This window comes from Psittacula echo (genome assembly GCF_963264785.1).
Source record: "Psittacula echo genome assembly, chromosome: 4".
NCBI classification, from domain to species: Eukaryota; Metazoa; Chordata; class Aves; order Psittaciformes; family Psittacidae; genus Psittacula; species Psittacula echo.
This window is the reverse complement of record NC_137738.1, coordinates 86122649-86194737: the sequence shown is the minus strand read 5'-3', so window position 1 is coordinate 86194737 and position 72089 is coordinate 86122649.

Genomic DNA, 72089 nt, shown 5'->3' with positions numbered 1-72089 from the left:
ATCTTCCTGTCCTTGCTTCCACCTTTTATAAGCCTCCTTCTTCTTTTGAATTTTCCTGAGCAGCTCCTTATCCATCCAAGAAGGTCTCCTGGCCCTCCTGCTGCACTTCTTTCTAGTTGGGATGCAACACTCCTGAGCTTGTAGCAGGTGATCCTTGAATAACAACCAACAGTCTTGGGCCCCCCTGCCCTCTAGGGCTATATCCCATGGAACCTTACTAAGCAGGCTCCTGAAGACGCCAAAGTCTGCTCTCTTGAAGTCCAGGGCAGTGAGCTTGCTGCACGCTCTTCTCACTGTCCTTGGGATCTCGAATTCGATCATCTTGTGATCGCTGCATCCAAGGCTGCCCTGGAGCGTCACATTTCCAACCGGCCCTTCCCTGTTGTTGAGCACAAGGTCAAGCATGGCACCTCTCCTTGTCGGCTCCTCTATTACTTGCAGAAGAAAGTTGTCTTCCATGCAATCAAGGAACCTCCTGGATTGCTTGTGCCAGGCCATATCTTCATTCCAACAGATGTCAGGGTGGTTGAAGTCCCTCATGAGAACAAGGACCTGTGAGCATAAGGCTGTTCCTATCTGTCTGTAGAGTGCTTCATCCACAGATTCCTCTTGATCAGGAGGTCTGTAACAAATCCCCACAGTAATGTCTCCCATAGCTGTTTTCCCTTTAATGCTGACCCACAAACTCTCTGTCGACTGCTCACCCAGACAGAGCTCCATACTGTCCAGCCTTCCCTAACATAAATAGCAAGTCCTCCTCCCCGCCTGCCAGGCCTGTCTTTTCTATAGAGCCTGTAACCTTCCATTCCAACAGTCCAGTCATAGGAGCCATCCCACCATGTTTCTGTGATGCCTATTATATCATACCCCCACAGACGTGCGCACATCTCTGATTCCTCTTGTTTGTTCCCCACGCTGCGGGCGTTTGTGTAGAGGCATCTGAGCCAAGCTCCAAATGAAGCTGGCTCCTTGGCTGGAGTGGCTGGAATATCTCTACATTCCTCCGAGCACTTATTATAGGTACTGGCAACTGACTGGGTGTGTTGGGATAGAATGATGTCCCCCTCCCCCAACACATCTAGTTTAAAGCAACGTTGACCAGCCTGGCAAGCCTCCTACCAAAACCATTCTTCCCCTTCTTTATCAGAGCAGCTCCACCAGCCCCCAGTAGACCTGGCCTATAAACTTGGGTCCCATGTTCAAGACATCCAACTCCTTGACTATGACACCACCCTTTTAACCATTTATTAACCTGGCCAATACTCCTAGCTTTTTTAAGTCCTTCTGTCTATCCTGGAGAATTGACGAGAAGACTATCTGAGCTCCAGAGCCCTTAACCACCTCTCCCAGGGCTCTGTAGTCCTTTATGTTCTCCAGGCTACTGCTGTCAACATCACTAGCACCCACATTGATCACTAGTAGTGGGTAATAGTCTGTGGGACTCACTAAAGCAGGCAGCTTCTCTGCAACATCCCTGATCCGTACCCCAGGTAGGCAACACACCTTCACTGAGACTGGGTCAGGCCAACAAATGAGTGCTTCTGTCCCTTTCAAAGCAGAGTCCCCTACCACTGTGACCCGCCTCTTTTGCCTGGCAGCACCAGTAGAGATCTTCTTTAGCAGTACATCAGCCGGTTTTTTCTGATGTGAGTGTGTTTCCACTTTAGCCCCCTGAAGGACAGCAAAGCGGTTCTGGGTGAGGACAACAGATTTAGCAGGAAGCCCCTTGCTTTTAATTGTCCTCTTTCTCCTTTTTTTGTTGGTTTTCTTTGTTACTGTTTCCCAGCTTCCTGGGTTGATGGCCTCCTTCTCTCCTCCATGAGCTACAAGGGATGCTTGAGGCCCGTGCACAGTTTGGGCCTGGAGCAAGCAAGCATTCCTGCTTCCTCTCAGCTTCCCTGACATCTTGCAGTCTAGTAACAGCATCCCGCAGCTCAGCCACCTGCTGCAGGAGGACCTCCACTAGGGAGCATTGAGTGCAGCCCTGCCCATTGTGAACCGTTCCCCTCATGGGACCAGTGCAGGCAGTCTCTACACCCCGAGCTCTGCACTGCAGCCTCCTCTCTCATCGGTTCTGCCTGGGTGTCTACACTGGTCACCGCTGGGGCAGCCAGAGCAGAGCTCCCAGACCAGGCCCTGGTCATAAGGCGAGTATTCACCATCCTGCTCGCCTGCCCGTGCGAACTGCCACACAAACTGCCTCAACCCACCCTGTTCGCAGCACTCCTGGTGGCTCGCGCTCCCAGGGGCAGGTTTTTAACCAGTCAGGGCTGGTGCCGTTCCTCCTGGCTCCACCCCCTGTGAGTCAGCTGCTCTTGTCAGCTGAGCTGCCGGCTCCTGGGCAAATCCTGTAGAGGACCTGAGGCTCTGGCCGCTTTGAGTTGAGGCTCCCGGACACTGGTCTCTCCCCCTTCTCCGGTGTTGAAGGTGTCCTCTCTCGAGCTACTCACCTCAGCAGTTGACCTCATAGAATTATTAAGGTTGGAAAAGACCTAATGCTCTCAAGTACGTAAAGTCTTTAATGATATTTTATGTATAGCATAGACCAGAGTAAAAAGCAAACATCATATTAACAGGCTTTTGAGGTTTCCAACCACTTTTGATCCTTCAAAGCCTTTACTGAATTCAGCTATCTTTTCTCTATTCTTGGGTATTATTTATCTTTCTTTCTGCTGAACCCAGGACAGTATGATTGTTATGATCTTTGTTCATAGCAACATTCATCAGAACAGCCATTATTTTCTTCAAAAACGCATGCATACATTAGATTTTTCTAAAGAAAAATTTTAGGTTGGTTCTGTCTTTCACACTGCACAACTTACTGAACTTCTTAATCAGTGGCTAAATTCTTCAAATTTAGCAAAGTTATCAAAATATACCAAAGATTGCATTTACTGTAATGAGGAACTCGCACTCAAATCTACTCCTTTATAAAATATAAATGTTCTTTGATAATAATGAGGATGGCTAAAAATGTCATCCTTAAATATGAAAACAGTACTGACTTTTAACAGTGCACATGGTTCTATTAGGGAGCATATACAGTTACTGTTTCCAAGACTAAGATTGTATTTATAATGTGTAAAAGCAAAATAAAATAAAATAAAAATATGAAGAAGGCAACACCTACTACATATCTGAAAATTTCAGTAGTGGAATTTAAAGTTTTTATTATTTTGATTGATTGGGGAGGGGTAGTTGTTGTTGAGTTGGTTTTTTTTTTTCCTTATTTGTGACTTCCCATTTCTCAATAAATGAAGAGATGCATATTATTCTTGCCAAGTTATTTGTATAATTTGAAACCTAAAAAAAAAATTGCTTTCATATCTAAAAATAAGTAATAAAGTATTGTTATTACCTGACAATCAGAAAGAAGCAGAATCTGCTTTGAATTTTATAGAGGTAAATTCCACTTGACAATGTGAGTTCAATCAGGCACAGAAAAATGAGCAGTTGGATTGTTGTGATTTTTAATGGAAGTTACTAGGAAACTAGTTGATTTGGGGGCAGAAAATGAAAAATAGTTTATAGTAATATCAATCTTGTAGTTATATTTTAGTTTTGCCTTCTACAAAGAAGAACAACATTATTTAAAATATTTTTATTTCTAAAATTAGTGACTTTCAACAGCAATCTATTTTTATCCAAAAAAACCCTGGCAACTGAAATATGGTTGTAATTCATGTAATTATGCTATTGCTCTGAAACCATTGAAGTCCAAATAAACAGAACGGGTTAGCTATAATATTATGCCTTCACTGCCACATTATTACTGAAATGTTTGAGAGGCCTCAGAATCATAATAGAGATGGGAGAATGAAAACGGCAGTTGCAGTAAGCAGGAAGGGAGAGAAAAAGTCAGAAGTCAAGCCCTTTGCAGACAACTGAAATCCAAGGCCAACTAGAATAGCTGCTGAAATTGCAAATGTCAGTCCCAGATATACTGTGAACTGATGCACTAAAAAGGATAAATTGCATACTCACCTTGGTGTCATGTTTAACAGAAAAAAAGAAGGCGAGGGGTGTTCCTCATTCAGGTATTTTATTTTTCTTACATTTTTAATTCCTCACATGGACTTCTGAGCTAGTTATTGGCTTCCAGAGCTGAGAGCAAATAAAAACGGACATGTACTCTGAAGGTTGTAATATGACTACAGAGAAAATGTTTCTGTGAATAATGAATTCCCTCTTCTCTAAGTCTCACAGGAAAATCTGCTCTATAAACCTTTGTTCTTCAGCCTGCCAGTAGCTAAGACAGTACATATCTGTCAAAGACAAAGTATCTGAAAGCAATTGCACATAACTCTAAATCTTTGTTGTCTCTACTGCACATTTAAATTTGGACTTAAAAAAAAAAAAAAAATTGTTCCCTCTAACTTTTCCCCCAACCTGTATATTTCACTGTAAAGCAGAAAGGACATCTTAGAAACTGTCAGTTCTAACTCTGTAAAACATATACAAATATGCTATCAGATAATATACAAACTTAGAAATAAACACAGCTCCTCTTCCTGAAGATACCAAGTTAGGGAAAATACACAGCTGTTATGAGCACAACAATGTAACAACTCTTACTTGAGGCTTTATTTTTCTGGTTAAGAAATCAATTTGTTTAGTAAGGAGAGAGATATAGATGATATCGGATATTCCCTCATCCCACAATAATTACTTTTTTTCTGAATTATATTAATAGTATAAATAGGTAATTGTTAACATTGTTCAAGTATGAGAGTGTAGTCACACCTGTAAGGAAAAATAGGTTTGGAAAATTATAAGTCCTGCTTTGGACTCAAAGGTACAGATAATGGAACAAAAGCAGCTCTTGGGCTAGATAAAACAATTACCAACTTGTGGATTGGCTAAGGAACAGCGGACATTTTGTGACCAACCCAGACGTCTTAGCCTTAGGAGATGGCAGTTATGAAGAATACAGCTGAACAATCAACATGTGAGCAATCCCAGCTGTTTGGTCTTAGCCAAACTCTGAGTTAAGTTGCAAGGTCTGAACTCAAGTTACTCAGGCTGCAAGGCCTAACCTTAGGTTACTGAAGGACAGCTATGTGCAGTAGAACAAGGAACTTGGCGCTTACTCAAGGTTAACAGGATGTGGGAGCGGGATGTTGAAACTGCAAGATATATGTGAAAAGTAGCGAATGGACAGTTTTTAGCTAGCCTATTATCTGCTAAAAAAATATGTGTGGACAGCACTTTTGAGCCAATCAGAATCTATATTGATTACAGCAGCTAGTTCTGTAAACTATAAAAGCTATTGATGTGTGTGAATAAATTTGGCAATCACTTGATCACATTGATCGTCTCTGCGTTGTCCATGACTCCCACGTCAACATCGACTAGAAAAAGAAGAAGTCATTGCCTTCAAATGTATTTTGTGAGATCCTTACTAAAAATATGAAATTCAGTTTCTGGTGTCTATGCTTTAGAAAAACTATTCACAAATTAGAAAGGGTTCACAAAAGGTGTGCAAAAATTATTTGAAGTCTAGGAATTCTACCTTACAGGAGAAGATAAAAGGAGTTCAAATCACTCATCTTAAATAGATATTATTAATTGGTAGTTTGATCACAGTCTGTAATTACCTGCTTAGGAAAACTGATATTAGACAAAACCTTAACCTATCACACAAAAGAATAGCAATATAAATGAGATGAAAGATAGTTAAAAACCCCACCTTAGTTTAAAAATAAGGTGTATATTTTGAATAATGAAGATACTTAACCATTTGCTAGTAATGGTTAAACAGTATACATTCTTCATTATTCTAGGTTTTCATATTTAAACCCACCATCCTTCTAATATTTGAGCTCAAGAAGTTATGAATGAAAGAATTATTGCTCAGAAAACTTTTGCCTGTCATGCAGTGAGTCGCCCTCAGTGATTGTGTGCTCTTTTCTAATGTAAAAGGACGTAAAGGACTGTTTTCTAGCAAACTATATATTTTTTTCCCTCCTGTGTATTTTCCTTCTGTCTCAAACATAAAACCTACTTTGTTTTGACAAAAAACTGATAATGGGGATCTGGTGAGGGAATTAGAAAAATCACAAATTCCTAGTAAATGTGATTAATTCAATATAAAGCACATAAAGAAGCTAGAGTGAGACTGTCTAATTTCTTTCTTAATCTACAAGTTTCTCTTTTCCAAACATAAATGAGAATATCAAATTACCACTACAGCATCATCGCAACAAACTCCAGATGGCTTATAATAACTTTAGCATCAGTATGGCTGCTATCTCCTATACAACTAGCTACCTCAAAAAAGCTGAAGTTTTATATTTATTAGTAATTCTTTTCATGGGTAATTCAGACATTATAAAATCCTTCTTCTGCATCTTTCTCTATTAAATTTTGGTAAATGACTGATCGTTCTAGCTTTTTCCTATAACACAAATTCCATGTTACTGCCATTTCTGTGGCATTTAGGATGTATTTCTGCTATCACACAAATATCAAGTTAACCTTTCCATATGATATTTTAAGTATGTCTTGGATTTCTCTTACAAAGTTTTAGACTTCATTAGGAACAAGGGTTATACTTATGATTAGCTTTATATTACTTAATTGTGTTGAAATACATTGCTCAGAGATTCAACTCATATTTTTATTGCTTAGTAGGAGTACTTATCCAAAAATACATCATTAAATATTGCCGGGGCTGGTAGTTATTATAGCTCTTTTGTTTAGGAGTATACATTAAACAAGCTACTAACCTTCAAGATAATGCTGAAGTAAGACTTCAGATAAGAAGTGTGATTGGTTTTACGTGTATACAATCACTGAAGAATTGGATTTTTTTTTTTTTTTAATTAAGCTGTACATCTGTAGTAAATAAAATAGTGTTGGATTAGACATTCAAGCACTGGGCCACTAGTATCCCTGCTGTTTAGAGTCACAAAATTAACAAGATATAAAACAAAAAAAAAAAAAAAAAAAAGAACTGTTTGTAAAAGAAAAAAAAAAAAAAAGAAATATTGTTAACTTTTTCTTGTTTCCTGTAGATTTGGGAAATTTGTATTTGGGGAATGTTAATGCATATATGTGCCTAAATAAATGGATTGCATATCTAATTGTTGCCACTATTTTTTTCCTTTAAAAGAAAGCAATCTCAGTCTGAAATGGAAGATAGTTATTTGGGATATAGCAGGAGTTCGGATGAGCAGGTAGTTCTAAATTTTGTCTATATCAATAAAGACTTAAAAGATTAATTTGACTGAGTAGAACATGGTTCCTTTGACAGGTAAGATATACAGTGCTAAAGCCACAGAGCAACACTGCCATACCATATAACCATAACAAAGATAAATGTGTTTGTTTTCTTCCAGAAAATGATTTTTGAAATTATCTTTAAAGTACTTAAATGAAAAGATAAATTTTTTACTTCACTCAACTGAGTGCATTTTAATGCAAAAAATCATCTCAAATGTTTAGGTATTAAAACCAAATAGGTCTGACTGATTTCTGATACGTTAGCTCAAATGTAAAGATAAGGAGGATCAAGTTCAAAACAGGTAATTGTAATACAACTCAGGATGTATGCTAGGTTTGAAAATACTTGCAATTACTGATCAGTAGTTTTTCTTTTCTAATATAACATTAAAAAGTCCCTATTATTAATACCTCTAAGGATCCTTTTTACTATTTCTGTCTTCTTTTGTAAGTTTCAGTAAGTAGCCTTTTCACTGAAACTGAAAATTATGTAGATGGATTCCTAACACAAAATAAAAATGCATCTATAAATAATGGAATGAGGTGGACCATTGATTTACAGGAAATTAAATGACAGTACTAGATGTATGTTGACTCTTACATTTGTAATTGGGTCTATCAATAATAGATGTTAATATTAGATTAAAGATGGGTTACATAAATAATGCAAATGTGATTTAGGAGAAAGTGTAATAAAATTTGGAACTGGAATTTCTACGTATGTAGAAGTCATGAATCTGCAGAACTGGGGATAAGACTGTCAGGGAATTTGTGAAGTTGCAGAGCAGACACAGCTAAAAGTCTAATTTTAGACTGTGTATTCTGTGTCCTTCTGTTAATGGCACTTTAACTCTGTGATTATTCTACTCTAATTTTTATTTTACTGAATTTTTATTTCACTGAATTTTTATTTCCTATTAGATTATCAGTAAACACTCATAAACAAGGAGTGATCAAAGTCTTCTTGATTCTGTGCTAGACTCCAGTTCTTTATACTTTGACAGCAAAGACAAGATGTTGTTGAAATAAAAGGGGTTGGTTTGTTTGTTTGTAGCTTTCTGGTTTTGGTTGTTTGGGGTTTGTTTGGGTTTTGTTTTGTTTTGTTGGGCTTTTTAATTATTTTCTTTTTCTGGGGGGAAGAAGGAAGTATCTTAGCCTTGTGTTCATGCTTCTACTACTACTTTGACTATTTGCTCCTCAAGTTCTTTTGCCCATTCCTGGACAGACCCAACTTTTTCATGTATATTCCTACAAGTTTGCTACAAGAAAAAGCTGTTGGACTTTTTGATGATGAAATATAGGAATAAATGTAATGCAGGAGGACTAAAGCCCATTTTCCCAAGGTTGTGTCTCATCTTCCCATTTTTCCTGTGTCGTAAATATTCAGCAGAACATCTGATGGAATTGTTGAAATTTCTAAATATAAAAACTTACATAGATCTGAAGTGGACTTTTTTGTACACAGGCTTATGAATACTATATTAAAGTGGAGAGTGTTCTCAGTAATCCCATAGACAGCAAACATAAAGGAATTACAGGTCACTTATGTATTCACTCTGTAAAATTTTTGCCTTTATCCATGAAACGGAGTTTTGGAGATAACCTGTGAACTCTAATGCACATTGACTCAAACATTTGAACAGACCTTTCAGTTATTTCTTCTGCCTTACTTCACTCTGTGGAAGATGAAATGAGCATTTCAAGGTAATACAATGTATTCTTCATTAGCAGTAAATGACCTTGAGCAGCCTGGCAGTAGACTTACCTAGGCCAGATTTCAGAAAAAAAGGTATGTAGAAGGGCATACAGAGTTGCAGACTGGGGCAAGATACCAGAATAAGGAAGATGGAATTTATTTAATAAATTGAGTCCATTTCGTATTATTGTATTTTCATAATATACCATATATATAATTTTCACATTGTATTTTTCATAATTTCAGAATTAAATCTGCTCTCCTGAAGTCCATTATCATTTCTGTCTTGTCATAGCAAGTAGCATCTATGCCACAGCAGAAATGCCAGTTTTATACTAATTTATACTAATTGCAAAAGCTGAGTTATTCATTCTGAAGCAAATCACTTCATAATCTAGACAGGACACTTTACCAAGCATGTCCTTGGTAAAAATATAAATTTTACTTGCAGTACTTGAACAAACAAGGGAGGTCGCAAAATATATGTTCACTTAATCTAGTAAACTATTTATGTACAGTTTATAGTAATCAGTATTCATTACACATCCTTCTCATTATATTCTGTTTCAGGTTGGCGGACATTACTGCGACACTGGGTGACATATTTTAATAAGTGTGAGCACATAAAGCTGAGTATCATTCACACCTGGAAGACCTAGTTATTCAAAAGCCTTATCTTAATTCTTAATATAAAATCCAAAAGAAATGTGATAAAAGTCTTATTTTTCTGTTTGTATTGCTCTTGTATTAAGGAATGATGTTTATGGGCATCTCCAGCTTTATTTAATCTTTTACTGGTATGTTAAACTCCAATATGACCTTGACATATTCCAATCAGAGACATAAATATTTCAAACTTTGTAAATATATCCTACTTAAAGTATTAGCCTCACTGCAACTTTCATTATGAGAACACTATTGCTGCTTTTGTTATACTTGTGTATAGTGTAAATAAATCAGGAAAAAATGCCAGGAAGCCTGTGTAGATGAACAAGAAGCTCCTGGACACTCTAAAAAAGAGGGAAGCCTACAGAGGGTGGAAACAAGGATGGGTAGCCTGGGAGGAGTACAGAGAAATTGTCTGAGCAATATGGGTTAGAAAAGCCAGACACCTGGCAGAACTAAATCTGGCCAAGGACTTCAAGGGCAACAAGAAAAGCTTCTATAGATACATTGGTGATAAAAGGAAGACTAGGGAAAACATGGGCACTCTCTGGAAGGAAATGGGACACCTTAGTACCGAGCATACGCAGAAGGCCGAGGTACTCAATGACTTTTGGGCCTCAGTCTTTACTGGCAAGGGCTCCAGCCACAACATCCAAGGCACAGGAGGCAAAGGCAGGGACGGAGAGAATCTATAATTCTATGATGATTCTTTGAAGGCTGACGATAAGGCTTCAAAATAGTCCTCAATGAACCTCTAGGATTAAGGCTACCCACTGTGGTGTTGTGGCTGCTACTTTCACAGCTGGATATAATCCATTCCCTAGACGGTACATATAGGCACTAACTAGCTGATACGTGAACTTCAAGCCTTAGCTGATGTTGTACTTTGGTCTCTGTCCTGTACAATTTTCTTTTCAATTTTTGTGCTAACTTTGCAGGACTACTAACTAATCCCAGGGAACCCGACATCTGCCTGGGATTTCCAGAAGGCTAGTAGTCCAGTTAGGGTTGAAACTGTCAGTCTTTCACACCACACTGCTGATTGTCCAGAAATCCAAGATAAGTGGCCCCAAGCTAGGTAAACTGAAATCTAGTTGTGAATATTTACTCTGTATGAGTCAAATGCTTCCAGAACATACCAATCACCTAAGTGTTTGATATGCTCACTTGCAGAAAATCAGGCATCCAGACATCTGAGTTTCTGCCTAGCTTCAGACAGCAAGTAGCACAAATAAAAATAGTCTGAAATACCCAGACATGACGGACTCCAAGCATGGAGTTGCAATCAGTGTGATATGGCCAGAACCATTATGACATACTGTGCTTTACACGGATCAATTGTTTAATAAAGTCTGCAAAAGCAGCCTTAAGTTAGAGAGTTCCCAGATAGGAATATGGGGAGGGAATCCTGGTCCTTAAAAACAGACCAGGCAGCTGCATGTCCACAAATCTGGCTTGCTTTTTAAATTTCAAAATATTGATTGTTCTGGGATTGCACCTAGTAGGGCCCTGCAAATTTCTATCCAGGACTGAGGTAATGGTCTGGGAGTGCTACTAGCCATTTCTTCATTTGCATATCCTTCTAATCATCTCTAAAGCATTTAACATTACTTAGGGTTATATTTTTATGAAAATAATAGTTTATATTTAGTAATCTCTATAGCCATAAGGAATGTGATTACTGTCAAATTTAAGTACCATCCCATACTCAAGTTTTCCAGTGCACAGTGTTTCTTCCATTCTAATTCAGGAACGCGTTGCTATGTATCATGAAACTAATTCCATCTGTTTTCATTCTTACTACTGTTTTTCGTATTGTACTTTCTGATGAAGATTAAGTATTAAATGTAAGTTTGGACATCCTCCAGATATTGTGTGTATTTCACTCCCTGTCTCTCTCTTCCACAGTTTATTTCTTTTGAGTCATCACTACTACTCTTTGGCTAGGCTTTTACTGTTTTATGGATCAAGAGTGTAAAAGCAAGTTAAGCTACTGTGTAAGGCAAAGCATACATGACTAATCTGGTGGCCTTCTACAGTGGAGTGACTGTACTGGTAAATAAAGGAAAAGTAACTGATGTTATCTATCTGGACTTCAGTAAGGCCTCTGATATGATACCCCACAACAATTTTGCCACAAAATTGGAGATATATGGGTTTGATAGGTGAACTGTTAGACTGATAAGGAATTGTCTGGATGGCAGCATCCGAAGAGTTATAGTCAAGAGCTCAATGTCCAAGTGCAAATCAGTAAAGAGTGGTGTCCTTCAGAGTCCATACTGGGACCAATACTAATCCCATGACACATACAGCAGGATTGAGTGCACCCGCAGCAAGTTTGCAGGTGACCCAAAGCTGAGTGGTGAGGTTGATATGCTAGAGAGAAGGAATGCCATTCAAAGGGGCCTTGACAGGCTTGAGGAGTGGGCACATGCAAACATCATGAAGTTCAACAAGTCTAAATGCAGCATCCTATGCATGGATTGGGGCAATCCCCAATATCAATACAGTCAGGGTGATGAACTGTTCAAGGACAACCCTGTAGAGAAGGAAGTAGTTATCCCAGTGGATATAAAAATGGGCGTGAGCTGGCAATTTGCACTTGCAGCCCATGAAAAAAAATCATATCCTGGGCTGCAAAAAAGGAAGTGTGGGCAGCAGATTGAGGGAGATTATTCTCACCTTCTCTCCACTCACATAAGACCTGGAGTACTACATCTGGCGCCAGAGACCCCAGCATCAAGTCCAGAGGAGGACCACAAAAATAATCATGGGGTTGGAACACAGTATCACGTATCACAGTATCACAGTATCACAGTATCACAGTATCACAGTATCACAGTATCACAGTATCACAGTATCACAGTATCACAGTATCACAGTATCACAGTATCACAGTATCACAGTATCACAGTATCACAGTATCACAGTATCACAGTATCACAGTATCACAGTAGGTTAGAGATTGGAAGGGACCTCAAAGATCATCTAGTCCAATTCCCCTGCCAGAGCAGGAACACCTAGGTAAGGTTACACAGGAATGTGTCCAGGCGGGTTTTGAATGTCTCCAGAGAAGGAGACTCCACAACCCCCCTGGGCAGCCTGTTCCAGTGTTCTGTCACCCTCACTGAGAAGAAGTTTCTTCTCAAGTTTAAGTGGAACCTCTTGTGTTCCAGTTTATACCCATTACCCCTTGTCCTATCATAGTTTGCCATTGAGAAGAGCCTGGCTCCATCCTCATGACACTCCCCCTTTATATATTTATATACACTAATAAGGTCCCCCCGCAGTCTCCTCTTCTCCAAACTATAGAGACCCAGCTCCCTCAGCCTTTCCTCATAAGGGAGATGCTCCACTCCCTTCACCATCTTAGTTGCCCTGCGCTGGACTCTCTCCAGCAGGTCCCTGTCCTTCTTGAACTGAGGGGCCCAGAACTGGACACAATATTCCAGATGCGGTCTCACCAGGGCAGAGTAGAGGGGAAGGAGGACCTCTCTCAACCTACTGACCACCCCCCTTCTAATACACCCTAGGATGCCATTGGCCTTCTTGGCCACAAGGGCACAGTGTTGGCTCATGGTCATCCTGCCGTCCACTAGGACCCCCAGATCCCTCTCCCCTACACTACTCTCTAACAGGTCGTTCCCCAACCTATATTGGAACCTGAGGTTGTTCCTGCCCAGATGCAGAACTCTACACTCTCCCTTATTATATTTCATCAAGTTTCTCCCTGCCCAACTCTCCAGCCTGTCCAGGTCCCGCTGGATGGCAGCACAGCCTTCTGGCGTGTCAGCCACTCCTCCCAGCTTAGTGTCATGAGCAAACTTGCTGACAGTACACTCAATTCCCTCATCTAAATCATTGATGAATATATTAAATAATACTGGTCCCAGTACTGACTCTTGAGACACTCCACTAGATACAGGCCTCCAACTAGACTCCGCCCCATAGACTACAACTCTCTGGCTTCTCTCCTTCAGCCAGTTTGCAGTCCATCTCACTACCTGACATTTGCTTTCCTCCAGTCCTCAGGCACCTCACCCGTTTCCCAAGACTTGGTAAAGATGATGGAGAGTGGTCTAGCAATGACTTCCGCCAGTTCCCTCAGCACCCGCGGGTGCATCCCATCTGGACCCATGGATTTATGGATGTCCAGATTGCTCAACTGGTCCCTAACCCATTCCTCATCGACTAAGGCAAACTGCTCCAGTGACCTGACTTCATCTGAGGTCTCAGGAGTACAGGGCTCTTCAAGACTGCCTCCGGCAGAGTAGACAGAGACAAAGAAGGCATTCAATAACTCTGCCATCTCTGTATCTTCTGTCACCAGGGCACCCATCCCATTCACCAGTGGGCCAACCTTGCCTCTGGTGTTAGTTTTATCAGCTATGTATTTGAAAAAGCTCTTTCTGTTGTCCTTGACCCCTCTCGCCAGATGTAATTCTAAGGAGGCCTTAGCCATCCTAGCTGCCTTCCTACATCCTCTAGCAGCAGCCTTATATTCCTCCCAAGTGGCCAGCCCCTCCTTCCATGACCTATAAACTCTCCTCTTCCACTTGAGCATACCCAGCAGTTCCTTATTTAGCCACGCAGGTCTCCTGGCCCTCTTCCTTGACTTCCTACGTGTCGGGATGCTCTGCTCTTGAGCTCGGAATAAGCAATTCTTGAATGTCAACCAACTATCTTTTGGGCCCCTTTACCTTCAAACAGCCTTGCCCATGGGATTTCCTCTAGCAATTGCTTGAAAAGGCCAAAGTTTGCCCTGCTAAAGTCCAGGGTTGCAATTCTACTTGCTATTGTACTGGTCCTACCACACAAGATCCTGAATTTCACCATCTCGTGGTCGCTGCAACCAAGGCAGCCCTCAACCTTTACTGCTTCGACCAGCCCCTCCTTGTTAGTGAGGATGAGATCCAGCAGCGCTCCTCTCCTGGTTGGCTCATCCACCATTTGGATGAGGAAGTTATCATCCATACACTGGAGGAACCTCCTGGACTGTGGCTGGGTTGCTGTATAGTCCTTCCAGCAAACATCAGGGAAATTAAAATCCCCCACGACAACCACGGCCTGTGACTGTGAGGCTGCTCTCAGCTGCCTGTAGAAGGCCTCATCAACTTCCTCACCCTGATCTGGTGGCCTGTAACAGACACCCACAACAGTATCGCCCCTGCCAGCCTGCCCCTTAATTCTCACCCACAGACTCTCAACTCGCTCGTCCCCTGCCCCTGGACAGAACTCAGTACATTGCAGCTGCTCTCGCACATAAAGAGCAACCCCACCACCCCGCCTGGCTGGCCTGTCTTTCCTGAAAAGGACATAGCCCTCCATGAGTATATTCCAGTCATGCGAGCTGTCCCACCACGTCTCTGTAATTGCCACCAGATCATAATCTCCTGACTAAACACAGGTCTCCAACTCCTGCTTATTTCCCATGCTGCACGCATTGGTGTACAGGCATTTCAAGGAGGGAGCTGAGCTCACCAATTTCACCCTAGGATTATAGGAGGCCTCCCAGTCTTCATCAATTCTAGAGTGCTGCCCCACTGGGGCAAGCCCAGTTACAACCCCATCCCCTTTCGAATCTAGTTTAAAGCTCTCCAAAAGAGCCCTGTTAATTCATGCTCCAGCATCCTTTTGCCTCTGTGAGTTAAACCTTTCCCACGTGCCATCATCCGGACTGGAGCCTTATAAAACCAGCTGTTAGCAAAGAACCCAAAGCCCTGCCTAAAGCACCAGTCTCGTAGCCAATTGTTTACGGACTGAATTTTCCCATTCAGTCCCACATCATCACCGGAAGATGGAAGAAGTGAGGAGAAGATCACTTGAGCCCTAGACTCTTTCACCATCCGCCCCAAGGCCCTGTAGTCTTTCTTCATCCCCCTCAGACTGCGGGAAGCAGCTTCCCCCCCACCTGTCTGGAAGACCAGCAGCGGGTAGTAGTCTGTCGGGTGCACCAGGCTGGGGAGCGCCCTGGTGATATCCCTGATCCGGGCTCCAGGCAGACTACACACTTCCCTATGATGAGGGTCAACTCTGCATATCGGGCCCTCTGTTCCTCTCAGAAGGGAATCGCCTACAACAATGACCTTTCTTTCTTTCTTGTCAGAGGCAGTCTTGAGGTGCGAAGTCGACCGCCTTTTCCTATGTGACCTTGTAGTCTGGCCTTGCACCACATCCTCACTTACCTCTCCATCAAGATCCAGGGCCTCAAACCTATTACGGAGGAGCACCTGGGGAAGCAGTGCAGGAAGGGAGGAAGGTTGCCCACGGTTCCGAACTGGAACTTGCTTCCAGCCCTCATCGTCTTTTTGGTCCCTTACCTCTGCGCGACAGCTACAGGGCAGGGGCTGTCTCGGGTCATCCCCCTCTGTCTGAGAGGACAGGGGGTCCATCCCCTTTTGGGAGGTATCTCCTTGGAACCATTCCTGCTGGCACGCCAGGGAGTTACTCCACCAGTCGATCTCCCTTTCACACTCCCTGATGGTCCTCAGCGTCTCGACCTCCTCTTTAAGTTCTGCCACCAAGCTAAGCAGATCTTCTACCTGCCCACACCTCACACAGGTGGAATGCTGGCCTCCCTCCCTCAGCAGCAGCAGGCTCTGGCACTCCCTGCAGCCAGAGACCTGAACAGCCACGGTTTGAGACGGAGTCTCTGTCTGAGTTGCTACAGTCTCCTTACTGCAGGCTCTCCTTCTGGAGGCGACCATATTGGTCAGCAGTCTGAGACACCAGCAACAGAGTTCACAACACAACCTGCTTGTTCCTCCCTGCGCCCGGTGGGCAGCGACCGGTCACTGCCCTCTCAGAGGCTCTTTCAAGGCAAGGGGCAGGGGTGCGGTCGCCGTCACTGCGGGAACGCCCCCTGCCACGTCAGCCGCTCTCTCGCAAGGGCTGCCGGGGCTTCGGGGATCGGGAGATGTCGGTAATCGCGATGTCTCTGCGCTGTCCCCTCTGATTTTCCTAATCTCTGCTGAACCTCGTGGTCTCTGAAGCGTGCCGGCTCCGGCTCTAGCTGGGCTAGCTCCGATCAGCTGACTGACTCTGCTCATCTGAAGAAAGGCTGAGAGAAGAGAAGGGTCCAGGGAAACCTGATTGTTGCCTTTTAATATACAAAGGAGGCTTATAAGAGAGACACAGAAAGACTTTTTCTCAGTGACTGTAGTGACAGGATAAGGGACAATGGTTTTAAATTTAGAGGGGGTAGATTTAGATGGGATTTAAGAAAGAAATATTTTGTGATGAGGGTGGTGAGACACTGGAGCAGGTTCCCCAGCAAAGTTGTGATTCCTCATCATTGGCAGTGTTCAAAGTCAGGTCACTTCCAATCCAAACCACTCTAAGATTCTTTGATCCTATGAAATTGTATATACTGTTTTTATTTAATTTACAGCAATGTAAAACATCTCTCAACCTTCATGTGCTATAGTCATTTATTAAAGGTATATATGATTATATATATAATATAGCTATATATAATATAGTCATAGCCATCTGTCGTGGTTTAAGCCCAGCTGAACCCAGGACACCATCCTCACAGCAATCTTGTTATAACCACATCAATGCAATCCATCTAAATTCACCAATAAATAATTCTTGAAGTTTCAGAGTAGTCCAAAGGTGGTAGACAACTAAATCCTACCCAGTTCAATGAGATACATGTGTCTAAAATATTCAAGATTTTTGAAAATCCCTGCCTGAGAAAACATTTGGGTTTTCTTAAAACCCTCTGTCTTAAACCACAGCCCACCAGGTTCAGCCCTTAACAATATCTCAGAGAAGTAGATGCTGAGCAGATTTTGTCTTTATGAAGAATTTCTGTGTCATGAGCACCTCATATAATCAGATCACATATCCAGGTCACATTCTCAAGGATAATGAGGTTCAGGTGATATAACTGAGGAGTAGTTACAAGGCAACTAAACCCAATTTATGCTCTGTAAACTTACAGAGAAACAGAACCAAAACTCATGAGTTTCACTCCAGTGTTATTAATGGCAGTACTACCAAATATGCATTCAAGCCTTTCCTGTAAAACACATAGAAAACATGTAGCTACAAATCATATTTAAATTATTCACACGAAATAAGTGTTTAGTGTTCCTATTAAGTTAAATGATAGTTATACCTTTGACTAGAACAAGGGGATATCACTACTTTTGCATGATACACCTGGAATGTGCATACACATATAAAGCATAAGTACTAGTTGAAAAGGAGCTGAAAAAAAATGCAATAGCCCAAAGAATCAAAAAAGGTGAAAGAATTGTAAAGTAAAATTTCAGAGAATGTTTACAGTCTTCTGCTCAAAACTGAGAATGCCAAATTTTGATGCATATTTTCAGCATTAACAAATTCAAGATTGATGGTGTGAAGCCTATTGTTATTCCAGTCACCATTGTCCTTGTTGATTTTAGCTACAGCCCTCATCTGATGTCAAGATCAGTTTATAGTCAAGTGTGTCATAGTATCTAGTGACAAATGCAGACAGCATTGAGATGTGGCCATTATAATTTGCACTCAGTGACCTTGATTAAAGATTTGTCAGAATGTCTACTTATCAATTTCCTTCTCTAGTGCCATTTCAAGTTAAATTAATATCAGGAATGCTTAATCCAACCAGTAAGATTTTAATGAGTAAATATATGCCGTTAGAATAGATTTATTTTATTTTACGTAGTACTGTGAATTTTTCTGCCTAGATCAGTAGCAAAATAGCCTGGAGTGAATTGTTCTATGCCTTCCCTAGACTTTTTTTTTCACCTACACTGTATGTTTATCAAAAGATGCAGGATTGAGGCAACTATGAAATTAAATCTGCTATTTATTTTCCAGACATTGAAAATACAAGTTGTACATTGGCAGCTGAAGTCCTGCAAACAACAAGCCAGGCACTGTTTTAAATTTCTCTCCAAGGGGCCAACTCTGCATCATCCGGCTCATTTAATCTTTAGGTTTCTTTGTGGAAACTGCAACTAGGTTGTCAGTTCTGCTGGCTCTTTCTGTAATATTGGTATCTTTCCATCAAATAAAGCGTGAGTTTTCATCTAGCATGTTAATTTACAAGTATTGTTTGTCTGATCTGCAACAGCTATATTCCAAGTTATGCTTCATATGTCTGCAATGGCATAGTTATACTACATTTATTAAACTTCACATTGTATTTCACATATAAATGCATATACATAATGACATACATAATTGTGGTTTAAGCGCAGCCAGCAGCTAAGTACCAGGTCACACACTCTCTCCTCTCTATGGGGAGAGAATCTTCTTCTATGATATCTTCTTCTATGATAATATAATATAAGTATTATAATATAATATTATAATATATTGTAATATAATATATTAATAATTATAATATTTATATATAATAATATATAATAATTATCTATAATAATTATAATATAATATATTAAGTATTATAATATAAGTATTATAATATAAATAATATATGATAATATATGATATAAGATATCTTCTTCTATGGGGAGAAGAATCAGAAAAAGGTGAAAACCTGTGGGGGGAGAGAAGAACAATTTAATAATTGAAATAAAGCAAAATATAATAATAATATAAAAAACAAAACAATAATAAAAAGAGAGAGGGAGAAAAGAATAATTCCCCTTCCCCCCAAAAAAAGAACAAAAAAACAAACCAACAATAAGTGATGCATAACACAATTGCTCACCACCTGCTATTGATATGTAGCCTGTCTCTGAGCAGCAATCACCCCTTCCGGCCAACTCCCCCTAGTTTATGTACTGAGCATGACATTCTATGGTATGGAATAGTTTGGCTGGTTCGGGTCAAATGCCCCGGCTATGCTGCCTCCCAGCTTATAGTGCACCTCCTCACTGGCAAAGCATGGGAAACTGAAAAATCCTTGACTTAAGGAAAGAACTTTGCAGCAACAACTAAAACATCAATGTGTTAATAACATTATTTTCATACTAAATCCAAAAAATGACATTGTAGCACCTACTGGGAAGAAAATTGACTCTATCCCAACTGAAACCAGGTCAATCGTGCATATACATATACATATATATACATACCCATTATGTATAGAAGTATGTATGCATACATATATCTAAAATATGCAGCCAAGTTGTGTTGACAAAAATAAATGCTGTTTGTTTGTATATAAAATTCCTTGTACAAAACTAAGCATAAACAATATAATACATACAGCAGCCACCATATTTTCCCTGTGATTTATGTGGTTTTGTACAGGGTGCTTTATTTATGAATTTGTTCTTTTCCAGGATAATGCAGAGCAAGCAAATAGATAGGAGTATAGTCCTTGATATGTGGCATGTTACATTTGAACTGCAAAGTGACACTGCTGTACATATCATATTTTTTAAAAAAGATGAATCTACCGCACAAAGAAATATTATTCGAAGTTTAAAAATACTAGTTTCAATCTTGAGAAGTATAAATCAGTGAAGCAACAATGGAGCTCCAACAAATTTTGCCAACCATTACTTATACTAGCCAACTTACTTACACCAATAAGTCTGTAACTTACTTAATCAAAACCCCAGAACAATTGTGCTATATACAACCATTTAAATGTAGATGGCTCATCTAACATTATAATACATTTTCTTGTTACCTGGCAATAATAGATTAAAAGATGATTGTAGAGAAAATCACTAGACCAAATGACTCTGAAATGTTATAAATAGTGATCAAGTGTTTAATTCAAAAGTTAGAGTCGTTTTACAGAAAAGGATGGACGAAAGCATTGTTCTTCATGGAGTGTTTGATTGGTGAAATACAGTATTTTGTATCATGTCTTTAGTAAATCCTACATTCTAAACGAGGAGCCAAAATCACTTCAGACAAGCATTACATTAAGAATATGAGAGGGAGGGAAAAGTAAGATGTGGATGCAAAGGAGAAAATGTTTTTCCTGTGGCTTTTACAAAGGTGAGCTGTTGGTAGGATTGGTAGTTAAAGACAGGCTAATAAAAGTGACAAATTATTTAACATAACTGAAAAGGAGGAAAGGTCTAATAGATCATGCAATGAATATCATCACAACAGAAACACATACCCAAATTATTTTGTAATTTATGGCACTTGTCCTAAATAAGGTGGAATTTGCTTCTCATTTCCTTACATATGCTAAAGTGGTTAACACTGGAGATACCTATGAGTTACTTTAGGTAAGTCATACTATCAAGATCTGTTCAATCAGTTGTGTACAGTTCTTCATAATATATTTTGAAGGAGAGGAGTTAGAGAGAACAAAAATGCCATTGGAGTATATCCGTAAAGGCCTACAAAGGGCTGGGCTACTTGCGCTCAAGGCCAGCTCTGCTACAATGTAGCTGCGCAACGTGTAATCAGGCTGCTGTGAGGAGAGCTGTGAGCAGCTTTGTGAGCCCCTCCTTCACCTAAGAGCTACATTTAAGCTCAGGTCCTCACTCTTGATCCCTGCTTGTGCTATGTTGGAGTCGTGCCTGTGTTTGGCCGTATATCTCACTGGCCCCCATCCTGACCCATTGACTTGACTTCCTGACTTGTTCTTAGAGGTGTCTTATCTCTGCGGACTTGCCTGGCAATCACTAAAATGTGGCTGACCCGTGATACCACCTGTTCTCCTTTCTTCAGGCTGAATCAGAAAGGTCATGGGACCCTCTCTCTGTTCACTCTGTCTTGAGCATCAGCCCAGTGTTGCTGCTGTTGGACACTCAGTGCCTGAGCTCCAAATGAATTAATATTTCACTGCTCTGTAATTTTTATTGTCTGTCATTTACAAGTAATTTACCAACCCAACTCTGTTTTTCAGAACAGAGAAGTTTGGGTAGTGTGTTAGCAGTACAGGATTTTAGATGTCTTTTCATCAATTAAACTGTTAGAAATACATAAGGAAAACCTCTTATCTCTGCCACAGTACATTTTTAGCACTCTATGGTAGCAATCATGTGAAGATGGACTATATATGGTTTCATTTTGCTTTTCTTCACCATGAGAGCAAACACATCTTATTACCACACTGTGAAATTGCCCTGGTGATATATGTGTCACATTTCATTGCTGGAATCTCATCCACCAGGCTAGTTTCAACTGGTACATTGCATTGGCCTCACATTCCTAGGACTGCATGTTTGGTAGCTATAAGCAGAACTTATACCTGGATATAAGAAGGTAAGTACCATGTCTAATTGTATGTGTGTGCACATATGTCTGTATTTTGGACTGCCTAAGGAATCACTGGTGCTTGAGAGAATTTCATTTGGACTTCAGGCCACATAGGTATCAATAGCAACCAGGAGAACATGCATGCTTTGGGTTTTGTTTGTTAGTGCCTCTTGATCGTGCCCTATATCCATATACTTCATGGCACTTGAGTAGACGAAGACTGAGCTGTATGCTTAGGTGGTAAAAAGCGGTGTGCCTGCCCTCTTAACATGTTAGATCGTGTTTCCTCTGAAACATTTTGAATTTTAAGTATATTTTTTTAAGATATCAGTGGTCTGGACAGTTAGATAAGCAGCAAAAGCCTATAAATTTGTCAATGCCAAACTGACCCTTCCACCCTCTAAATTTGTCCATCATATGCTACTAAGAGTTTTTTTATTAATTATTATTATTCTGGTATATTTATTTTTTGCTACTAATAAATTATATATTTAGAGCGCTTATTATGTTCATCAGTCAGGTAATATAGTGAGAAAGATGTGTTTAGCATAAGTTTCCTTTCAAAAACTTATTTAGAATCTTTTCAAGTTATTCACCTTGTACTGACTTTACTGAAACAGTTAGTAACAGGAAAATAGACACATTTCCATAAGACGTTGCATTGAAAGTAGATATTATCTTCCTTTATTCTTTATTTTGTAGACTAATGTCTCCTAGAATATGTCACTATTGTACCGAGACGCAGCTGTTATCTATCTCTCCTTGCAGTGGATTTCAGAGGGGCTTGCTTTATTTTCCTTAGATAGATGTAGGGCTGAAAAGATATTTGGCCAAATTATAAGAGTTATGTCACTCTCTTACACATCTCAGGTCTTTGTTGGACAGCTGCCCAGATGCAAACAAACAAAGAAAAAACTTCATCACAATGGCAATAAACATCTTGTAATTTGAACAATAATTCAAAGAGGCAGAGTTGATACAAATAGAGTGCCTTATTTACTTTCCATAATGCCTTATTTCTAATGATTCTGCAAAGACTTATGTAAAGCAGCATGAGAAGGTTGTATTAAATATTAACCTTGACAAACACTGTCTGCAGCTGAAAAAACAACAACAACAGCTTTTATTCAGAACTTTTGTTCTCAGAAGTGATATCTGAAGTTATATGGCAGAAATAGCACATGTCATGTCTTGTCATGTGTGGTTAGACTGTCAGGTAAAATTCAAAGGGAAAAAAGTCATTGCACGTACACCTTTCCGGTAAAAACGTAACTAAAAAGCAACAAATTAGCTGCTGCTTAGAGTCTGTGTTGATGTTAAGCTTTTATATTTTATTTTTTGAAATAAAACATCAGCAGGGCCATTAACATAACAAGCAGGGGTTATCATGTCTTCCCCTCGCTAAGTAACAAGCCACCTTTCTCAGTCAGTGCTGGTGGCATTTTGAAAGAAATAACACAACTGAATCCATCAAAACAAAGAGCAAGTAGTCCTTTAGAGCCAGTGGGAGATACCAGCTCCTGGCCTTGAAGTTCCTTGAAGAACTGTTACAGCTGAACCCAGGACACTCAGGTTTTCAGAAGATGAGCAGTAACTAGTAAATTTGCCCAGATGTATTGATTGGAGTTGGTTCAATATTTTGTCAACGGTCTACCAAAGAACGGAAATAGCCTCCTCTAGGAGGCAGACAGACTGCACAGTGCTTTAAATGTTACCCAGTGTTTATCTACCCTTGTATTCTTTAGGTAGAACTGAAAATAAAGCTTGAGAGGGGAGGGGAACAAAATGAAAAATTAAAAAAAAAAAGGCAAGCACAATAAAAAAGCCCCAACAAAAAAAACAGCCTTGCAATGCATGCTATTTTATAAATGTAATTGTTCTACTTTCTGCTACAGTTTAGCTATGTTTGTGTGTAAGCATTACAGCTGCATCATACTCCAGGAGGTAGAGGTAAGGGAGAGAGAATAAGTTGTCCTAGGCAGCAATTACACTCACAGCAATTCTAGATATCCATGACTGAACAAACTAGGGTGTCAAGGCAGCTCTATAGGCAGTATTTTAGCTACCTGTGCCCTCTCAGATCAATAACCAGACAAGGGAAAGGCGAGAAGGAGAAAGTGTGTGTAGAAAAGTTTTAATAGTATTATTAGGCTAAGACTATTAAAATATAATGTAGGTTGCACTTTAGTCACTACTGTGGCTTTTATAAGATGGAACTGAGTACATCAAAATGGAATACATTATCAGTACATTATGATAGATAGGAGCAGCCTCATGCTTGCAGGCCCTTGTCCTCATGGGGGACTTCAACCACCCTGATATCTGTTGGAGGGACAGTGTGGTGCAGCAAAAGCAATACAGGAGGTTCCTCAATTATATAGAAGGCAACTTCCTTCTGCAAGTAATAGAGAAGCTGACAAGAAGAGATGCCATGCTTGACCTTGTGCTCACCAACAGGGAAAGGCTGGTTGGAAATGTGACACCCCAGGGCAGCCTTGATTGTAGTGATCATGAGATGGTTGAGTTCGAGATCCTCGGGACAGTGAGAAGAGCGTGCAGCAAGCTCACTGCTCTGGACTTCAGGAGAGCAGACTTTGGCCTCTTCAGGACCCTGCTTAGTGAGGTTCCATGGGATATAGCCCTAGAGGGCAGAGGGGCCCAAGACTGTTGGTTGTTATTCAAGGATCACCTGCTACAAGCTCAGGAGTGTTGCATCCCAACTAGAAAGAAGCGCAGCAGGAGGGCTAGGAGGCCTCCTTGGATGGATAAGGAGATGCTGAGGAAACTTTGAGTGAACAAAGAGGCTTATAAAAGGTGGAAGCAAGGACAGGCATCCTGGGAAGAATGCAGGGGTGTGATCCAGGAAGCTAGGGGCCAGGTTAGGAAAGCTAAGGCCCAGTTAGAATTAAATTTGGCTAGGGATGTGAAAGATAGCGGGAAGGGATTCTATAGGTACAATGCGAATAAAAAACAGACTAGGAACAATGTGGGCCCTCTCCGGAAGCTATCGGGAGAACCGGCTACCCTGGATTCAGAGAAAGCTGAGGTTCTTAATGACTTCTTTGCCTCAGTCTTCACTGGCAAATGCTCTGACCACACCACCCAAGTCTTGGAAGGCAGACATGGGGACTGTGAGAATGAAGACCCTAGGCCCACTGTAGGAGAGGATCTGGCTCGAGGCCATCTTAAGAACCTGAATGTGCACAAGTTCATGGGACCTGAGGAAATCCATCCACAGGTCCTGAAGGAGCTGGTGAATGAAGTTGCTAAGCCACTGGCCATCATATTTGAAAAATCATGGCAGTCAGGTGAAGTTCCCGAAGACTGGAAAAAGGGAAATATAACCCCCATTTTCAAGAAGGGGAAAATGGATGACCCAGGGAATTACAGACCAATCAGTCTCACCTCCGTGCCTGGCAAAATCTTGGAGCAGATTCTCCTGGAAGGCATGCTAAGGCACATGAAAAACAAGGAGGTGGTTTGTGACAGCCAGCATGGCTTCACTAAGGGGAAATCCTGCCTGAACAATTTGGTGGCCTTCTATGATGGGGGCTACGGAGCTGATGGACAGGGGCAGAACTGATGGACTTCTGCAAAGCATTCAACACTGTCCCGCGTGACATCCTTGTCTCTAAATTGGAGAGGCATCAGTCTGATAGGTGGACCACTCGGTGGATAAAGAACTGGCTGGATGGCTGCACGCAAAGAGTTGTGGTCAATGGCTCAATGTCCAGCTGGAGAGCAGTTAATGAGTGGTGTCCCTCAGGGATTGGTGTTGCGACCGGTCTTGTACAGCATCTTTGTCGGTGACATGGACAGTGGGATTGAGTGCGCCCTCAGAAAGTTTGCTGATGACACCAAGCTGTGTGATTCAGTTGATACGCTGGAGGGAAGGGATGCCATCCAGAGGGACCTTGACACACTTGTAAAGTGGGCTAATGCCACCCTCATGAAGTTTAACCATGCCAAGTGCAAGGTCCTACACCTGGGTCAGAGCAATCTCAGGCACAGCTACAGGTTGGGCAGAAAAGAGATTCAGAGCAGCCGTGTGGAGAAGGACTTGGGGGTGCTGGTTGCTGAGAAACTTAGCATGAGCCAGCAGTGTGTGCTAACAGCCCAGAAAGCCAACCGTATCTTGGGCTGCATCAAGAGGGGCGTGACCAGCAGGTCAAAGGAGGTGATCGTGCCCCTCTACTCTGCTCTCATGAGACCTCCCTTGGAGTATTGTGTGCAGTTCTGGTGTCCTCAACATAAAAAGGACATGGAACTGTTGGAACAAGTCCAGAGGAGGGCCACGAGGATGATCAGGGGACTGGAGCACCTCCTGTATGGAGACAGGCTGAGAAAGTTGGGGCTGTTCAGCCTGGAGAAGAAAAGGCTGCGTGGAGACCTCATAGCAGCCTTCCAGTATCTGAAGGGGGCTTATAAGGATGCTGGTGAGGGACTCTTCATTTGGAACTGTAGTGACAGGACAAGGGGTAATGGGTTCAAACTTAATCAGGGGAAGTTTTCATTGAATATAAGGAAGAAGTTTTTCAATATGAGGGATGTGAGGCACAGGAATAGGTTGCCCAGGGAAGCTGTGAATGCTCCATCCCTGGCAGTGTTCAAGGCTAGGTTGGACAAAGCCTTGGGTGACATGGTTTAGTGTGATGTGTTCCCTGCCCATGGCAGAAGGGTTGAAACTAGATGATCTTAAGGTCCTTTCCAACCCTAACTATTCTATGATTCTATGAGCAACAGAAAAAGGATTATTTAATATGATCAGTATTTTGCCCTGAAACTTCAGAGCAGAATATTTGGAATTGGATCCCACAGTCTTTCTTCCTGCAAAACATATGTTAACTTCAAAGGTGGTTTTAGCTGAGTAAGGATGGCTAAAAATTAAGCTCTTGAAAAGAAAGAATAAATGGCATATATTTAAACGTGCAATTATGGGTTTTTTTAAGATTCAGGAAACAGAAATGGTAATACTGCTACCAACACTATAGGCTAGGTCCCATTTCTGTTGCTGTAGGCAATATGAGAGGAGATAAAATAGTGCTTATACTAAAATTCTGGTGTAGCATCTGCAACAATATTATGTAATATGAGTTTAATTGCCATGAGATTTATGCATATGCTTAAGGGGGCATCAAAAGAAGTAAGTATATACTTGTAGTTTAATAGATTGAAGTCTTACACTTTGCTCATAACACTTATTATTTATGCAGAGAATTGCGCTTGCAAATGCCTTAGCTATGTTTAAATCAGTGTGAAGAAAGATATACAGTAATAAGTACTGGAATTTAAAAAAGCCCAACTAAAATAGTCTTCAGTTAATTGGTCTTCTACAGAATCAGGTAAGTTATATTTTTCCCCACAACAATGACGTAAAACAGAGTGGAAGAAACAAATATTATTTATAAAGTATTTATAAATTCCTTACAATGGGGTCTTCAAAATATTTCATTAAAACTACATGAAGGTTATTATAAAAGCAATTATTGAAGAGGTAACTTATACTTAATGAAAGAAGTTTAAATGTAGATATTGGCAAGCGGTTATTGTTTGGCTGACTGTATGAGAACAGCTCTTGAAAGATCTCCTTAAATTCCCATGGCTTCTGACTACACTTATAAGATACACTCATGCTTGCAGATATTCAGTGTTCTAAGCAAAACAGAGAGAGACAAGCCTGAATCTTATTCCTTATTTAAGATGAAGCACGAGCTGACAGTAACCTTTTACATATCTCCTTTTGAGAAGCAAGCACTGAAGCCTAAAGTTCTTTGGGCTTCCTGTGACAACTTTTTGGTATGTCTTCACAATGCCCCCCATGATATGTTAGCGCACAGTTTGACAAAGAGTCTACAGCTTAAATGTGACGTTTTTAGTCTTCTTGTTACAGTTTTCCATTTGTCAACAGTATAGTGGAGTGTTTGCTAAAATTTATTCTCCTGTTGTCCAGAACTGCCACAGACTGGTTCAGATGCTGATATTTACTTCAGGATTCTAGGAGATTAATGGCAGTTTTCATTAATGTCCCAAAGGAAAACAGAAGTGTTACAGACATGTAAATTCATTAAGATTTTCTTTTCAATTACTTGCAATTATAAGATGTAAACTTTGTCGTGTTGCTGGAAGATAGAAACTCTATAAGTTCTTAAAGAGACATGAACAGAACTGGAAACATATCCAAATTGAAATTGTACTGTTCATCAAAATAGTATCAAAACACAAACATCAAAATAGTATTTTCTGTACAAAAAAAAAACCCCAAAAAACTTATATTAATTCCCTGCATTTATCTTTGTATGTGAGATTAACCATCACCCTTAGACAAAACATAGGTCTCCTCAAATTAAAAATGCAGCATTGTTCAGCCAAAAAACATTGGAAAAAAAAATTTAGAAATAATCCAGATACAAGACTTTCATATTCTATCTATTTTATATTTCTAATTTTTGGTAGTTTCCCCTTTTTAAAAAAAAACCTAATTTTGAACCCATTTTGATGATATTGCATGTTCTGGATTCTTCATTGTCTAACAATAATCTAACATAATATAATAATAGGCAATGAACAGATTATTGTGAATTATTAAGTATGGAAATATCTTTAATATAGTACAAGAGCCTGTAGGTTTAGAAACTGTGTACGAGTTTGTCCAAATAATCTTCTCTAAGAAGTCATTATTTTTTCATACTCTTTCTGTTTCTAGGATGTGCCCTATGCCAAAACAAAAACAAAAAAAATGTGAAAACTGTATTTCTTTATTGTCTTTAGCAATGCTGTGGACAAGAGAATGGAAAGCATCCTCTCACATTTGAAGATAAAATCAAATTGCCCTGAATGGCTGGTACACTAGGAGAGGGCCGACATCCACATGCACTTCAGAAGTGTGGATAAATGAAGCAACAAGAACTTAATACAGGTCAACAAAGACAAATGTGAAGTCTTACACCATGCCTCCCATGCAGTAGTATAAGCTGGAAACAGACTGATGAGGCAATAGCTTTATAGAAGGGGTCCTGATGAAGAAAAAGCTGAACATCATTCTTAATGAACCCTTGTCATGAAGGCTAATGACACGCTGGCTGTCTTAGCAAAAGCATAGCCAAGGGAAGTGCTTAGTCCCTTGTGCTGCGCTCATTAGGTTGCATGTAGAATACTTGATCTAATTTGAAGATTCTCAGTACAAGACAGACTAATAAACTGGAGTGAGTCCAGTGAAGATCTGCCAGGATGCTCAGGAACCAGGAGCACCTGACACATGAGAACAGGCTAGGGAAAATGGACTTGTTCAGCCTACAGAAGGCTAAAAAGAAATATAGTTACAGTCTTCAACTGTATAATTTATAATAGGGGAGAAGATGGACCCAGACTTTTAGTCATGTGGAGAAGAAAAAGAAGATGCAACAGTCACAAGTTGAAGCAAAGGAGATTCCTTTGTAATGTGTAAGGTCAAGAACTGGAACAGAGTGTCAAAAGATATTGTGCCATTTCCATTCCTGAAAATTTTCAAAATTTGTCTAGGCGTGTCACTGATCAACACAATTCAACTTTGAAGGTAACCCTGCTTTGAGAAAGGAGTTGGACCAGATGGCCTCCAAATATTCTGTTATTTAGAAAACCAATAATGCTAGATAGATTGTAAAAAAAAAAAAAAAAAACCAAACAAATGAAAAAAAGAAAACAACAAAGTGGGCAAAGAAAGTTTATAGATTTATAAAGACTGGAAAAAACAGTTTGTCTGACTGCCTTTTAATATGTATCATGGTGAAATATATTTCACTCAGTTACAACCACAGTACCAATAACTTATCTTTAACTAAAGCATTCTTTGTACTTGGCAGTAGCATACCTTTGTGGTATACAATGCCACAATACAGAGAAGAAATACAGCAGAGGCATTTCAGGGAGAAGGCTTGGTAAGTGGAAGCACTTAGAAGCATTTGGTAAATCCTGCAGCATTGCAAAACAAAAGAGACTGAGGGAATATTTAACCCATTAATTTGCTTTCCACTTTTGTCTTTTCAAAGAATTTTTCCATTTCACCTTTTGCATTTTATGGGGGGGGGGGGGGGGAGTAGGAGGGTGAAGAGTATGTCTCAATTGTATTGCAGGTAAACAAAAAAAAGCAAAACAATGGAAATATGGATAATTTAGACTTCTAGAGTACAGTGTAGTATCTGTGTTCTGCAATTCATTATATCTGCTATGATAATTCTATTTTCTCATTAATTTTGTGGTGGCCTTAGTTCTGTAAGACAGTATATAACTATTCCCTCCATATTGCCGTAATTACTGCACAGTTTTTCTCAACTTTCTATCCTAAGATGAAGGAGCTGTGTTGCGTCAAACTGCACATGAAATTTTTAAGAATATTCCTTTCTAACCACTTACTTTCATACTAATGCTTACCATACAAATGTATGTTGATTTTACACATATTTTTTGGAAATCATATTTTACTCTCTTTTAAAACATTTTATGTATAGTATTATTTTCAGAAATCAGTTCTAATAATGCCAATAAAAAATATTTTTTCTATGTTTGCTGCATAAGAATCTAAGGAATAAACAGGACTGACATCACTGCCTTATTAAAAGGTTTAAGAAACATATGAAAAGTGAGCTGTAATATGTAAACAAGATTAAATCAATTCACTAAATATATTAAGAAGAAATATTACATTTGTAAGGAAAAGATGAAGGAAAAGGAAGAAATTTAAGCAGATCAGAAAATAATTTTACTTTCTGAGTTTCTTGGCATTAAGCAGTTTATATGTAAGAATCTGTGCTCCATAAACAGTCTTTTGCACTGTAATGTCTTATGCTGTTTTATGGTTATGAAAGAGGGATAAGAGAATGACAGAATGAGCACAGCTAAGTTTGGCCTATATGACGGTATTTCTTCTTTGACAGTACTATTTTTCTCTATTAATTCTAGCAGCTTAAACTGTATTTGAACTGTTGAGGGTAGACAAGTATGGGAGTCTGTTGTTAAATTTAGGATTTGCATCATAAGCTACGAAATATATACATTTTAAATTAACCAATTATGTAAGCCCAATTAATCAAATTAAATACCCTGAGTTAGTTGAGAAGTCTAAATCAAAGGGAGTGTTTGAACTGTATGATTTATACTGGAGGTATGATTGTCCTTCTTTGACTTATTGTTGGTGATTAGTGAGAGGAAATCACTAATGATCGGAACAGACAAAGGATTTTTATGGTAGGTGGTAGGAATATTTCCTAACTATTCTGTTTTTCTCTCTCCACCTTGAATTCTGTTTTATGGTCATGGTCTATTTTTTACTGTAAAATCTAAAGGAATTAATTAATTAATTATTATATGAATAGAGCATTAGTTAATTAATACTAAATAGCTAGAAATTACTACACAACAAGTGGATGGGAGATTCTCACTCTACTGCTATGGTGGCATACAGATGCTCTTATTCACATCAAGCTTAATTCCTATTTTGACGAATTTCCACTGCATTAAAGCACCCATTAAAATATTAATTAAATGCACAGTAGGAAGTCTTTGCTTGACTTTAGGCATGAGCAAGCATAATTCCTTATGGCTAACTCCCAGTCTTTATCAGTTATGATAAATTAACCACCCAGTAATAGGTCAGAAAAGGGCAGTCCAATGCATAAGCTACTGGACGCATTTGCATTCCTCTTTTAATACAGCTCAGGAGAGATGTAGGTTGCCAAGAAGAAGTTCTTGGCAATCATCACAGTTTTTAAAGAACAGGTTACAGCAGCAAGGTTTCTGTAATCCAGGCTTAAATTTCTAGGGTGTGAGATATCAAGAAAACTCTACACTATCATTTTCCAATATAGCATTTACACTTAATGTAGATAAGGCATCTGTGGCACAATATTCTGTTCATAGTTGATTGTATCCAGGTTTGTTTGTTCATCAACAAAAATATCAGTTACATAATTTACTTCAATTATTCATGACTGTGTCTCTTCTATTACGTTGAAACCTTTTTTGACCAGTGTTAATGAGAAAGAGACAGAGGAGGCTGAAAGCTTTCCTGCTGTTATCAGCTGGTAACCATCTAACAGAAATATTAATTTCATAAAATGCTGATTTAGAATAAATTAACACTGGAAGATCTTCCTTATAGAAATTCTAAGGGAAAATCCTGAAACCCTAATACAGGCAACATTATATCCCCTTTTGTTTCCTCCCTCATGTATGGCTAAAAAACTCTGACTCCTCTGTAGAGGCTAGGACCAGCTGTGGCAGGACAAAGGACAAACAGAAGCCATTGAGTCTTTTGGGGAAAAAGACAAATGTCTGATTTGGCAGAAAAAGCAGATTTCTATTAGAACTTTATATGACAGATATTTAGAAGCTATCAAGGAATCTTACACCCCAAGGAAGATATATTTTTTTGACAAGAAACATGACAATTAGATGAAATACACACACGTTATATGAAGGTTTCAGGTAAGTATGAACAGATGATATGATGATGGATATAGACCTTAACCGACGTAACTGGTTAAAGAAGCAGTTGGGAGATGCTGTCAGGGAACATTCACTGGAACATTCACTGATTTATTCATTAATAAATCCCTTAATAAATAAAACCTAATTGTGTCAGTGACAATAGATAATGGTACTTGGTGAAACACGCAAAAATAGAAAAGTACTGTTTGGCATGGGTTGTGGGAATATAACCTCGAAAATAGGGGAGTTAACACCGTTGCTAGCAAAATGGAGTCTTATACCAGTAAACATCTGTTCACATGCTGGCCATGATGTTGCAACTGGTAATTTTCCACTCCAGGCTGAGGGGGGATATAAAGACCTGTGCAGGGACAGACTGGGGAGAAGGCCAGATGTGCATCATGATTAAAGGGATGCCCTGAAAACGCACTGCCAAACCACCTCTCGGACCGAGAAATATGTTCCATCTCCTTCTCCTGCTCAGCGGTATCCCATGCAACCAAGGGTTGATATGTATGTAACCTGCTTCGTGTTAATATATATATATACATGTTTGCTTTGCACTAATAACTCAATAAATAGACTAGATCATTTGATTGTTTACATTGTGTTTGGTGTCCAGTCTTTGTACATGGGAATCTTACGAACCTGGAACACTAGTTAAAATACCTTCTTGTATCTTGACTTTCTTTACATATACCCAGAAAGTTGTTTTTTTAAAAAACCCTTGTTAATAGCTGAGATGTGTTAGTACACATGAGGAGCTGGATAGATCGGATAGATCATCTCTCAATTGTTTGAACTCCTGGAACAGTTTTTCCACAGCTGAAATGATGGAAGGGATGAGATTGTCTTCGAACTTTCAGAGTTTATGAATCATTTCATTCACTGTTGGTGGTACTATGTCATTTCAGGTTATTGTTGCCAATTAGTGGGCATATGATGATGGTGCATTCCGTGTAAATTCCCGCCACATGGGTTGTGTACATTCTACTTCATCTGGATCTATGGATGCATTCCTGGGATCTGGCCAGCCATAGATAATCTCTACAATGGCAGACGCCCTCAGAGACTGGATGCCATTCTCTAGCATAGTCCACTTGGCCAAATGACTCATAGCATTGTCCTTGTAAGAAACCTTTCTTTCACAGCTGCCAAGAGCAGCCTCCAAAGGCTAAGAGACTGTTCTACTTTTTCAATTGCTTTGTCAATTCCCCCTTCCATAGCAAGTGATTCCAGCTGCTTGGCTTCCCTACCTTTTAGTTAGTGACCATTGGCCCCATTGTCCCAGCATCAGAGCAACCAGGTGATGATGTGCTCCCCTGGTTGATGGGTAGAATCTTTTCGCATATTCCACAGTTCGGTTGAGGTCCAGGGTCAAGAAGTCACCTCTTCTTCTTCTTCTTCTTCTTCTTCTTCTGATTCACATACTAATAACTCTGATCAGATGCTGTTCCAGGTAGTAAGTGCATTGTTTCTTCATCTTGCTTCATCTTTCTTGCCTCTTTTTTGCTTTTCCCCTTGCATACAGGGGCAACCAATACTGACATGAATTGGTCCTCTGGTTTAGCTGCAGTGATTATCACTGTGGTCGGAGTGGCTGCAGCATCTCTTGTTGGGGTTTGGGTAGCTGCTGCATTTGTCGCTGGAGTTGGTGTAGCTGCTGTGCTTGGAGCTGGAGTAGCTGCGCTGCCTGTGACGGTTAGAGTTCGGGTAGCTGCTGTACTTGTCGTGGGGGTTGGTGTAGTTGCTGTCCTTGGAATTGGATTAGCTGCATTGTCTGTTGTAGCCAGAGTTTGAGTAGCTGCTGTACTTGTCCCTAGGGTTGGTGTAGCTGCTGTATTTGGAGTTGGACTACCTGCATTGTCTGTTGCTTTGCCCTCAGATCCTGAGACATTTTTTTTCCTTTGATAGTGCTGGATAGTGTTGAACAGGGCTCTGTAAGCATAGAGCAAGCCCCAGCATGTTGCCATGATTTGTCCCTCTCTAGTATGACGAGGATGACAACACAATGTTTTACTAATTTTTCTGGATTTTGCACTTGTTCAGAGGTGAAGTTTCAAAGCACTGGAGGGGCCCACTGACCTAGATACTTGCCCATACTATCTGACACACCCTGCCACTCATGGCTGTCCAGCCTTGGGGAAAATCTCTTTGTCCTACTCTATTATTGTCTAACCCTAGACAAGACCCAAACATGACTCTGCTTAACTTTCGAGATCAGATGAAATGGTCGTGGGTAAAACACACTCTGTATGTGTTCCAACATGGTGATCCCCACCACAATCAGCAGGCAGGTCTCAAGGGTATTCAAAGGCCATTCAAAAACTTTTGGAACTCTCAAATAATGCTGTAAATAGTCTGGTTGATGGGCTGGGAATGTAAGGGAACATCGCCTTCACAGGTTAACCACCTCAGGAGGGGAAAAAGATGTGTAATTGCTAAACACTTCTGTTATATACCTCCCAAAGTATAGAGGTGGTGACCACACTGGGAAAGCAAGCCAGATCAGTTTCATGATCAAGGAGGCTATTGTATTGTAAGCCGTTACAATAAAGTACAGCGAAACAAGAACCTTAGCCCAACAACCTCAGCTGATAAATACTAAAACAGCAATTACCGGCTGTAAGTAAGGTATGACATGCTGAAACTGTGAGATCAAGAGCAACAACTTTGAGAGCCAATACATCAGCATTGTGACGAGTGACTATTAATCCAAAACAATAAATGCTTATCACAAATACAATTAGACACACTCTGGTCAGATCTATCATTATCTCATAGGTTCGTGCCCCACGTTGGGTGCCACAAAGAACTGTCGTGGTGTAAGCCCAGTTGGCAATCCAGAACCATGCAACTCCCATGGGTTGAGATAAGAACAGTCCAGTAACTAAGGTATAACACAAAACACTACTGCTACCACCAATAATTATAATAATGATAAGAGAAATAACAAGAGAAGAGAATGCTACCGCTCACCACCTGCCGACTGATACCCAGCCCAACCCGAGCAGTGATCTAGCCCTTCCAGGTAACTGCTCCCAATTTATATAGTGGGCATGACGTGCTGTGGTATGGAATACCCCTTTGGCTAGTTTGGGTCAGGTGTCCTGTCTCTGCTTCCTCTCAGCTTCCCCTCCTCCCTGGCAGAGCATGAGACTCACAAAGACCTTGGTCAGAGTAAACATGACTTAGCAGCAACTAAAAACATTGGTGTTATCAGCACTATTCCCAGGCTGAAAGTCAAAACCACAGCACTGCACCAACAACTAAGAAGGAGAAAAATTACTGCTGCTGCTGAACCCAGGACAGTTGCACACTAAAGAGTGAGACTAGCAATTGTTATATTTATATAATGCCTTAATATTTTTACATTTTGTTTACATTTACCAGAACAATGCCCAGATTTTTTCAGTGAGAATATATGCATACATATATGTTCTTAAACACATAAATATGCATATTTACCTGTTTATAAGAATTTAGGTATGACTGCTTTCTCCTTTGATCACATTGCACAAAAATATTCTTATAAACTATTTCTAGTGTTTACAGCTTGGAGATTAAAAAGAAACAGCTACTTAATATATATTGTTGATATTTTCTTATTCCTAATAAAAATACATATATAAAAGTCATGACTTTGTGGTAGAAATCCACACAGATGTATGAACTCCACATAAGGTACCATTCTTCTGCTCTTTACTTTGACTACTTCTGGCAAATAACTTTAATAAATTAGTTCTCAACAGAGAGAGGATAAAAATTATCTGTCTCAAAGTGTGTGTTGATATGCTTTTCTCTATGAGTAACAGCCTACATTGTTCAGAAGGTTAAAAATCGTCAGATTCATTTTTTCTTCTCATCTTTCCAGGCCATATCAGTTTAGCTTTCGAGACTTTTAATTGTTTATCTTGATGAGACATTTAGTTAAACCTTCCCTGTGAAGACGAAGTTTCTTCTTCCAGGAAGAATGAGATTTTAGAGTTATAGTTTAGATTTCCCCTTCTGGGCATTTGTTGAATATCGGGTGACTATTGTTTTCATCTCTTTTGAGCCTGCCACCTCACTGACACTATGATTTTCTCTGCTGTTCCTGCCTGTGACTGGCACCCTGTTATAGCTAACATCTTGGCTTGGTGTGTAACAACAACTTGTCTATTATGCATTACTACTTCTTCTCTTAATTTATGTATGTATGTATGTATCTATCTATTTATTTATTATTCTTCTATACATGCATTTAAACTTCAAAAGTTTCTGCTCATCTATTAGGCATAAACTCACTGCTTACTGAGGAATTTTTCTTTACCTGTAGATGTTTACTACCACAACAGGGTTTGTTCTTTCATTATACAATTTGATTCTGCTCTGTGATTTGACATATGCTGCTATTAATATAGGCCCAGGTCTGAGTTCCAATTGCTCATCACTGGCTATGGGTACTAGTAGACCAGCTGGGTGGATGACTTTGTTGATTTTACATAGCTAAGAGTATGAGATATTTCATATACTGCTCCCACTAGGTGGGAATCAACAGTTGATTTGGCAGGTGAAGGAGATATCTAGTAATAAAATTTTACTTGGCAGCTGTTCAGAAGCAATCAAGGAATCTTGCACTGCAGGATGAAGAAATATTTTTTGAAGCATAAATATGGCAACTAGATGAAATGCAGCTATGTTACATGGAGTTTTCAGATGAGTTTGTCTTCCTGGCTAAAAAAAAAGTTATCTACAGGGTTACATCAGTGGCCCAAATAGCCCCTATTTACAAAGGGAGAGAGGCTGACTGTGTGAATGCATGATGTGGTACAGAATCGAAGCCACTTAAGAAGGAAGGTGATACTACCCCCATAGTCCTTCAATAAATTACAGACTTTTAATTTTAAATCTATTTAAAATGCAAGCTAAACCTCCTACTTTTTCATAAATAATTTTACAGCAGTAACTGTAACACTGTAACTGTGTTACAGCCTCAACAGGATATCATCTTAGTGACAAATCTAACCCAGGCTTTATCCTGTAGGTCAGCACAAAGTAAGCTTTGAGACCATATGCAGATACTAGTTTAAAGCATTATATATCTATGCTCCCTTTTGAGGTATATATCTTGCCTTCTTTTCTCTCTCTATACACTTCCTTCTTTTCTCCCTTCCTGCCTGCCTGCCTGCCTGAAAGCCACTGCTGACCAAAATACGTTTAATATTTTCATCAACGACCTGGATGAGGGAACTGAATGTATCCTCAGCAAGTTCGCTGATGACACTAAACTGGGAGGAGTGGCTGACACACCAGAAGGCTGTGTTGCCATTCAGCGAGACCTGGACAGGCTGGAGAGTTGGGCAGGGAGAAACTTGATGAAATTCAACAAGGGTAAGTGTTCCCTCGGGGGAGGAACAACCCCATGTACCAGTACAGGTTGGGGGTTGACCTGCTGGAAAGTAGTGAAGGGGAAAGGGACCTGGGGGTCCTGGTGGATAGGAGGATGACCATGAGCCAGCAATGTGCCCTTGTGGCCAAGAAGGCCAATGGCATCCTAGGGTGCATTAGAAAGGGTGTGGTCAGTAGGTCAAGAGAGGTTCTCCTCCCCCTCTACTCTGCCTTGGTGAGGCTGCATCTGGAATATTGTGTCCAGTTCTGGGCCCCTCAGTTCAAGAAGGACAGGGACCTGCTGGAGAGAGTCCAGCGCAGAGCCACAAAGATGATTAGGGGAGTGGAACATCTCCCTTATGAGGAGAGGCTGAGGGAGCTGGGTCTCTTTAGCTTGGAGAAGAGGAGACTGAGGGGTGACCTCATCAATGTTTACAAATATGTAAAGGATGAGTGTCAGGATGATGGAGCTAGGCTTTTCTCAGTGATGTCCAGTGATAGGACAAGGGGTAATGGGTGTAAATTGGAGCATAAGAGGTTCCATGTGAACATCAGGAAAAACTTCTTTACTGTGAGAGTGACAGAGCACTGGAATAGGTTGCCCAGGGGGGTTGTGGAGTCTCCTATGTTGGAGATATTCAAGGCCCGGCTGGACAAGTTCCTGTGTGATGTACTCTAGGTTACCCTGCTCTTGCAGGGGGGTTGGACTAGATGATCTTTTGAGGTCCCTTCCAACCCTTGGGATTCTGTGATTCTGTGATTCTGTGATTTTACAGAGACTCCAGCCCTACAAAACTGTACAGATGCTAACCTTCCTTGCTAGACAGGAATTCCTGTGACCAGTGCAGTTGTTTTACCCAGCAATTGTAGTCTCTTCTTCTTTGTCATGAAGAGTGTGATAGTGCCTAAGCATGAGGAAATTAACATCTGCTGGCTGTCTCTGCCTAATACCTTGCAAAACTTAAAATTTTTTTTCAGCTTTAAGGGTATGATTCAAAATTCAGTAAAAACAGTCCTAGACTGGATTGAAATTCTAGTTACTCTGGTGTTTGTGGGTTTGACAGCCTTTGATTCTTTTTTTTACTAATAGGAAGAAAAATCTTCAGGTGTGTTTCTGGTGAATTAATTTGTACTCTCCTGTAAAAAAATAGCATATTTTTTTCCAATGAAATAATGAAAATTGTATTAGACACAATGCAGTAAACAAAGTACTCCCACATGCCTCAAAATCTTCCATTTATTTTTTTATGCCTTGATTCCTGAAGTTTCCAGGCATATATTTATAAGCCAAAACCTGTATCTGTATATTTATGATCAGCTGCACTACACTATACACAGTTCATATGTAACATACAGTATGCATGTTCATATAAGCAATGATGATAATAATGCTTTGCTAAAATAAGATGTATTAGACACAAAAGATCCCATGTTTTACCTTTTGCACATTAATGCAAACTCCAAATATTTTCACTCATTTGAATAGATATAAATACAATGAGAGGACCATTAGAATCTGTTGGTTAATCCATGTACTATAACTGTACGTATTTGTGATTTCTGCTTATTGCCTACACTTCTAAAACATTTGGAGTAAGCCTACAGACTCTGCAGCCTTCATTTATTGAAGAAGAGAGTCTGAAGTTTTTCATGAAAAAGTCCACTGATATTTCAAAATTGCGGGTGATTTATGACATAAATGTATGCGCCTTCTTACTTCAGAATCAGTTTCTTTCTGCAGGATTCCTGAGAGACTTTTCAGACTCAGAAGAGTTTAATAGGACTGTATGTCACTGACAGAACGAGATAGAAGGTAGTAGTCAGACAGACAGCATTTTAATTTTTACCAGGCTGAAACTGAAACAGTCAATTTGTTGTATTTCAAAATTTATAATTGGGACAAGCACAATTGAAGACAGGAATTTATATTATGCCTTACATCATTCATCTTAAAAAAATAGAAGAATGCAACTATATTACTGTTTCTAGTGACATTTAATTAACAAGAATCAAACTGTTGTGTATTGATCTTTAATATAACAAAACTTGCATAGCTCAAACACCATTTTATTTAACTTTGGGTTGGTTTTTATTTTTAGTATTAATTTCTTCCAGAGATAATTACAGGTTTTGCCACTAGAAAAGTCTTTCTTTTGACAATTTAGGTAAACACAAGTATTCAACAATATCAGATAATAATTTGCAAAGTTACACACGAATGTATGCCATTATTTCTCTTCTTATTTCCAATGGCAATCAAGAAACAATGAGAATTTTGGAGTGGGAAAACCAAAGATGTTATCTAACTCATCCTCTTTCCCTAATTTAGGTTAAACCATTACCATTAGGACTCTGTCTAACCTGATCCTACAGATCCACAGGGAGATCTCAAAGCCTGCTAGAAGGCTTCTCTCCATAATGCACCTTCTCTTTAGAAAGGTTCTCCTAATGTCTAACATTAATCTTCCTTTTATAGTGTAAATCCATTAAATTTGACCATCTCACCCAAGGGAATATTGCAAGCTTTAATTTGGAGCCATTTCTTGCCTCTTTTCTGCTTCAAATATTAAGAGAAACTTAGTACTCAATTCAATAGTTTAAACATATATACCTCATGCTAAGAGCACTAGACTATCCTAGCTGGCTTCCATCTACAGCTCTAGAAAAAGTGCATGGCCTGTGTAACATCTGCCAGACCAGATGTATGGTACTTGGCTACAACAAAGCATTCAGATGGCATTAGCTGCTAAGGCTTAAGCAATTGGATTGGGCTGCTTACGTAGCCTAGCAATGTGCTTTTCCTTAAATTAGACTTTTTTGTTAACAAAACTGATTAAGAGCTACCTTGTGCCTTCATGTCACAGTGGGTGAATGCTATAGGACAGACACTGAATTTCTGGAAGAGAGCAGCCTAGCTCACTTTATTAACCAGATAGGTTTAAGATACTTCCTCATAAATAAGAACACTGAATCCTTTAAAAAGATTGCAGCACCAGGCAACAACATAACCTGGAGGAATCCTGTTTCTATGTGTGGCGTGATACCTGGTTGCATTAAACAAACTTTTCCAGAATGCTGAAAAGCACAAGGTTGATCTAAATTGGCTAAAAGAGATGAAGACGGGAAAATGTTCTGAGTTATAATTTCTAAGTTCAGTTCTAATAACCAGAGGATTTTTTTTCTATCACGCTTTCAGAAATTAATCTACAGTTACAAGTACACAATGTCATACCTGTCCCTTTGTCACAAACAGCAAATAATGTGAATCTCCAATGTGAGAATTTCTTTAAAGTGGGAAAATATCAGAATGCTAATAAAGCTGACACTGTTGCAGATGGCTTTTAAATCACACCAGGATGTCATTTCTGCTTCACTAGTACACAGAGAAAAAGATTAAAAGCAATTTTAAAGGGATGATAACCCTCTGAAAAAATGTTTTTAAAATCTTAAATTCAAGCTATTACTGGAATTAACATATTTTCCCTCATATATATGCAAGTAATCTACATTTGTTTTCTTGAAGGTATTTATTAAAATTTTTAGTAATTCTTTGTCCTGGGTTCAGCAGCAGCAGTCAGTTTTTCTCTCCTTAGTAGCTGGTGCAGTGCTGTGGTTTTGACTTTCAGCCTGGGAATAATACTGATAAAGCCGATGTTTTCAGTTACTGATCAGAATGTTTACCCTGACCAAGGACTTTGTGAGTCTCATGCTCTGCCAGGGAGGAGGAGAAGCCAGGAGGAAGCAGGGACAGGACACCTGACCCAAACTAGCCAAAGAGATATTCCATACCACAGCACGTCATGTCCAGGGATGTAACTGGGAGTTACCCGGAAGGGCACGTCCCTTTTCTCTGTCGGGCTCATTTCCGGCAGGTGGTATCGTATTCTCTTCCCTTGTTATTTCTCTTATCATTATTATTATTATTGGTGGTAGCAGTAGTGTTTTGTGTTATACCTTAGTTACTGGACTGTTTTTATCTCAGCCCGAGGGAGTTACATTTTTTTGATTCTCCTCCCCATCCCTTGATGGGGGGGAATAGACTGCGTGTTTCTGATTTATGGCCTGGGCTTAAACCACGACATTCTTCTTTAAAGCTATAGTATTAAAGTAATTATGAAGGATTTCCATTAGTTGTAAGCTAAAAGGTGATGTAATGAAAAAGACACTACAGAACATGGCTAAATAACATCTTTAGTTAAAAGGAATATACATATATATTCACACATATATATTTTGCTTTATCTTAACACAGATCATTTGTGTTTCAATATCATATCTACCAAACAGGTTTTGATCTTTGTGACTGCTGATGTTAGGGCTTTTAAAGTTAAGAACTTATTTGCACATCAGAATATTATTATTCAGTAACATCTTTTGTTCATTTTATATTTGTTTTAGTGTATCTAATATTTTTAGTGTAGCTTCTGAAAGTTACTGTGTCTGCTCTCCATTAGAGAAAAGAGAGTGATTGATTATTAAAGGATAAGGAAAAATAAAGTAGAAAGCAATTCTTTAAATGACCATCTAAATTTTTGTTCAAGTCCTATTCCAACATTCTTGCAGATTAGCATAAACTGCATCTTAATGGACAGGGTTAGAGGTGAAATAGATTTCACACACTTCATGAAGAGCTACTGAGGGTTTTTTCCACACAACTTAATAGCTCAAATTTTGTTTTGGAAGAGGTAACATGGAGGCTGAAAGCACAAATTTCTGAACTTATGGTAAAGTTTCTGCCCTGGAATAAGCTGAAAGGAATGGTTGCAAATATGTTGGTTTTTTTTTTTTTTTTCTGCTAATGATCTGTGATAATTAATGTTTGCATCATGTTTTGAAGAAGAAAACACAACTTAAGATATTAAGCTTGCCATTGTTAAAAATGCGTTTGATGAAAGATTACTGAGATTGTAATTCAGCTGATTGCAATTTTGCCTACTAGATTCTGATCTCTAGTAGACCTGAGATGTAAGCACTCTTTTAAGAGCAACCAATAGAAGACTTCCCTCTAGTATAAGTAACCCACATCCATGTCTATCCTCCAATGACCTAAAGCCTTCTGTTGTTATGCAAGTACTACATGCACAACTTTAAAGGTAGCGTTAATGAGACGAATTAGATTCACTGGTTAGTCAACAGGTGATGTCTATTTAATAATAATGCAAAATGAACAGTAAATAAGCACATTCTAATCTCATTTGATAACTCCTGCTAGTTTTCTCTACAAAGACTAGGGGTTTTGTTGACAGAATAAAATGAGGAAGTCACACACGGATAATTTTTGATTGAGAAATTGAAGAGAAACTTCTATTTAGGGTCTGGTTCTAACAAACTAGTTCATGCTGAATAGTTCCTTAAACTATAAATAATTTTAGAAGGAGAGTAAGGAAGTTCCCTTTTAATTTTAAAAACAATACCTATGTACATTTTAAAAGCAATTAGTGAGCAGCAGTTTGTGGTGGATTATTAAAAGAAATGAAAAAATAAGGTAGAAAGTAATTATTTAAACTACTATCTGACTTTTGTTAAACTCAGGTCTTGACTCATCATAAAGCTTTCTTCCTGTTACAGAGGAAAACAAAAACATGAAAATATTTCTCCTTTGCTATCTTAGAGAATTAGAAAACTAGGGTAACAAGGAGATTATGATAAACATGAGGAAAGTAAAGAAGCAGGATAAGAAGGAAAGAGACACAAAGTAACTTGGTTTAAAATAATGTTATTAGTTCATTACCTGTATAATAAGAGAAGGATTGCTAATGTGTATGTATAACATGAGCTACTGATTTGAGGACAGGATTAAGATTAAGAAATCCTGAGTTTCTGAGCGAACATTTGACCTGAATGTGAATAAGCTATGCAGACATTTCAGTATATAAATTTCTCTAAATCTCTACTTGATTGTAACTTCAGATCATAACTAAAATAATGGTGTGCAATACAGACACTGTTTTCCTGAACTCGTTCCATGTTACGCTTTCCTTCTAATCTATGTAAGATTATTAGTATCACCTTTCTTGTGCTTAACTGGAGTATTTACACAGCATTGCAAAACTACTACACCATATTTCTAACTCAGCATATAGGTCACCTTCATTTTATAAGGGGGTCTCCTTTTCTTTATATTTTCTCAACCTGTAAAACAAGACAGGGAGCTGTCTAAAATTCATCTCACATCAGTTATGTAAGCAGAAAAACCAGGATCTGAAGGATCTAAAAATAAATAAATTAGCCTTTTTTTCACTCCTTTACAGTTTAAGGAGTTCAGTTTTTACTACTGTTTTGTCAGTTCAAATCCTCCACCTGTGAAATGACATTAACCCTCCAATTACCTTTCTGATGTAGGCAAGCTATAGTAATCAAGATTTACACTACAGTGCCTCAGAACTGTGTTTACGGTGCTGGGAGCCTGCATAGGCAAAATTGTACATCTTGCCTCTTGAATACTGATTGAATGCAATATGATTTTAAGAGGCATCAAGAATCCAACTGAATAAAACTCTCTAAGTGGTCACTAAAGGTCTATTTTGTATAACTAGTATGCTAAGTTACCTTTAAACCTTTTTTTTTTTAACTTTTATGGTGATAGTATTACAGTTTTAAATGATGAATTAGTAGATAGAGCACCTAAAACACTTATTTGTGATTTAGAAAATCTGCTGATAATTCTGCTTTCTGGTAGTACTGAAAAAACATAGTTTAATTTCCCTGATTTTTTTCTTCATCTTTAGGTTACATATTATAGTGAAGATATAGATTTTGACTGAATTTGGTCTATTTTGTGTGAAAAAACTGAAGACTAATTTGATCAGAAAAGAACAAGCCTCAACACTACAGTGTTTATTAGCTGCAGTAATTCTCTGAAAGATAGGGGCAAGGTCTAACTTTTATTCCACAGCCTGATTTACAAATTTTGTGTAAGACTTTGTGCAAAATACATGCCCAGTTTTTGGCATATGTTAGATATATAGAAAATATGTTAGGGCAACTTCCATTAGTAATACATTTAATAGTGTGACAACACGCTTCAAAACATCTAATTTTTATTCACCTAGCTGATGGTTAATGTGTTGACATGTTACTTTTGATGCTTTTCATATTTGACTTGTGTTGAAATTACTCAATAGAAAAAATTCTAAGCAGAAGAAAGGTAATTAAATGTATGCAGTATTGGTGATTCTTTTTATGTATTTATCTATGTATGTCCCTTTAATATGTTTATTATTTTAAAATCATTATTTATATTCTCCCTATTTGATCATTTTTCAAGTCCAGGTGATCTATCTGAAATATAAATTTGCAAAAATAAGTATAAATTTGTATTTGAAATATAAAGAGAAATTTGAGATTCTAATGTTGTTATATTTGGTTTTTTAATGATCTTAATGAACAACAGAGGACATTCTTTGGCCTTCAGGTTTTGGATTTTTTCCCTAATCTGGCACTCATTTAAAAGAGTCTCCAAACAGCTTAGAAGTTGCCTTCAGTCCCAAAGGGGACAAATGCAGGTGTTAGACAATTAGGAACTTCAACATAATTTTCTCTGGTAGAATAAAGAATATTATTCAGCTGCCACAGCTGACTCCTGGTGTGGGGTTTTTCCCTGGCCCCTGGGGCTGAGGATCATCTGATCAGCCCTTGGGAGAGCTGGGGTGGGAGTTGCATCTCTGCCTTAGTTTTTTCTTAGTAGCTGGTACAGTGCTGTATTTTTATTCAGTATGAGAATAATATTGATAACAACTTAGTTGTTGATATGTTTGAGGCTCTACAGGGAGATCTGGATTAAAGGGCTAAGGCCAAATGTATGAGGTTCAAACAAGACGAAGTGCCGGGCGCCGCACTTATATCACAATAATCCCATGCAATGCTACAGGCTTGGGGAAAAGTGGCTGGAATATTGCCCAGTGGAAAAGGACCTGGAGGTGTTCATCAGCAACAGGCTGAATATAAGCCAGCTTGTGCCCAGGTGGCTGAGAAGGCCAGCAGCATCCTGGCTTATATCAATGTGGCCAGCAGCACTAGGGAAGTGATTGTCCCCCTGTACTTGGAACTGCTGAGGCTGCATCTTGCATCCTGTGTTCAGTTCTGGGCCCCTCTCTACAAGACAGACCTTGACGTGCTGGAGTGGGTCCAAAGGGCACCAAAGCTGGTGAAGGGTCTGGAGCACAAGTCCTATGAGGAGCAGCTGAGGTAACTGGGGTTGTTTAACCTGCAGAAAAGAAGGCTTAGGGAAGATCTCGTTGCTACCTGCAACTACCCAAAAGGAGGTTGTGACATGAATGTTGGTCTCTTCTCCTAAGTAACACAATAGTAGCACAAGATCAAATGGCCTCAAGTTGTGCCAGGGGACGTTTAGACTGGATATTAGGAAAAATTTCTTCACAAAATGGGTTGTCAAGTGTAGTTTCTTGCTACTCATGTGGTGAGGGACGGAAGCACTAGTTCCCTCCGAACTACGGTCAAGACACAGAGCATTCATGGAATGCGGGTCAACAACGATTTATTGAGCAGTTACAATTCCTTATATCTGTTGCCTGAGCACCTCCCTAGAGTCAGCTGGTTCCTGTCCCTCCTGGCAACTTCCCGTCACATCACGTGATCTTCCGTGCACCAATCCCTACAGTCAAGCATTGGGACAAGCTGCCCAGCAGGTTGAGTCACCATGCCTGGAGGTATTTAAAGGACATGTAGTTGTGGACATGGTTTAGTGGTGGACTTAACAGTGTTAGGTTAATAGTTGGACTCGATGACCTTAAAGACAGTGAGTTTCACATTTTAAGTGTCCCAGAGGAGGAGAACTTCTTGTTTTTAATCTTGCTATCCACTCATTTCACCACATAGCCCATAGATTTTACAGACAGCTGTCATATTTCCCCTCACATCTTTGTAAGCATAGGCTAAGTGACTCTAGTTCTGCACCATCTTTCTTGACATTTCTGACCATTTTTAGTACCCATATTAAATTTCTGTTTTGCAGAGTGAATGGACCTACACAAAATATTGCATGAGTGCATTAAGGGTTGATGTGCTGTTTTAATGATGCTTTCTGTCTCACCTTTGACCAGGTGAAAAGAGTAATTTGGTCGCTGTGCCAGTTTTACAACAGCTGCATTTTGAGGCAATCAACAGGGGAATCTGATACAATGTGTTTCCTGGTGTTAGAACAAATTATTGAACTGACATTCACCAATTTATTTCATATATGTCATAAATCAGTTGGATAAAGTTGACAGTTACCTTCTTACAGTTATGTGTGGATATATTAGATAGTTGGAACTCTTTCGTTGTTAAGCGTTATGTATAGCAGGAGATTCAGTGGCGATTGACAGCTATGACCTTGAATCCCTAAATTTCTGGGAGAAAATGATTTGACTTCTCTTGAACACGTGTTTCCATTGGTGTAGTGGTCTGGTCTTCATAATTAATGTTTTTGTATACTTTGTACTTTTATTCTTTATTCTCACCTGTGATATGTAGCATATATATATAACACACAATATTCTGTGTACAGTTAATATTTGTATAAACATTTATTATGTTAACATACATAATTATATATATTAATGTATCTACAAGCGCACATTTTTTTGACGTTTTGGAGTTGACATGTCTGATCATAACATGCATTACAAGAGAATACATTTTTAGTAATAAAACAAAATCCGGATGTGTCAGTTTTTCAGAGCTACAGTGACTTTGTTTAATCAGTTCACAAGAGTCTGTACTAAGCAGCAGTTACTATGGAAACCTGAAAAGATTGGAACTCAATTAAATGTTTTGCTTATTAGTATGATGCTGAAGACTGATATTCAAAGTGACAAACCTGATGTCTAGTGATGAAGACAACCACCTAAATTAAAGAAAAAGTAATAAAGGAAAAAAAAATCTCTTCCCCCAATCTTCTTCCCCCAAAAAAAGCAGGAGTAAAAGAATAACTGAAAAAAAAAAAAAAAAAAAAGAATCTTATAAGAAGGAATAATATTGGGTTCACAGTAAAGAAAAGCAAATTACTAATAATATCTCAAAGGATATTTGGATATTAAGTACTGTGAGAAAGGAAATTTTCTGTGTGCAAAATGTGGACAGACGTTTGGAAAAGAGTTGCAGTGACAGTATGGTATGAAGTCTGCTAGTGCCAGATGTTCACTAATGGCACTTAACTCTATGGCTCTATTTCAGTTGACATGGAGTATGCAGCTGCTTGATTTTTTCCATGATAAGCTAAGGCTGAGGTTTAAAAAGGGCTGTGTCTGAAACACCATCCAGAAAGAAACAATGATGTCAGGTTGCAGTAGATGCACAAGGTGATTTGAAGAAGTGACACAGGCTTACCAACTGAAGAAGCAGAATGGTATTATTACCTGCATGTGACATCTTGGACTCATTTATGTCTTTCATTGCTTTGTGTGCCTGAACAGCTCTGTTGCAATACGAGAAAAGATATACTTTTAAAATAAAGCAAAACAAAACAAGACTTAACAACTAACAACATGTTATTTTACTTCTTTATCTATTAAGGTTCTGGAGTTTTGAGCTTCCTAAATATTTTCGCTTTGTATTGTGCTTGTGTCTTCAGAAATACGCAAACAATATTGCTCTCTTTCTCCTACCTAGGGCAAACTCTTGAAAAAGAAACTACTTTAATTTTTCTACCTCTAAAAGAAAATCTGGGGGATTCTACTTTCCTAAGCCATAAATGTCAGAAATCCCCTAGAAAAATATGAGAGGATTATTGAACATGTATAAAGATTTTCAAAATCCACACAAGTTTGATAATAATTTCAAAAAGGGGTTTAACCCTTAGGATCCCAGGTACGAAATGATGTTTCAGAACTATTCAATTTATAAAAGTTGATGTAGATCTTCAGCAACTTTTGGCATTTGAATTCTTTTTTCTGGTGATACTCTCACAGCTTCTCAGTGAGATATCTTTTTTGCCTTGGGCTAATGGCTTTCTGATTGGTCATTTTGCAATTATTAAGGGTCTAAATATCAATAAATATTTTCTTTATTTTGAACCTTCATCTGAAATTCTCTCTCTTTTTTCTTCTCTATTTTATTATATTAGGTCATCAGATTGAGTGCACCCACTGCCAAAAATTCACATCAGGAGCTGTTTTATATGCACTGTAGACCTCATCCAGTATATTTAATATGTTTATTATTCTGTCCTATTATGATGCGAAAACCCTAATATAAGTTTTATGTATTTCATAATCCACCTTCAATGAGTCACCATCCACCCACTATTAAAACTTCTTATCTTGTCTATTATAAGTAGCAAGTAAGAGGGCGAATGCACTAGTGTAAAAACATGAAAAAGATATTCCTTATAAAACTGATCCCTTATCACCTCACAGGACATTTTATCTTAAATGCCTGGTTTGTGACAACATAAGACAAATCACGGCAAAACTAACAGTGAGAGAATTCCCATTGCTTGCAGTATACAACTTCAGCTAAACATGGCAACTGTTCTGCTTTGCCATGTCTTATCCTGACCCACTGTCTCTTACTCTTGGTTTAACTTTGTTGTCATCACTGGATCAAGCTGTCCACTAGTAAATACTTTTAGTAATAAATCTAAGCAGAAGGAAGGATTCTTTTTATTTTTTCGTATTGCAAATATTCCTTTCTAAAACATGCAAACCGAAGACATTGCATATGTTCCTGAAATGAGTCAAAAAATATCATGTTGTTAGACTCTTACTGAAATAATATTTCTTATTAGAATGAGGTAACATTTATTAGATAATATTTTTGTGATTAGTTTTGCTCTTGAACTGCACTGGCTTTTGCCAAACTTCTGGCATATGTGTGATCTAAGCAATATTCTTAGGTATTAACTAAAGCAAAAATTAAAACTTTTTTTTTGTACTATTTAAATGATAATGTAAGCTTTAGTTTGCCACTTTTATGCACTTTTTCTTTCCTTTGCTTTTTTCATTTCTGACATAGATGCATAGTATTTATACATTTATATATACATTTGAAGACATAAGTTTATGGTAGTTCTCACATTATCAGAAAAGCAAGTTGAAATAAGCTTTTACTATAAGCAATATTTAAGTACTATAGAGATGGATCCTACTTCGCCCTGGGAGGATGAATTTCCTGAATTTAAGGAATCTCATTAGTACGCTGATTATTGAGCACAAAACATGCAGCCTTCTAGATATAGATATTGTCATAGTCACTTTGAAAACTAGTCATTCAGGTATAACTGTAAAACCAGCAGCAATGACAAGTTAATTTAAATATTAATTTTTTTTTTTTTAGATTTAACCATGAACACAATTGTGTTACTGAAAGCAATACACTGAGCATAGAATTAACCAGCACCAGTACTTCTGTGTTTGCTAAACTGTCTGGGATAAGAGCAGGTTCAAATGTCAAGGAAGGAACATAGTGAGATTAAATATAGTTCCTTTTTTCATCTCTCTCTCTCTTGAGAATGTAAAAGGATAGTGAAGAAATGTGTGCTGACATGAAATAGCTCAAAAGAAATCTGGCATGAATATTTTCTTCCTGAATGAGGCATGACAAGATAATGGAGCTAGAATACCATCAAGCCCAAGATTCACTGTCAACTAGACCTCATTGTAACTTACAAAATTTCACTTTGCTGTGACTATAGGGAACGCATTTGACTGTTCTTATGAGAACAGAGAACTTTTCAGACAGCACAGTAAAAAAGCACTCCACTTTGCTGTCAATATATGAAAATATAGATGGGGAATAGATAAACTGAATTTTTGCTTATTATTATTCATGGGGGGGGATAGATTTTTCCAAGGAAAGTGGTATTTACTGGGATTTTTTTTTTTATCTCTTCAACAGCTGGACATATTAATATTAAATTGTCTTTAACATTCTAAGATAATGGGATGTTTCTCTGTTTTTATTGTTTAGAATTTGCAAGCTTCTTTTTAATACCACTGTGAATCAGTTCACACATGGGTAGGCAATCACCTTTGAGAAGAGCACCAGCGAAACTGGCTTTCTGTTGATGGTACCATGAACACATGGTCTTGTACCCCAGATTGCATGACTCTTAGGTTGTTGCATGCTAAGATTTTGTACTGTGGAATGACAAGCTTGTAAAAGTACTTTTATATGATTCGGATCTGTTCATAGACCAGCCTCTGTACTTGAGATTAGCCACTGCCTCAAGGAACAGCCTTATAAGAACTCCCATGGGATGGGACACTTCAGTCCATGCCACCATTTGTATCTCAGAACTGTAAGAACAATTTAACATTTTAATTTTTCTTCTGTGTATTAACAGTGAAAGTGGTATCAAATACCATTTGCACAAGTATACCAGGTTATATTTGGCAGAGGAAAACATTTTTGTCCAGTATGGACTGTAGTGACAAACACACACAAATATGGAGTCAAGAAAGGCTTATCTGGTGTGTTAAGAGTTACAGCGAATAGCCAGGTATATTAATCTTCCAACAATGTGCAGAGAAAAGAATGGAGGACTGGGGAAGCGACACTGAATGAAAAATTGTATGAGAAGTACAAAATGAGAGTTCCAAGTAACACTGAGATGCAGGTACATAGAAGAACCAATACGTCTACTACAGAGTTGCTGGTTAGCACAGAACTGAAATCATCAAAATTATCTTGAAAATTATACTGAATATTAATGAGCTACTCAGTCTGTGCTTTACTCTTGATGATGGAAATTTATCTGGAGAAAAATGGACTTTGTTCATATAGGCTATGCCTACATTAATAAAATAAAATATTCAAGAACCGTTCTTCTGCCTCGAGACCAAGTGGCATGGCATGCCTTGTTTTCACACAGCTGAACACTCTCACTGTGCAGAATCAGGAGTCTGCAACCACATAGACAACTGGAAATGGTCCCTGACACATGCTTTCTCCAGAGCCGTGTCTGGATAATGGCCAAAAAAGTTATCTGGTCCAATTCAAAAGAGAACAGGAAATGTGCTAACAATTTTACAGCATAAATGGCCATAGGTCAGTGCTCACATGCATGCCCTCATCTGTCATTAACTAATATAGCCATAGGAATGAAAACAGAATGTAGTTTATGATCAGCTTTCAATGGAGATCTGATCTGACAAAATCAGATTTGGGGGCTACAGTCTATTTGAAACAGTTGCAAGCTCCAAACACGGCTCACTGAGTGAGCCAATTTTTTTAAGAGGAATGCTGTATTCCTTTCCAGTAGTTATCAAAGGCAAGGCAGTTTTCAGCTCTCTCCAATGCCTGCTAGCAAATATAGTATTAATTTATAGTAATATGTTGCTGTCTATTTTCTGGATATAGTATACAACTCTCACAAGGCCCAAGCAAATTCAGATTTTTCTCTCTTGACCAGAGACAATTATGACTCAATCTGCAGTATTGAACAAGTTTCCAGTACAATATATGGCACATCTGAGTACATAAGTATGCTGAGCTTTATAAATGTCCTGGTCACAGGACAAGATTTCATTTGTTCATTTTCTCTTTCATGCCCTTCATGTGACTGTTTATATTCTGACAAATGGTTCATCCAGCAGCAGACATAGTCCTGAATTAAAACCACACGGAGTCCACAATCACCCAGTACAGATCAAAATCTCTGACTTATTTTGTTTCTTTTCTAAAAGGGACTCATCTGTAGCAAACCTGGCCAATTCCATGTATTCCCAGTGGGAGCAATTAAGACATTTCATCATCAAAGTTTGACAACTTTGGAACTGGGTTTGGGAGATGATACTAAGCTCCCAAATCTTCTTGCAAGAGTTTTGTGGCATATGAAACATCAATTTGTTATATTTGGCTATTTGCTACTCAGCAGCTGCAGCTGTTTGCTATAGTGTTCATTACTGTCAGTTCTGATTCCTCTTTTCATGTTCATCACATTGTCTATGAGTGTTTACCAAATCTGGCTTAGCAGAGTGCATATTAGTATTCTAGTGGTCTAAGCTATTCAGGTGATGAATGTTAAAATACTAATCCTGTAGATCTGATGAGCCTTTTCCAATGGGACCCTCAGGACTACAAGATTGAAAGCATAGCATGAATAACAAACTCTTGCATACAAGTATTGTACAAATATGAAAAACGTAGATTATGACCATGCCTTTGGTGATGTAGCACCTTTTTTCACATAGCTACTGCTTGCTGTAAATATCAGTAATAGATTATTTGCTGTTTCCATCTAAAATTACATTGCATCCTTGTTATAAATGAGAGAAAATATAACTCCAGGTCACAAAATCTGCCTTAGATCTGAAGCACTAAAGCAGCTTTAATAACCAGCATATTACAATAATACACTGGCAGGATGTAGGCTTTTTGTATCATAGCAGTGCGCTAAAGGAAAAGCATTCACAATAGTCTGTCCCTGGAGAAGTCATTATCAGGTGTCAAAAAAAAAAAATTAAAACATAACAGTGACAATCCCAAAGCTAGAGTTGCTGCTCTTTAAAACTTCTTGAAAAATGGAGTAAATTTTTAAAATGAAGATTCTTTACAATTCCTTTGCAGTCATGAAAAGTAGAAGCATTGCTTGACAGGTATCTTTCTCTAAATGTTATGAATACGTACAGTGTTTGTCCATATCCAGGGAAAGTTGATGAGATGACACAGGAGCAGGTGAGAGTCATGGAACAGATTGACCAGGACATTCAAAAATTATCCAAATGATTTATACTTTGCTGAGAGTTGAGTTCTGTTATCCTGTCCAAACAGTTCAAAAGGATGTAAAAAAAGTGAGGTCAAACTTCTTTAGCTTTTTGATCATGTTGAAAAAAAATAAGACCTGTGACAGTGACTGTGCACCCAGTATGGGAGGGGGAAGAATGGTTTACAAGGATAGTTGTGAGATAAGAGGCCAGTGTACAATGGCAATGGTTTCAAAACTTAGCATTTAATTGCAAATATGAACAGAGACCTTTTACAGAATATCCCAAAATTACAGTTAAGGAAGACTTGTTGTGATGCTTAGGAAACAGAAATGTTATGTGGCATGCTTTAAAACAAACTATGAAAGTGAACGGGCAAGTATGATTGTGCCTGCCAAAGTTCTTACAACAGAACTTCCTACACCAGAAATTATAAGAAGATAGATATGACCAACATAAATCAGAACAAAAGTATAATTTGAAAGGACCTTGTCACCAAAAGTGGCTAATAACAGAAGCCTATTTAAAATTATTTCATATACTAGCAATACGAAGATTTCTTTTCTGCAAAGAAAGTGTCATTGTACCTCATGTGAACTCTTTACCATCCACTACAACTTCAGTCAAGGAGCTCTGTGGTTTCTTGATATAGTAAGAACCATCTCTCTTTGACTCTTTCTGACCTTGATTCTTACTAACTTTGTCTGATGCCTCTTAGGTCTCATATGAAAAAAGTGAGCAACCAATTCCAAAGCTTCCCCTACATGTTGTTCAGGATTTTTAGACTTCTTTCATATATGTCATGTTTCCACTATCATACTATAAATATGTTTTTTATCACCTCTTCACCAAAATTATCCCTTTTCCTAAATTCCAAGAAAAAGCACTACCCTGTGTGGTCATACTCTTTGCAGGAGTAATTCCTCTTCATTATCTGGCTATGAATCTGTTTTGGATCTTTCTCCATTAAGCCACATGTTTTACTGTTGAGTAATAAGGTTAAAATAGGTAAACCTCATGTCAAAAATCCTAGTATCAGTACAAGTGAAATTCTCAGTACAGTTTCTTCAATAAAGCTTTTTGCCTGAATGAACAGAGCAGAATTAAATTTTGAAGTGTCTGGAGAAGGAAATTAATAACTATTTAGTAAATAAAAATACCAGGGAAAATGGAACATGGTTGGTTTGGGGTTTTTTTCACACTACTAGTATCTGCTTGGTTCTGTTGTACATATCATTAAGGCATAAAAAGACTAATAAAGCAATTAATTGATCTTAGCTTAACATAAAGGAAATGTATCTATTTCATTTATGCTTACTAAGCTAAAGTCAAAAATTAATCCTCTTGCTTTCATAGCACTGATTTTGATCCAGTGCACACTCTTTGAAGTTAAATACAGATCATAGACAATATTTTTAATATGTGATTCAGCATTTTATGTATTGAAATTAAAGCCAAAATAATACAAGAGTTCATCTTCAGATGAACTAGGGATATTTGCCTTTTAAGGATAACCATATTCTTTTCCCTCCATCTGTTTTAAGGAACATCTTATCTGTGTGTCACATGAATAAGGGAAAGGTTGAAATGGGTAACATGCACACAAAGATTCTTTTTGTAGGGGATGAAATCTTTCTGCAGATTATTAGAGACCTAACTTTTGGCTCATCTGACAGTTTTCTCTGCAGCAAATTTCATATTTCCATGTTCTGTGCCAAAAACAAGGGTCGTGGTCAGCTCAAATCAGTTCACCACTCTGGTTCACTAGGGAACAAATAATTTTACTAACATGGAGAAGGTGATGTAGAGGTATGAATCAGTCAGAGTTCCCAGAATGAGAGGAAAGAAAGCCAGAAAGTAAGCCAGCTTTCTAGATGAGAGAAATGTATAAGAAATCACAGCCCTAAAAAATATCCACAAGGCTCAAAAAAGACAGAAATGTTTTCATTTCAGGTTGTCTTGAGACTGGAGTGAATTTCACAGTTGAAATAAACATTGTGAAAGTTCAAGGCTTGCTTGTAAAACTGGGAAGCAAATCAAAGTTTCCGGTTTTTTGCATTTGCAAACTGGGTGCATGTTATATGCAGGAAGAAACTTAACATGCTCCACAGGATGCACAGAGTAAATGATTGCTATATATTTTCCCTAACTAGTTTTACTTCAAAGGACCTCTGAGTACTATTTACAGGATAGAGTTTTGAAACAAGCTGGACATCAGCATCTTTAATTTCTCCCAAGAAGCCTTATTAAGGCTTAACACTCAGCAAACAGATGACTCTGGTCTTTAGGAACTATACTGTGTTTTCTATATGTAGTGTTTTGAGAAGATTGCAGAAGCTTTGCTAGTTGGTGGAAATGGGCCTTTAAAGTTTAGAGGAGAACTAAGTATGATTTTCAGAGAAGCACTGAGGTGAGAATTGAGATGTTATAAAAAATTATTTTGGATCCTACAATGAGACTTGTGCTTGAATGCTGAGAAACCTGGTCAGTGAGAAAAAAAGTTTGAAATCGGTAAAACAAATCATAAAGGCACTCATTTCCAAGGGGGACTGCTGAATGATCAGCTCTCATCTATCTTAGCTAAAGGCTTTTTTATTTCTCCAAACTGACTTGTGTAACATGCCTGATGTCAGACAACAATAATATATATAGCAGCTTTAAACCAAGACTTTGTTGGGGTTTGTTTGCTGCCTTTTTTTTTTTTTTTTTTATAAGCTTTGCACATAAATAACTAAAGCAACCTTACAAAGATTGGACAGGCAATTTTGGAAAGCAATCCCTTAGCTATTTAACATATGCTTATGTTAATATGAGTGTGTTGTCATTTTGTAAATATGCCAGTATTGGTTACATCTTTACTCTTAAAACGGTGATGGCTGTGATGATTGTGGAAACATTGCTGGAAAATCAATGGAGACCCAGTAAACACTGTGCAGACACACGGTTTTATATGGATAAGTGAAGATAGTAATGGCTATTCAAACACACTGCGGTTTGTGAGGAAGAAGTATCTCATTATTCATGATAGATTGTCAGCTGTAAGACAGCATGAAACTAGGGCAAAACTAAATAAGAATTATTTTAACATGGGGTCCAGGAATCTGAGGCTTGAGAATGTGTTATGTATAAGAAATGTAGAAACATGAAAAAGACAAAACTGACTGCAGTTGAGGCAACAAAAGAGTATCGTCACCTTATTCATAGTCATTCACATAGATTGTTTGATTATAACAAAAAAAATGCGTAATGTTGCCTTCCAGAATTCACTCTTAGCTGAAGTGAAGCCTCTTGGTAACACTAAAGCTCCATATGTCACTAACAGTTTATTACATCTTCTTTCAACTGAAGAGGCAGTTAAGTCTGTTGAGAAAGGCCATATTTTTTCTCTATGGCACTAATACCTAGAAACACAGAAATTCCAAAATGTTTCAAAGTCACTTGTTACTGCATAGTCATAGGGGAGCAATACATTTTCTACCTGATTGCTTTCAAAATAGAAATGAAAATTGTTGTAGAAATATCCAAGAAAGTAAAAATACCCTGAGAAGGAATGATATGTACTATGATATCACTTGCAGAAGATAATGCTGTGCTTAGTAGTGTATCTAAAATTAGTGATTTTCTTCTAACTAGTGATTTTCTTCTAGCTTTTAGTAGATGGTATCACAAAGCAAAATGCACTACCGCGAATTCATCATCTTATCTTCAAAATATAAACCTTTGTCCTTACATGCTGAAGGCATTTTTAATTACACATTATTTAATTTCCCCATCTTGAATATAAAGGAATAATGAACTATATGCCTGTTCAAACATCTAAAAATACATTATTGAGCAATCAGGCTGAATATAAGATGAATATAAAATGAAAAATTTTAATTTATTTGAGAATATCAAATATCAAACGGTGGAAACAGCTTCAAATACTGAATATTGTGAACATTTTTTAATTCCTTTGCAGTAGGCTCGACATTTTTTGTTTGGATTTCTTTATTTGCTTTATTTTATTTGTGATATAGTATTAAAAGTTGAATGGAGAGCAGTAGAATAATTTTTTATGTACTGGGCTTTACAAAATAATTTTGCTGAGGGGTATATTGCAGCAAAGTATTGTTGACCAAATTTTCTGGTAACAAATGTATCTCTTTTCTTCAATATATCCTAAGAAAGCAGAAAGTATTAAAAGGAAATTCATTCATTGCTATGCTTCAATTTTCAAAGATTCTGATCCATCATTTTTATTTGACTAAACAAAAAATACAAGATTGTCATACTTTATGACAATAAAGTATGTCATAATTAGCATTATGAATTATAAATTATAACATTAAGAATTATAAAATAAATAAGTATTAAATGAAGTCTTGAATCTTGATAAAAAGATTAATAAGGATGTGTTTGCATAAGGAATGCTGTGAAGTGGGAGATGTGTTCATGTTTCTACACTCTTCTACAAGGAAAAAGGTTTACCTTCAGAATGCAATTATTGATAATAGTGGCATTTATCACCTCTGAGGTAGTGGTGCAAGGCATATATTCCTTTGAAACATTAAGAAACTTGCTAAATATTGATTCTGTTAAGGCTGAGTTCAAAATTAATCCAGAGACACACAAACTGAACAAAAAATAGTTCTATTGAAATGCATTAAAACCAGTAATAAATATTGTTTAAAGAAATCATTCATGTATATAACTGAATGTAAATATAATAAGGGAAGTAATGCATAGAAGAAGATAAAGTACACAACACTGAAAGGAAAGGTGTCTTCTTATAATGCACTTAAATTGCAGCATTTTCCTTATTTTACCAGCTTAACTTTAGGTAAGCTTGCCCTTGCTAAGGGAAATCAAAGCAATGGATAAATATAGTAAAATCTTGTAAAACAGGAGATAAAAACAGTGTTATGGACCCAAAAACTAACTGAAAAATTAACTAAGACATGTCATCTATAAGAACAGAAGTTAATGAACTGTGGATGTTGTTGATACAAGAAATTTAGCATAATTCACATAATATAAAATTTTATCGTAATGTCTGTTGAAAATTCAGTAAGGTAGAATTCCTCAGGTTATTTGCTGGGACTGTTTTGAGTGACTAACAAAGTGCAAGGTTAAACTGCAATAAAAATAACCACAAAAATAAGATTATAAGTAGTGACACAGAACTGATATAAATGTAAATTAGTATTTCGGATATTCTGTAAGAAAAAGGTAGTGTTTAATTAATTAGTGTTTCAGCCCTTGCTGGAGACAAATGCAGCACTCTTGTTTCTGTCTCCATTTCTATTTAGTAGTTCTGTGACTGTGTGGTAATAATTTCAGACTAACTAGTTAGAGATGAACCCACCAAAGTCACAAATGTTCTTTGGTCTTCTTCAGCCTACAGTCATCTAGGGAAATAACTCAGCATGCCAAGCATCCTGAATTTAATGCAGTGCTACTGCTAAACTGCTTCTGTTGCTTGTGCCAAAGAGATCAGAGGCACTCTATTAACTTGAAAGGAGAACTACACAGTAAAATAGAAAGTCTTCACCAGCAAGAAAACAGTAAAAAAAAAAAGACTTCTAATAGAATGTTACAGATTTGTTCTGATTGGAAAGGACCTCTGGAGGTCATCTGATCTAAACCCCCTACCCAAGCAGGGTCACTTAGGGCAGGTTGCCCAAGACTGTCCAGTTACGTTTCAAATCTTTCCAAGAATGGAGACCCAACAACCTCTCTGGACAACTTCTTTAAAGTGTTTGACCACCTTCACAGTAAAGAAAGGGGTTTTTTTTATGTTCATATGGAATTTCACGTATTTTGGTTTGCATCCATTGCCTCTCGTCCCACCAGTGGGCACTACTGGCTCCCTCTTCCTCATTCCCTTACATCAGGTATTTATATCTTTCTTCATTTCCTCTAGCAAAGCATTGCCTGGTTCTCCTGAAGAATCCTTCTAGGATTCATTTCTAATTCCAGGCAACAGAAACACAGTGGAAAGTCAGGAAAATTGTCCAAATAGCCACGGCCAGCTTTTTGCTAGAGGCCTGAAATGAGCAATTAAGTTTCCTGAATCCCACAGAAACAGAAGAGAGAAGACCATTGCAGAGAACGTAAATGATCTAAATTCTTCATTGTAGAAGAAATTGTTGAGGTTCTCAAGCTTTATACTTTTGGGAGATAGTGAGGAGGTTAGGGTGTGACTTTGCAGAGGATCTGTCTGAAATCAGAGTTACCGTGGAAGTGTTGTACCAAAGACTGAACAAACAGCAAGAATTCACTAGGACTGAAGGTTATTTTGAACCTCTCCCTTAAAATTCTCTTATGTCTGAAAACCAGAGGATGGCAAATATGATGTTAATCTTAAGAAAAGCCTGAGGTTTACAGCAAAGTAGCCAGAGGCTTGTAAAGATTGGTGGACACCTGGATAAATTAGACTTATATATGAGATAAGCCAAGATAGCTTCTGTGAAGGGAAGTCCTGCTTCAGAAATTTCTTGAAGCCCTTTAAAGAGGTCACTAAACATATGGATATGGATGATCTGGCTAATAATAATAGTCTCCTACCAAGTGTTTAAAAAAATAAACATTTTTAGGGAAGGAGAAATCAGAAAAAAAGAGAGTATCATAGTTGTGATAACATTGCTTCGGCAATCACTTGCACGCTTATGACACCACTGCTTATCTTTCTACCTTCTTTAGACAGAAGGAACTGCCCCTCCATGTGTCATTAAACCAAATTTTAGAGGTACCGAAGTTTTTATAATTTAAAAAGGGCTTTCAAGAAACAGAAAAGACCTGTGCAGAAATCAGTGAAACCCAAAACATATAATACTTATTCTGGGACCTTATTTTTTATTTATAAGGAGAGAAAAAAAAAATTAAAGTGGGAAAAAAATACACAGAGCAGGAATTATACAGAAGTTTTTACATTTCTGATAATTTCCATCTGAAAAGTACCTTTTAATCTTCTCTTTCAGGTACACAATAAGACATTTTTATTTCAGGTAAAGGGGTTCTAAGTGAAGACAGCTTCCTTGCTAGTGACAAATATTCTGGGCACATAGGCTATTCAAAGCACAGAGGTGATCAAAAAGTCATTGAAATAGATAGAGACTGCATAGGTTTTAAAAAGTAATTGTGTCATTACCATGCAAATCCTTGTAATTTTGTCACTTAGTTAAACCACTCAGCCAATTAGACTGTGAGGAATAGGTACACAGGAATTTTGTAAAAAACAATAATATAGCATAGAGGATAACATACTTGGAAAGGATGGTGATGCTAACAATCTGTATCCAAACGGTAACAGAAAAGCTGATGCAGCTTATTTTAAGAACATTTTAAAATAATTAGTATAACATCTGCACAGTTAATAATTAGGAGGTGTAACAAAGCCCTCTCTTTTCTACCGGATTCTTTTTTTTTTTTTTTTTTTTTTTTTCCCTTTTTTCCCTTCAAGTTGGGAAGATTGTTTGAATACAGAATGATAGTTTATTTTTCCTAACAGATAACTTAATTTCTCATGCATTTCTGAGTTGGCCTGAACAAAATCTTACATCAGCAGTGTAGTATTTGTAAAGGTCTAGCTAAACATAAATAATATTCAATGCATTTCTACATTCAAATGATTTATATATCTTAATTTCCAATAATGATTAGCAGGTCTGAGCCTTTACAGTTTCTGCAGAAAAAGATGGGTAGCATTCTTGAAAGTATTACATTGTTTAGTCAAAGAAACCAAATTAATAAAACTAATCTCTAAAAGACTCTTTCCAACCTTTTTACAGCTTTTGGCAATTCAAAGTTGAGATTTACATTTCTAAAGTTACAATGTAGAAGTGTCCTGAGTTAAGTTGTAACAGTTATTTTTCTCCTTCTTAGTAACTGGTGCAGTGCTGTGTTTTTGACTTTAGTCTGAGAACAACGCTGATAACGCACCTATGTTTTAGCTGTTAAGTAATGCTTACTCTAATCAAGGACTTTTCAGTCTCATGCTCTGCCAGTGAGGAGGAAACAGAGACGGGACACCTGACCCAAACTAGCCAAAGGGGTATTCTATACCGCCGTGCGTCTTGCCCAGTATATAAGCTGGGGGGAGTTACCCGGAAGGCCCAGATCACTGCTCAGAACAGGCTGGGTATGGGTCCGTTGGTGGCGAGCAATTGTATTGTGCATCACTTGTGTTTACTGTTGGTTTTTGTCCTTTCCCCTTTTAGTTTTATATTCTTTCCCCTTGTTATTTCCCTTATCATTATTATTATTGGTGATAGCAGTAGCAGTTTTGTATTATACCTTAGTTACTGGACTGCTCTTATCTCAATCCACGGGATTTACATTCTTTCAGTTCTCCTCCCCATCCCGCTGGGAGCAGGGGGGAAAGTGGGGTGAGTGAGTGAGCTGCTGTGCAGTTCTGAGTTGCCAGTTGGGCTTAAACCACAAGAAGTTACAGTTATGATACAGAATATATCTGATCATTCCTATTTGCAAAATATCTGTCTGATCCTACTAATGTGAATGATGCAAATTACATGAGTACAGACAGTACGGAGCTGAGAATTTACTGAGCTAGGTACATACGGTGCAGTATTAAAGTTCTCAATGATAATCTCAGGCTTGTTTAGACAAAACTAGTCTAAAAAAATAAAATGTTTGATAGAAATATGTATTCTGCATTAAATCATCCCTTGAGAATGTGCATGACAAAAGAATTCCCTGTATTTGTTTGGTTTTTCGGTTCTAATGTTGCTTGTATCCAAGTAAGCATGTTATCATGGTTCAGGCACCTGTATAGTGCAGGATGTTGAAGTGTGTGTTTGAGTAGGGTGTTTAAGTGTCATGTGCTTGGAGCTAAATACTGCAAGGTATCTGTGATGAAATTCACTTCAGCTAACTGTAGCACTCTGCAGTGTAGAGAGCTACACCTGAACGGTTTGGATTCTCTTCACAATAAATAAGGAGAAAATAGGCCCTTTTAAGGTTCAATTTTATCTGACCCCATTTAGACAACCACATTAATGTGAGATGAACTGAATTCCTTATGGACTTTTTCATTGCACATATTATGAAGAATTTGCTGGTGAATACACACTACAACCCCATGCACACCCATTTTGGAGATGATGCAGACATTTGGCTTCCCAACAGCTGCTACCAGACACAGAGGCTAATTGACACAGCTGGCTGAGATATAGCTAGCTATATTGTAAATATCTAAAGTGAGGCATCTAATTAGTCTCCTTATTTACTTTGTAACTTTAAGGGATGTTAAGAGCATGGTCACCAACTCTGCCCACCAGATACCCCTGGCCAGACCCAGTATCTTCTATTTTCTGGGGAGTCCAGCTAGAGTTCACTGGTGAATACACATCACATCCCTACACCCACCCTGACTGGGAATGATATAGAAAATCACCCCCCACCCCAGCAGCCAGGAGCAGGCACATCAGGCACATGGGACCCATAGTCCCACTCCAGTAGTGCTGAGCTCCTCACCCACCTCACTCATGCCACTCCATCCCAGAAGCTATTTTTTGGGACATACACCATTCCCCAATAGTGACTGGAGGTTAAAGATCTCCACCCACTCCAGTCACTGTCACTGTACCTCACTCCTGCAGCTGACATCACAGGCCAGGGCACCTATGTCCCCTGTCTGACTACAGTATCTGGCACCCAGGCCATGCACACAAGTCCCCCCAGTAGCTTCCAGTCCTTGCAGCACCCACACACATGGGATAGAGGGTGAGATCACACAGAGAAATAACTAAGGAAGAATTTAATAGGAAGATAGGACAGACTGTGATGATCAAGCACAGGTCTCAGTTAGAGAAGCTTACTGATCAGTTCCATTTTACATGTAACCAGTCCCTTTTATATCCTTTTCTGTTCTCTTTGTTGCTTGCCTTGCACTCCGGCACTCCCTTGGCATAGTGCCACTGACCACGCCTCCAACATTGTGCACCCTCAGATTCACATCTTTACCAATTGCAGTGTCTGGGTTTCCCTTCTGTTTCTTGATCACCTGTTACTTAGCATGGCTGATCAGGTCTGGTTTTTGTCTTTGTTTCTGCTATGTTTGTCTGTTAGGTTTATGGCCCTATGCATATCTTATTTGTGGCTTCCACCTTTTCCTCAGTATCCCATTTGACAGGGTCCTTCATCAGACAATCTTACCGAACTAGACATTCCCATATTCCACACACATTCATCAGTTAGTGTAAGTGACCAAGTGTTGTTCTTGTTACTGCCTCCTTTATTGCCTCCCTCAAGTTTGTGTTTCTATATGTTCTTCTTTATGGCTTTCCCCTTTATCTATATTCCCTTTTGCACTGAAAATCTCCTTGACCAGATACCCTTAAAAGAACAGACACTCCTTCCACATACACTTACAGTAACATTATGATTAGTTAAATCATTTGATACAACATGTCGTGCACAAAGTCCTTGTATGGGAAAAAATAAATAGCTTACTAGCATATTACGACACAGTGATAAAACTTGAAAAGCATTGGATTTCACAGCATGCCTGTTGCTTCAAAGTTGATGCGGCTTCATATTTTTGTATGATTAAGCTGAACTAGAGCCTGAAGTTTTGAAAGCCACTCAACATGTACTAACAAACTCCCTTTGCAGCATTTGTTCCTCCATAGCAAGAAGGAATCAGAGATTTCAACAACATTTTAGGATGCATAGCTTACATAGAACTATGCTTTGCTTGGAATTACATACCATTCAGCAGCAGTTAAAAAATTGATAGAAGCAGTTAGAAATGTGACCTGCAAAAAATGTAACTATATCCATTTGATGACCCATTGGAGCTATGTTGCTATCAGGATCTGTGAACCATATGCATTCCCACATGCATTTTCCCCAGGGGCTCTCTTCAATATCAGTGCCTCTCATTTTACTGCAGACAGAATGGGTCAAATCCTAAAAATGTATATTGTCAAGAAGAAAAGGGCATACAGGGAAATGTACAGCTGTAGGTCATAGTAATTTGTGGTTTTTTATATCTGGAAAATTTAATGATGAAAGTAAAAATTAATACCCTTCTTATGGAAATATGCGTATACAAGAATACGCGGAGATTTGTGAAAGAATATTTTAAAGAAAATCTCAAGTCTAGGAAACATTTTTTTTCCCCATGTTAACATTACTCTGCTTGTCTTTTTATGTATAATCCTTCTTTGTTTCAAAATAATAATTTATGGTTATTACATACTGAAGGCTGATTAAAGCTGCTCATGATAAACAAGGTGCAAAGAAAATGGCCTGTAATACATTTCAATTTCCTCAGCTGTAATCCATCAGTTCCTATTAACAATATTTGGATATCTTCTGCATGAGTATGTAGACACATGCAATTACAGGTTTTGATAGCGAAAGAATATTTTCAAAGGCAATATATGAAATGCCAGCCAAAGACTCTAGAATGCAAACATAATATTTCTTTGTTTTTGGTAATTTTCATATTACTTTGTATTGGGCTAGCAGATTTTTACTTCACAAAAATCTCTAGTGAAGATAGCTCACAGTTTGAGGATACTTTCTAGATACAGCAAGGTATCTTAAAGGAAGGAACTAATGTAAAGCCTCAGTGGTCCTTGCATGTTTTGTAAGGGAAAAGTGCTGCTGGAAAATCATAGCAGTGCTAAAATGAAAAAATCTTATAGGAAATAAACAAAGCAAAGCAAAACAAGCAAGTAATAATAATAATTTAAAAAAAAAAAAAAACAAAAAAACAAAAAAACAAACACAAGGGAACCCACACATAATGTTTTATTGTCAAAATGGGTATTTTGTTTAAGTGAAAACTAAGTGCTTCTTTAATACCTGGATTGTAAAATCAGCAGGCAACTTACTTGATATGAACCTGCTTAAAATTAGCAGAGATCTGAGATCTATTTGTTTATTCTGTTACTAATGCTAAATCATGAGTCCAGAATATTGTATTAGTGCAAAGGTCACTAATATATATGGAGTGAGCTTTCTGGAGAGCTGACTTTTGATCACATTAATGAGTAACATTTATTATTTTCTTATAGTTATCAGTTCTATGAAAATACATTATTTATATAAAAAAAAAACTCAACCAGATTTTGAGCCCAATTAGCTTCTGAGAGACTTGATACTTTGCTTCACTGAAACTGGTGTATGAGCATCAGTGTCTTTGCCTCTAAAAGTACACTCACACTTTGTATTATGTCTGGATTTGACTCTCTGCCTTATGTTTTCATCAGTTATTCTGTGAAATTTTAGATTTTCTAGTCGAGGTGCTCCACTGGGTTCCAAAGTCCTCTACTCTGCTAGGGCCAGCGATATGATAGTACAATGAAGCAAGTTGTGTTGGATTTGTTAGGTAGTTTCTAGTCTAAAGAAACTCCGTTTTAAGTAGTTTACTTTTTGTGCAGTAGCAGATGCCTTTCATGTTAATTTTCTTTTAATTGACTAAAAAAATTGCTAGCTTGCTTTCCTATATTCTTAGTTCATTCTTCATAGCCACCACTCTCTACATAACTGTCAGCCCTTTGAACTCAGTCCGTGAAAACAGAAACTAAAAGAAAAAGGACCAAAGCTGGAGTTACACAAATAATATTTATTAAATACCTGTGGATGTTTCAGATCACGAAAGATTACTTAGCTACATGCTCGGATTTCACTCTTTTACTCTCAGGACAAGGAAACTACAAAAAACTTATGTCTACATAACATGAGATTTAGCTTGTCTAACAGGTATGACTTAGTATAAAGTCTTAGGGAATCGAGGTTCTTTACTGAAAATTAAATCCACAGAAGTGTTTTTTCTTCAGCTAAGTCAGTGAGCTAGTGCTATGCAGCTCCCCCCACCTAAACTTGCAACAAGATGGCTGCACACTGTGGGTAGGAGAAGTGGAAATTCCTTTTTCAGCAGCAGTAGTCAAAACCCAATTTTGAAACCAATCCTTTTCACAGCACTCTTTGTACACTGTGGTGCTTGCAGAAATGATGGAGCTGTGGACAGAGAGGTCAGAAATAGCTGGAAATGGGTGCCTGGGAGGAGCTGGTGTCCAAGATCTGATACAAATCATATAATGACAGTGCATATGTTGGGGCAACAAAATGGATTCTACCCTAAATGTCTTGCATGCTCTCAATAATGTGCAATCTGAGAACTAAACAGTATTCTGCTCAAAAAGAAATGTCAAGAGTTGAACGGAATGCTAAAAGAGATGACAACTCTTTGTTGGAAAATTACCCATTTAGTGCAACTAACTACTAGCATTGAATGTACAGGTTAGCATGGAGAAGTTTTCACTGATTTTGCTTTGACAGATGAGTTCTTTAGATGATTCTTATGTCAATCTTGTCCAGAAAACCATGTTTGCTACAAGAAAAAGTAAAACAATTGACATTAAATTTTATTTTAAGTTGTAAAGTCAGAATAAACTATGGAGCTGAAAATACATAATTTAATTTGCAACAATTAGCCCACACTTTAAATGCCTGATATAAAAATTCTCATTAGTAGCTACTATTAATAATATATTCTTTGAAAACAAGAAAATAATTTCTCTATTCTTATATATTTGGGACAATAAAATCCTGAAAAAAATAAATAAAATCAAATCATTTCCTCAATTTTTTTTTTTTAATCATAGAATCATAGAATAGTTAGGGTTGGAAAGGACCTTAAGATCATCTAGTTCCAACCGCCCTGCCATGGGGGGTAATGTATATTTAGAGGCAGGAATATTGTTAAGGGATTGACAACACACTTCATCTTATACATGGAGAGGTAATTGTGCCTTGTCGATTAGATGCTATATCATGAGGTGCAAGCAGCTGGTGATGCATAACTGTCTTTATAATTTCAGACTGTTGTACCATTTCTCCTAGCTTTATTTACAGTTTTAAAGGCAGGATAAGATATTTTTATGGCAGGAAATTCAGTGAACATGTGGAAATAAATAAAAAAAAAAAGAGTAGAAGAAAGAGTACTATAATTTTAAACTGGGATGATGGTTATACACCACCAGCTGTTTATAGTTCAGTGATTGAGAATCTAATTGACAAGGAATAATTACTACCTCTCTAAACAGGGTGAAGAGTGCTTTTGCTGTGATAAGGTTGGAGAATGGCCATATGAAGAAGGACCCAAATGTTTGAGAAAAATAATTTTGTCTTTTCCTTCTGTTTAATAGCTTTAATATATGAGTCCAAATTCTGCTCTGGGTTATATCTGTGTATCTCCACTGATGTCAGTGGGTTTGCCTTTGCATAATGGACTTTGAAAAAGCAAACTGATTTTGCAGCACAATTAAAGCATAATACTACACTAGTGATGTATTTGCATAGTGATCTACCATCCCAATCAAATACAGACCTTAATATGTAACTATGTTTAAAACAGAGAAATTCAGCACTTATCAATACAAAGACAGAAGGATCTATAACTCTGTGACATTTTTTTCAGTTGAAACTTGACAACAAATCTCTCAAGAAATTCAGGCTGATCATGAAAGGAAAATACCAGCAAATCATCTGACCACAATTTGAATAGTCATTGAACCAACATCCTAGGAGCATTTAAATATTTGGGTAGATATGATATCTGGGAATGGCATGAAAACAAAAGTGAAAACATTCCCATGATGATAACGGAAAATATTTTAAAAGTAATTTGGGATACTTGTAGAAAAATGCCATATTTCACAAGGGCACAGTTGCACAAGAGCTGCACAACAGTGTTTCATTCTGTCTTTGTGTCTGTCTGCCTTGCCTTTGAAAAATTTTACAATGGGAGAAAGGTATAAAGATACTAAATTCCTACAAGCTTCATAGAAGCATATGGCCAGCTGAAGAGAAAGACCTCTTCAGTGATGTTTTTATAGTTTGTCAGAGATTTCACTTGAAAGACATCACTGTATGATAGAGGATCTAATTTCAATTTGGTTTATGTTAAAATTATTATTTCCTATGATTTAATCCTATCACACAATAATCCCCCTGTTGCCTGGTGTATACAGCAGTCAAATAGCTGGGCACATCAAATATAATATACTACACTACTGTTCTTTCACTGGTAATTTCATTGAGGTTTAGCAGTCAGCCCTTAGTCCTTTTATCATAAACCTTTCCCTCCATAACTGAATCACTGAAGCTACCCTTCTATAGGCAAGTTTCCTTGGCTTACAGGTTTTTCCTCCCATTTCCTCTTGCCGTATGCAGAATTGTGCCATGTGGAGCAATATTCCTGGTCTTTAATATTCAGCATGTAGCCTTTACTCCTCCACATAGTACTGGAACCTGAGACCAACTTACCAGTCAACTAGTTACCTTTTTGACATCACTGCATTTCAGTTATTTGCTTCCCATTGATTAAGTGCTCCAGATTTGTTTTCTCTCTTTTTAGGAAGAAAATATTACATTTCTCAAACAGATTTTTGTCAAGTTCAAAACATGCTCTTACCTTGAAAACCAGAGTGCAGAATAGCTAAATATGTCTGAAACTCTGAAAAACAGCTAGAATAAACAACTTGTGTTAACATATTCTACAGTAAAGATAAAAGCCTACTTCTACATTTGGGAGGAAAAGTGTTTCCTTGGAGATTAAAGGAAAAAAGAGAATTCATTTCTTCAGGAAGCCACATGATTTTCAGCTCCAAGTGTAGCACTCCATACTTGTGAGCTTGCTTTCAGTAATATATACACCATGTGTGTATATTCACTATATGTAACAACCTTAAACCACATGTAACCATATCTATAACAGTATATATGAAAAAACAAAAAATCCCTACCGAAATAACACTTGACCCAAAGTCCTCTTTCTGGGGAAGCGATGAAAGAACAAGTAGGACATAGAAGATGATAGTCGTGCCATTTCATTCACTACTATCAAGCACTTAGAGTGCAGTGTAAGAACTTATACAGGCTCTTTATTATTATCATAAGTATTCCTTATAATTAGCATAAATATCTCACTGTTTCCAAGCTCCTGGCCGCAAGATAAATTCTAAATAAGAGAGATCAGTGACCTAATGGTCATTACTTTGAATTCTTTGACAAAGTAACAATTGCTTATTTCATTGAAGTTTCACAGCTGAAGGATTATTAAAAAAAAAGGAATATGTGATGGAAAGGAATAAAATGAAGCTATTGATTTTCTCAGCTGTCTAAGCAGTTTTATCATCAGTTAAAAAGCTGTTTAAAATTTTTAGCTGAGGGCTAGATTCTTAGATGAATCCAGAAGATTCTTGAATCAGCTGAATGATTTTAAAATGTTGATTTTTCTTCTAGAATGCATTTGTAAAGAACAGCTAACTTCTGGCTTTCTTTTGCTTTCTAGCTGACAAGACTGATACAGTATATTAGCTGCTACATTCTTACTTTGTTACCCTAATGAAGAATCTGGTGGATGGTGATTCTGACTCAGTTGCAAGATGTTGATATTTGCCACATTATTCTTTGGGAAATAATTTATTTTATGTTTGGACAATTTATGGTTCACTACAAAATGTCTGCATGAAATCAAAGGACTTATCAAAATGAAGATGACCTACTGAGATAAATTTATTAAATATACAGTTTTCACAAGACATCTCTTTGAGGTTTTGTCATCCTTTCCCATTTGCATTATAAAAAATATCAAACACACATCTTTATAAGTAAAACTTCTGAAAGGTAATCGGTGGGTATTTCAGAAATCACCATTTTAGTTCCTATTCAGAAAACACAATGAAAGTGAATTGGAGAGGAATACTGAAGCTGAAAAAAAATAAAAAGGAGAAGAAAACTCAGAAAATATAATAATTTTGTTGTCTTCTAAGCCAGAATGAATTTCATAAAAAATATATATTCTGATTTATACTTGTTTGAATGCAAAAGCATAACCCTCTGAACTCTCCTGGGGGGAACACAGAAAGGTATCAAACTGACTAATCTACTTCGCCACCTATGAGAAAAACATTGGACAGAAGAGATGCAGAACTGTTTGCCATTGCTGCCTCTCAACGCCCTCAAAAACAATTCACACTGCAATCCTCATACTCCATACCCTGGAGAGCTTCACTGAACAGTGGTGGTGGTCTCAACCAAGCTCTGTAGTTTCTAACTTCATGGCTTACAAACCTCACAGAGGACTTCAGATTTACTATTCCTCACATCCTACCCTTTCTGAATGGAAATTATTTTACAGATCAGTACAAGATTTAGTCACCTAAAATAAATTCTGCCTCAAACATTGGGGATAACTCCTAATCACTCATCCTGATGATAAAAGCTTTATGCAACTGTGGATTTCTTGAAATTTTAATAAAGCTGTTTAGAAACTCTAAAATTTGCCTAAAATTGCAAGTCTGTGTATACCAAACTCTTCATCAGTGTTGACAAGGCTGGGTCAGTACGCTAGTTCACACCTGACCTGGACTAACTACAGAAACATGCTTTTTCCTGCAGACCCTCTGAGGACCTTAGGTAATAGCAGCCTAAGGTGTGAAGCACTGAGCTTCACACAGCAGACTGGCTACTGCCATTGTTCTTTGAAACTACAGAAAGAAGATGACAACGATGGTGTTCACAGAGTCACAGAAGGGCAGATTATTTAAGGTTTTATGGGAGTTTCATAGTTCAAACCCCTTGCTCAGGACCGGGTCACCTAGATCAGGTTGCCTAGACCAATGTCCAGTCAGTTTTGAATATCTGCAAGGATGCTTCAGAGAAATATGTTTCAGTGTTTGACCCTCATGGTAAAAAAAGGTGTTATGTTTAAGTGGAGCATCCTGTATTTCAGTTTGTGCCTGTTGCCTCTTGTCTATTTGCTGAATACCACTGAGGGAAGTCGGGCTCTATTTCCTTAACTTCCCTCACTGCATCCATCATGTATTTACACACTTTGAAAAGATGTCCCCGTGTCTACTCTTCAGCTTTGCCTTTTAATATGAAAGAAGGAACAATTCCAGCTCTCTCAGACTTTTTCATGATAGATGCTCCAGCATCTTAATCATCTTTACTGCTTTTCACTAAGCTTACTCTAGTAAGACCATCTCTCCCCTGTATCAGGGAGCCCAAAACTGGACACAACACTCCAAATATGTCTCATCAGTGCTGAGTACAGTTGAAGGGTCACCTCCTTTGACTTGCAGGCAATGTTCTTCGTTATGCAGCCTAGCACGCCATCAGCCTTTTCTGCAAAGACACATTACTGGCTCATGTCTGACTCATCCATCTTTAAGGTATCCTCTGCAAGCTGCTTTCCAGGCAGTTGAGCCTCAGCCTGTACTGATGTCCCAGAGTATTCCTCCTTGGGCACAGGAACTGGAATTTCCCTTTGCTGAACTTTATATGATTCCTATTTGCCTATTTCTCCAGCCTGTTGAGGTCCATCTAAGTGGCAGCACAGCCATCTGGTATACCCAACTACTCCTCCCATTTTTTTTGTTGCTTGCAAACTTGCTGACAGTTCACTCCACCCCCTTGTTAAGGTCATTAATGAAGATGTAAAAACAGAACTAGCCCCATATGGACTTCTGGGGTACACCACTAGTGACTGGCTTCTGATAGATTCTATGCTGCTGATCAGCACCCTCTGAATCAGGCAGTTCAGCCAGTTCATTTCATCTCCTCTCAGTCTTTGCACTGTAATGATATGAAACCATGAGATTCACACTTTGACACAGGCTGCTCTCTGTTTTGCCAATGCTATCTAGTCTCTCTTCACAGTGCTGAGCTAAAGAGTTGTCTTGTGACTGCTAACAGCCTGCAGGACAGGAAAGTTATGTTGCAAGCAATCAGCAAAAACACTGAAATATATTCAACAGCATGCATCAGTGGTTCCATCATGTCTGCAGACACCAGGAAAGAGACAGAGAGGCCTAGAGAATAGAGTGATTCATTGTGAAAATTCA